Source organism: Eptesicus fuscus, chromosome 17 (genome assembly GCF_027574615.1).
Source record: "Eptesicus fuscus isolate TK198812 chromosome 17, DD_ASM_mEF_20220401, whole genome shotgun sequence".
NCBI lineage: Eukaryota > Metazoa > Chordata > Mammalia > Chiroptera > Vespertilionidae > Eptesicus > Eptesicus fuscus.
Window position 1 is genome coordinate 49,469,686 of NC_072489.1, and position 60,948 is coordinate 49,530,633.

Here is a 60,948-nt window from a genome sequence, read left to right on the forward strand (position 1 = left end):
GGCAGAGGCCTGGGCTCTGGCCTAGAGTCATCCATAGCCCCTCTCTCCAAGGCTTCCTTCCTCAGTGTCCTAGGCTCTGTCATCTTTCCTTCTTTTAACCTGTGGGGAAATAGAGCACCTCAGTTTACCCATCTGAAATGCAGGATGATGGGGGATCCGCTGCTCCCTGCCCTTCCCTCTCCTTCAGCAGCATTTGATACTGGTGCTCAACTTCTGTGCTTTGAGGCCAGGATGTCAGGGAGGGCAGTGGGAGGTTAGGGGAAGGGCACGTGATCGTCATGACGAGTGTTGGGGAGGAAAGTCAATACCATAAACACGTATTCATCAGGACATTCCTTCTGCCGTGTCTTTCATCTGGGGAATCTGAAAGCCCTGGACAAACGGTAATTAATTTCCACAGCAGCTTCCAAGGAGGATGGGGTGCTGCCTGCCAAAGGCCAGAGGGGCACTTTCCCAACATCCCTCCCCCAGCCCTCCCTGCTCACTCCCAGCTGCTGCTTGTCCCCAAGGTGACAATGCCAGGTGATGGCATGCCTAGATGGGAGACTGTTTCCCAGGACTTCTCTGCTTAGAAGCCTCCAGAGACTCCTAACTGACCTCCTTCCCCCACCCCTACTCTTTCCCAGAGGATGACTAAGAGTGAACCAGGGCAGGAGTGGGAGCTTTTCCGGCCCCACAGGCAGGCTGGGGCCAAACAACTAGTTAGTTGACTCAGCGGGAACCACATGGCTCCAAAAATACAAGTGCCTCTGCCCAGTTCCACCTCGCACTCCCTTGGCCCTTTGGACACAGTCACCTGCTCCTTCTCCCTCCTCCCCATACCCCAGGGAAGCCACTTGAAGCAATGTTTGCCTTATTTCTGATTATAGAAGAGCTATAAGCTTAGTATAAAACACATTTAAAATATAGAAAAATATAAAACAGAGAATTATTTTGTTAATCCCATAATTCCTTCACTCCCCAAATAACCACTGTTGAAATCTTATTGTATTTAATATCTATTTGTTCTGCTTTTTGGGTTTTATTTAAAAATTAATACATAATCATGGCAAAAATTATATACTGTATATTATAATATATACTAGAGGCCCAGTGCATGGATTCGTGCACCGGTGGGGTCCCTCGGCCTGGCCTGCACCTCTCGCAATCCGGGACCCCTCGGGGGATGTTGGATTGCCAGTTTTGGCCTGATCCCCGCAGGCCAGGCCAAGGGACCCCACCGGTGCATGAATCCTTGGACCAGATCTCTAGTATCATATAACATCTTTGGTTAATCTCTTCCCGCCCTCCCTCTCCCCCCTTCCCTCTGAGATTCATCAGTCTGTTCCATCTTTCCATGCCTGTGCCTTGAGCGTCTGCCCCTCCCCCCCCCCTTGGTCAGTGCACATCATAGCAAACGGTTGAACGGTCGAATGGTTGCTTAGGCTTTTATATATATTATAATATATATTGTTTATTATTTTATATACCTAAAATAGGAGAGGTTGTAAAGTGAAAAGTCAAAGTGCATCCCAACTTTCTATTCCTACCCAAGAGGAAAACCCTGTTAGGAGTTTCTTGTGTATCTTCCCAGAATTGCCAATTACACATACAAGCTTGCATATGCACACTCATTTTATATGGCTGAGGTCATGCTGTATGAATAATTTAGCCCCTTTTTTTTTCTCTTCACATGAATACATGAGCATTTTTCATTCAGTTAAAAATTACTGGTTAAACAACATTTTTATTGACTGCCTAATGCTTTGTCTTATTGATATGCCAGTTTGTTTAATCTTTTCCCTATTGTTCATATTTACTCAAGTGAGGGGCAGGGAGAAGGAAGTGAGTAAGAATGAAGTGTTGGGAGGAAGAAGCAAGCTAGGATGCATTGAGGGCCTACTGTGTGCCAACCATTTTTGCTCTTTTCCCAATTGCCCAGTGTCAGAGTTAACACAATCCCCACACTGCAGATGAGGTTCAGAGAGGTAAAGAAAGAATTTGCTTGTAAGTCAGGGAGCCAGGGTTTGAAGCGAGGTTTGTCAACTGCAGAGCCCATAGTTGTTCTATTTTGCCAAGATGCCTTAGAAAAGTCCCAGGCCTTAAGACTTTCCATTGCTTTGCCTGGGGATGAGGAGAGCCCTTCATTCATTTATCCTCTCATTCATTCCAATAATATTGATGTACCAGGCATGAGGGATTCAGGGGGAAATGACCCAGCTCTGTCCTAGAAGTTCAGTTGCATGGGGATGAATATGTTAACTAGCAACCATAACCTGGCGTGGGAGCGGGAAGTACAAGGTACCATGGGGGTCAAAGCAGGGGTTCTTCTCCCAGACCCCAAAGGTCAAAGTAGGCTGCCAGGGGTGGAGACCCTGCTGAGTCAGTCTTCTGGCACCAGGCAGGAAGTGCCAGCGAGGCCTGAGCCGCCTCTGCTTCCTGTCCTCCCCAGATCCCACTGCACCGAAGTCACCGGAGGCGGGGGTTGGCTCCTCCCTGACCTGGCTCCTGCCCTTCACAAAATGGCTTGCCCGGCTCCCACGGTGGTAAGGTGGGTGGGGGACCCCTAATTGCTGAGAAAATTTTCAAGACACTGTTTCCTGTTATTTTCTAGAAGTCCAGGAAATGTTTCTCATTCTCTGGGGAAGAGTGGGTCGCACAGAGGATTGGCTCAATGCTTGGGCCCCGATGGCCACATCTGGATTGCAGTCCTATCTCCCATTTGCTCTGGGACTGCTGGAGAGTCACCGATAGCAGTCAGAGCTGTTGGTGACAAGCCAAAGAGATGGGCCCCGGCTGTCTTGAACCAAGAAGGGAATAAAATGCAATAGAATTGGCAGAGGTTCAAGAAGGAACAGGCTTAGGAAAGGAGCAGGTATGAAGGCAGCAGTCCTCACGGCCCAGAGCAGCAGGAGGCACCAAACCATCCCTCAGCCGGAGGATCTAATGAGGACACTGATCCTGTTGCGGCCAATAGCACAGCAAGTGGAATTCTAACCTTCCCGCGCGCCAACTGTCTGGGCCTTTATCGTGTATCCACATCCGCCAGGGAGCTTGGACAGGGAGGATTTGACCTTGGACCTCAGTGGTGGGAGGTCAGCGGCTCCCATCCTCTAAGCAGACACACCAGGGCAAGTCCTGCACACTATCCAGGGAGCTTTGGATCCTGGACAGACAAAAACCTCAATGTCCAGGACATGCCCTAACATCTCAGAGCCGTTGTGAAATAGACACGTTAATAATGTCCACCTCACAGGATTGCTATGAGGATTAAAAAAAAAAAAAAAAAAAAGCAAGCAAGATACTTAGCATAGTGCCAGACACCCAGTAAATGCTCATAGTTTACCATTCTTGTTGTTGTTATAATTATTATTACTGTTATTAGCCACTTTCTTCTAAAGTAAGATACAAATAGTATTTTAAATATAAAACATATTTTTAAATATCGGTCATGGATGGCGTATGAAGTAACATATGCCATAGAAAGAAAAATTCTGAAAACTTGGAAGAAGAGAAAGAAATCACCTACCACCCACTGAAAACCGCATCGACGTTTTGGTGTTTCCTGCCGATCTGTTTACTATACATTGGTTTTGGTTCTTTCATTCTTCCTCTTTTTCCTTCCAAACAGCTATCCTGTGTGCACAGTTGTGTATCCTACCTTCCAGCATGTGCACTTCCTCATGCTATTAAAGACTCTTTGCAATTGTCATCCCTAAGAGCTGCAAAGTATCCTGTGGCCGGGAGAGAATCATCCCCCAAGTGTTGTTTCTACTGTCTGGGAGGGGGCAGGGGCGAGGGAGTGGTGTGCATTTATAAAGTGTGAGTGTTTTTCAAAAAATGCTTCTGATTCTGGAATGCTTCTTCAGAATCCCAAATCCCCATCAATTAAGCACTTTGTTCCAAGGAACCTTGTTCAAGAAGCTGTTTCGTAAAATCCCCACAGATCTGATGCAGGTTAGGGGCATAGCCCTCCAGATGCACACCACCTCACGGTGTTCTGATGGGACATTTTCACTGCCACCAAGAGTCTGAGAGTCCCATAGTCCCACCGTCACCTGACACCGCTGGCCTGCCCACTGTCTTCTCACGTGCCCAACATGCTCAACCGCAGATCAGACTGGGTGGTGTATCCTGCCTGTGAACTCTCCTGCCACTAGTCTAATGGAGAATGCCCCCGGCCCTGCCTCTCGTCAGCTTGGGACTTGGGTGATTTTCTTATGCCTCTCAACCTCTTCTAGAAAATAAAAAGAATCACGTAAAAATTCTCTTAGACAGTAAGGTTTTCTTCTTCTTTTAAAAAAAAATATTTTTTTATTGATTTCCGAGAGGAAGGAATAGGGAGAGAGAGATGGAAACATCAATGATGAGAGAGAATCATTGATGGGCTGCCTCCTGCACACCCCCTACTGGGGATCAAGCTGGCAACCTGGGCATGTGCCCTTGACTGGAATAGAACCCAGGACCCTTCAGTCCACAGGCTGACGCCCTATCCACAGAGTCAAACCGGCTAGGGCTTCTTTCTTCTTGGAGTGTTTCCTATTCTCCTCTCTCGTGACCAAGCTCCCGGCTGGGAGTGACTAAATGCCAGGGATGCTGATTATTTGGACTTCCTGGGCAGGCCAGGCACCCTCCAGTGGTGGGGCTTCAGAAGCAACAATAATTAATATTTTGCCGAGTGTGATTCTGATCGCCCAGCCAAGGAGAGGGTCCCACCCTGAGCTGGGAGCCCCAAGGGAACTGCCCTGGCTGCATTCCCCCGGCAGGGCGGCGGGGCAGCGGCAGCGATTGTGCAATGGGTACCCGCGTGCTCCCAGGGAGGAGCGGGGGCGGGGAGCAGAGGATGTGCCCCAGCCTGACCAGCTTGGATAGGCCGGAGGGGCGGGGCGCTCACCTTTACCCTGCAGTGTCTGGGATGGGGATACCCACGTGGTCCTGAATCCATCCTGGGCCTGTCCTGGGTCCCCGCTGGGTGGCCAGGCTCTGCCCCAGCCACAGTGTGCTAGTGAAGTAACCAGAGTATCTGAGGAGGGCAAAGGGCAATGAAATCATCCTTTCCCCCGTCCCCTCCCCCACACACCCCGTCCTTCCAAATCACCATTAGAACCTGAGAGAAGCAGAGGGTTCGGAGGTCTTCTGGTCCCACTCTCTCCTTTCATGCAGGAGGAAACTGAGGCCCAAAGAAAAGTGAATTGCTCTACGTCAAGTTTCCTTAAGAAATGACCAAATGAGGAGAGTGGCTGGAAGCTTGTGAATCCATGATATTGCTTATTAGAGCCTCAGTATAACCCCAGGCAAATATCACCGCATTTTTCCAGAGGAAAGGCCTAAGGCTCAGAGATTTACTTAATCCATTGAATTGTGAGCACCTCGAGGGGAAGAAACTGAGTCACGCCCATCTTTTCACGGTTGATTCATACCTTTACCTGTGAACGTTTGTTGTGGAGATTGTCCAATATGCTCTGTGCCTTTCACAGATGAGAAAACGGAGGTCTGCAGGGTTAAGGAATATGCCTGGATCACATTGTGGCAGAGTCTAGACCTCAGAGCTTTCGATGCCCAGTCTGGTGTCCTTTCCACTTCATTCATTCCTCCATTCATTTATTCAACTATGAGAACTGAGCCCACACACCTCCAGGAAGTATGCTGGGCTCTGGAAATACAAACAAATAGGAAATAGTGTGAAAAGAGTGAGGCGCTTACTTTGTTTTTTTTTTTTTGTGTTTTTTTTTTTTTGGGGGGGGCGCTTACTTTGAGTACAAAAACCTAAGGAGAGGGTGCCAAAAAACTCAGTGACCAAGATAAATAATATTTCAATGCAATATTAAAAAATAAAATAAAATCAGCAAACCATGGCCCATAGGTCTGCAGCCTGTTTTAGTAAATGCAGTTTTATTAAGACTAAATCCCAGTCCCTGTTTTGAGGAGCCCATAGTCTTATCGGAGGAGATAGTCCCCAATGGAGTATTTTCAAAATTTTCCATGAATGTCCTTAGGCAGCAAACAAGGGTGAGGGGGCGTGTTCGAGACAGGGAAGGAAATGCACAGAAACCCAGCTGAAGGACACCGCCAGTTTATTGGGGGAAATGGCAGCAAAGTTCATTGATGTAGGCAACTCAGGGTCAGGCGCCAGGGGAAGGCGCCAGGTCTCAGAGATTGTGGTAGTGGGGGTTGGGGTGTTTGGGTGGGGGGTGGGGAGAGGATGCAGAACCCACCAGCCTGAAGGGACCTGGTAACCTACCCTCAGGCTGCCACTGAACTGAGGGAATCAGACACAAACCAGAGGGGACAGGTCTTCCCTCAGAAATATGTTTAAAATCACAATGAATGTGTTTGGCTGGTTGTCCCCACATGTCCCTCAGGTCTTTGTCCCACTCCAGTCCTTGTCCACCTCCGGGTGCTCTGTGGCCTCATCTGTGACTGAAGCTGTCCACAGCTGCTCCTGCCTTGAGTGAGCTGCTGGGAACCAGGGAAGAATGAAGGCTACTGAGGAGCCCTAGCCGGTTTGGCTCAGTGGATAGAGCGTCAGCCTATGAACTGAAGGGTCCCAGGTTTGGTTGGTGTGTGTGTGTGTGTGTGTGTGTGTGTGTGTGTATTGATTTCAGAAAGGAAGCAATAGGGGGAGAGAGAATGAAACATCAATGATGAGAATCATTGATTGGCTGCCTCTTGCACGCCCCCTACTGGGGATCAAGCACACAACCTGGGCATGTGCCCTTGACCGGAATTGAACCTAGGACCCTTCAGTCCACAGAGCCAAACCAGCTAGGGCAAGGGTCCCAGGTTTGATTCCGGTCAAGGGCACATGCCTGGGTTGCGGGCTTGATCCCCAGTAGGGGGCGTGCAGGAGGCAGCCAATCAATAATTCCCTCTCATTATTGATAATACTACCTCTCTTTCTCTCTCCCTTCCTCTTGGAAATCAATAAAAATATATTTTTAAAAAAATTGTGGCAAATAACACAAATGTCAACATTTTAAAAAAAAGCTACTGAGGAATTCTAACTTGCTGAGAATATTATAAATGCATATTTAAAAATATTCCAGCTAAATAATCAGAAGAGAACCTGGCATAAAATAAATGCTCAAATAAAGAGGGCTGTTACTACTTTATTTTTAAAAGTATTTTTTTAACAAGTTTACAAGTTTGATGATTTGAAGACCCATGTTTGAAGGACATTGTCCCTTCCCCATATGTTTGTGTTAGTTGCTGATAGTTGCAGAAGCAGTTGCTAGATCAGGATGCTGGCTAATAGCTGAGAGGGAGGGATTAGAGTCCTGGGGGAGGTTTAACCCAGGGGGACTTCCTGGAGTGGGAGAGGTTGAGGGCAGAATTTTAAAGGAATCAATGAGAAGATGGATGGAAGCATTCTGAATGACATGGCTTCTGAAAGATGGAACAGTTTTGCCTATGTTCTATGAGAATTAACTGCAAACAAGGCCCTAGTGAAAAGTGGATGAAGAAGGAGGAGGTGACGGGAAAAGAAAGAGGGAAAAGGACTGAAAAGCAGATCTGGGTTCTAGGCACAGCTGTGGCTCTGGTTAGTTATGGGTGACTTTGGGAACATCACTGCCCTTCTTGGCACTTTATAGATGATTCAGGCTAAGATTTCCACCTCTGAGAATCCCTGGTCATAAAAAATATATAAAATATTAACTACTGTTGTTTATGTTTTACTTACCTTATACCAACCTCTCTCCTCAGTGATAAACATATAACATTTCATTTGATTTTCACAATAAGTTTGTTAGTAGATTCTATTATCATCCCCATTATATTGATAAGGAAATAGAGGCTCAGAGAAGTAGCCTGTCCGTAGTAAAGTAAAGTAACTCCAGTAAGCATTTTCCCACATGGCCGGAAACGCTGCAGGAGGCTGCTCTCCTTCCTGGTTTCACTGCTCAGTTTCTGTGGTGACACTAGCCTGTAACTTGAACATCCCCCCACCCACCCACGCCCTCACCTCAGCACAGTGACTTTCCCCAAAAGCTGTGTCACTCTTAACAGATGACACTCAGGGAAAAGCTCTGTGGTTGAATCACAGTGACCACTTCCTGTTCCATTCAAGGTCCCCTGTTCTCTGGGGCCCTCACTCTGCCATGCCCTGTTTAGCAATAAGAGCCTTGATATCTATGACCCCCAGGCTGCTAGGAAGGCTTAGTCACCCCCTCCTGTGCCCTCATCTACCAGGCTGAGGGGCTCTAGCTCTGAGCTTCAGCCCCATCCCACAGCCCTGCTATGGAGAGCCGGGGGAAGATCTTGGATGTCCCAGGGCTGTGCAAGGGGACAAAGGGATAATCCCCACCCCTTGAGGCTGGTGATGTAAGGCTGATGGGGACAAGTAGGTGGATGCTCAAACATCAGCCATGAAGTCAAGGAGTAGTCACTGACCTTGTAGGCGCCTCGTGGGCACGCAGGCAGGGGGTATTGTGGTCTCCATGTACATGGGTCAGCACACCAAGTAGGAGAGACAAATAAATACAGTCAGGGCTCTGTGTCTTGGGGGAAAACCCCATTCTCTCCCAAGTGCTCAGAAAGGGCTTCCTGGAAGTTGACAAACTGAAACGAATGTTGAGTGTGAGACTGGAGGAAGTCGTCAGATATTGTGAGGGGCTGTCTGGAGGAGGAGACTTCCTCTGGGTAAATGCAGAGAGCAGAATCTGGGACCATCTGGACCGTTTAGGGTCTTTAGAAGTCTTAAGCCTCTAAAGATTATGGCATTTCTTGCCCACCCCCACCCCCATAGGTAATACAAAACAAAGCGATCTAAATCCTAAGAACAAGTATAAGGAGATCCAACAAATTTCAGGCATTTTTTTCCCCCACAATAACCACTTCGGTGCTTTCATTTATTTTTTTATACCATCAGTTATCAGCGTCCTTTGAAAAACATTGTTATGCTTTCAAGTGCCTCCACTCTGCTGATCCTACCAGCTCTGTTAGGTCAGCCTGTTGGGTAATCCTGCACTGGGAACAGTGCATGGTGTGATCATAGGGAGGCTCTGTCTGACCATTTGTGTTGTGTGGCCACTGAGCAGGCTGGCCCAGGGAGGGAGTTCCTGGTCACTGGTGTGTTCCCACCCCGCCCTCCCCAAGGCCGGAAGTCCCTATGATGGGGATGTGATGTGAGGGAAGGGGAGTCTGAGAAGGTCGTGGTTCACCCTCTAAAGTCATTTCCAGTCCAGTGATGGTAGGGTGGGAATTTCAAGCAGTTTGGGAGGAAATCGCTCATGAGGCATGCTCCAGGCTAGGGTCACCCGCTGCGAAGATGGCCTCTGGGGTCCTGTTAGAGACTTGTAGGAGAGAAATCTCCTTTCCACCAGGAAGGCAAGCTTAGCCCTGCCTTGGAGGCCTTGGACCAGCCTGCAGCTACATCTAGAAAACCAGCCACTGTCACCAGATGGCGCCCGTGGTGGATGGGTCAGGACCAAATGGGTGGAAACCCAGGGGCATGGGGGCCACCAATCCCAGCACCCTGTTTCAGTCCTGTTTATTTTATTTTTTTAATATTCTTTTTAAAATTATTATTTTATTATTATTTTTTAATCCTCACCGAGGATATTTTTCCATTGATTTTTAGAGAGAGAGGGAAAGACAGAGAGAAATATCGATGTGAAAGAAACACATCAATTGCATGTGTCCCAACCAGGGTCAGGGCCAGAAGGAGCCTGCAACTGAGGTACATGCCCTTGACCGGAATCAAACCTGGGACCCTTTGGTCTGCAGCCCAACGCTCTATCCACTGAGCCAAACCAGCTAGGGCTCAGTCCTGTTTACAGGTACTCCCTCCCTCTGCTCTAGTAGAAGCTCCTTGAAAGCTACCTTATTGGTCCTTGTATCCCTGGTGCCGGCTCCCAGTTGAATTCATTGAATGGAGTCAGGAGAAATGAGATGGCATATTTCTTTTAGGCAGTATATAATAAATGCACATTCTATAGACAATCAATAAATGCCTTCTGATTGCAACTTTCTAAAAGGGAACATGGGGAACCGACCATGGTGTCTGCCTCTGAAAAGGGAGACCGAGGGACTCAGGTCTGGGGATGGAGGGAGAATTTTGGTCACTTGATGTCGTTTTTATCATGTGCATTTATTAGTTATATCCACTAAAGTAAAAATGCTGCGTTAAAAAGTTTCCAAAGTGCTTTCAACCGCCACAGAAGGTGATAAACATGTGTAATTAAGTACTGGGTGTTGGGAGCGTGTGACACTCCTTTGAAGAGGCTCTTGACCTTTTATTCAACTCGATTGACTTCCAGTTTACAATTTTCACAGCGCTGAGGTATTTATTTTCCAGTATAGAGCTGTAGATTTTCCATGAAACATAACAGGTTAAGCATGGGCTTGTGTCCTAGCGGGTTTGGCTCAGTGGATAGAGCATCAGCCTGTGGACCAAAGGGTCCCAGGTTCGATTCTGGTCAAGGGCCCTTACTTCGGTTGTGGCATGTGCCCTGGTTGGGGCTCGTGCAGGAGGCAACCAAGCAATGTGTCTCTCTCACATTGATATTTCTCCCTGTCTTTCCCTCTCTCTCCCACTCTCTCTAAAAATTAATGGAAAAATATCCTCCGGTGAGTATTAAAACAAACAAAAAAACAAAAGTGGGCTTGTGATAGGGCAGCAAACACACTTTCCCCAAGAGAGGAGTCAGAAAAACAAGTGTTTCATTTTTGGTTCTCACTTACAGTCACCAAGGTGACCAGGAGTCACTGGCAAAAGATTACCTTGTATTCACATTTTTTTTTTTTTTAAAGAAAGTGAGTCAAAATAGTTCTTAGGTGAAATTGGCTATTCCAGACAAGCCTTACACCTAGAGAATAAACCGCTGGGCCCAGGTGAGTTCTAAATTCAGCAGGCTTTCTGAAGGTCTACAGGGTAGACGTCACTGACACCAAGAAGCCTGCAATCATTCACAAAAGGAGGGGATTTCCACTTCCAGGACCAATGTTGGGCCACAGAGCCTCTCCCTGACTCCACGGCAAACCCACATTTCCTCTGTCATCGGTGTTAACCTCCGGGGCGTCGCTGAAGCTCTCTGGACCTCAATTTCCTCAAGTCAATAGAAATTAAAATTCTACATTTTGTTCTGTATTCTGATTGTGATGCTAGTTATAGGAATCTATACATGTTAAAGTGCAAAGAAGAAAAAAGTCAATTTTACTGTATAATAATTTAAAAACAAATTTTATTTTAAATCCTATACGTTTTGGACATTTCTTTTTTTGAAATATATATATTTTTTATTGATTTCAGAGAGGAAGGGAGAGGGGGAGAGAGATAGAAACATCAATGATGAGAGAGCATCATTGATTGGCTGATTCCTGCACGCCCCCTACTGGGGATCAAGCTCACAACTCTGGCATGTGCCCTTGACTGGAATCGAACCCGGGACCTTTCAGTCTACAGGCTGATGCTCTATTCACTGAGCCAAACCACCTAGGGCTCGGACATTTCTTGTTGCAATATTTCTCCTGATATATCTTCTTGGGAAAGGGAAAAACAAATGGGACTACATCAAACTACAAAGCTTTTGCACAGCAAAGGAAACCATCAACAAAATGAAAAGACAACCCAATGAATTGGAGAACATATTCGCCATCTGATAAGGGGTTAATATCCAAAATTTATAGAGAATTTATAAAACTCAACACCAGGACAAACAATTGAATTAAAAAATGGGCAAAGGACCTAAATAGACACCTCTCCAAAGAGAACATACAGATGGCCTAAAGACATATGAAAAGATGCTCATCACCACTAATCATCAGAGAAATGCAAATTGAAACCACAATGAGATATTACTTCACACCTGTCAGAATGGCTATCATCAATAAATCAACAAACAAGTGTTGGCAAGGATGTGGAGAAAAGGGAACCCTTGTGCACTGTTGTTGGGAATGCAGCCACTGTGGAAAGCAGTATGGCCCTCGCTGGTTTGGCTCAGTAGATAGAGCGTTGGCCTGTGGACTGAAGGGTCCCAGGTTCGATTCCGGTCAAGGGCACATGCCCGGGTTGTGGGCTTGACCCCCGGTAGGGGGCATGCAGAAGGTAGCCGATCAATGATTCTCTCTCATCATTGATGTTTCTATCTCTCTCTCCCTCTCCCTTCCTCTCTGAAATCAATAAAAATAATAATAATAATAAAAAAAGCAGTATGGACTTTCCTCAAAAAATGATGCAGCGATTCCTCTTCTGGGAATACATCAAAAGAAACCCAAAACACTGATTCAAAAGAATATACGTGCCCCTATGGTCATTGCAGCGTTATTTACAGTAGCCAAGATTTGGAAGCAGCCCAAATGCCCATCAGTACATGAGTGGATTAAAAAAAGCTGTGGTACATTTACACACTGGAATACTGCTGGATCGTAAAAAGAAGGAAATCGTACCTTTTGCATCAGCACGGATGGACCTAGAGAGCCTTATGCTAAGAAAAATAAGCCAGTCAGAGAAAGACAAGTATGTACCATATGATTTCACTCATATGTGGAATCTAATCAACAAAATAAACTAACAAACAAAATAGAAACAGAGAACAGACTGACAACTGTCAGAGGGAAGGGGGATGCGGGGTGGGTATAAAAGGTGAAGGGATTAAGGGGAGACAAAACCTTCATAGACACAGAAAAAAAAAAATCCTGTGTTTTTAGTAAGAAGCTCTTTTCATGGCATCCTTTTTACCTGTTTATTCTCTCTGGCATCCAGTACAAGATTTAGCTCACAGCAGACATTCAACAAGTTGTATATTTGTCGAATGAATGAGTGAATGAATGAATGAATGAATGAATATCAGAAAGAACAGAATACTGATCCCAGGGAGGCACTCAGTAGTTCTTTCTGTCACCTTCCCTTTAGTCCAGGGGTCCTTAAACTTTTTAAACAGGGGGCCAGTTCACAGTCCCTCAGACTGTTGGAGGGCCGGACTATAGTTTAAAAAAAACACTATGAAAAAATTCCTATGCACACTGCACATATCTTATTTTGAAGTAAAAAAACAAAACGGCAAAAACACCCGCATGTGGCCCGCGGGCCATAGTTTGAGGACGCCTGCTTTAGTCATTTCAGACAAACGGGACATAGTGCAGGTCTTCAGAAAAATACTAACCGTTTGCTCAGTTCTCTGCCACTTGGGCAAAATTTTATCTAAGAGGAGAGAAAAGGCAGCTGCTGGCAGTGAGAGTGACCTGGCTGGTTTCCTGTAACCATGGATACATTCTATATGGACTGAATGTCTTCTCCAGCCATGCACCGTGCTAACTACGTGGTATGGAAACCAAGTCCATTTAGACACGTTCCTCTCCTTTCAACTTGCACGATGGAAACAGCGTTTATCTCAGTGCCCTGCCTGGGTTAACACCTGCTGGAGGATCACCCAGCTTCTGGTATTTACAGAAGCCACAACTTAATTTAAATGACCCACTGGGAGCTAGAGTGAAGGAGGCTGGGCAGGAAACCAGACAGGGTAGCCAGAGCGTGCCAGCATGGATCCTGGGCCTTGATCCTCCAGTTCCCCCAGCCCTAATCATGTCTGGAGGGACCGATTTATTCTAAGTAATTAACAAGAGTGGGAATAATACCACAGGAAATGAATGTATTCGTTTATAAGGCAAGTCCTTGAGTCCAGTAGCAGCAGCAGTATTGTTCCCTCCTGAGGATAAGACAGGCCAAGGCCACCACATAAGCAGAAGGCTGCTCAGAACGTAGAAGGACCCGGGAATTCTTTAAAGGGAGGTCAGTGATGTTGTAGAAAGAGCGTGACCTTAGAAACAGAAGGCTCTGTGGCTTGACATTGTGATTCCAGCATTTATTAACTGTGTGACCTTGGGCAAGTTACTTAAACTCTCTGTGTCAGTTTCCCTGTAAGTATAAGGGGCACATCCCTTAACTCATACTGTTTTAAAATACAAATGAGATAATATATGGGAAGATCCAGGCACAAACTGGATATCATCAAGTGCTGGAGGATCACCCAGCACTATTTTTTAAAATATATTTTTATTGATTTCAGAGAGGAAGGAGAGGAAGAGAGAGATAGAAACATCAATGATGAGAGAGAATCACTGATCAGCTGCCTCTTGCACCCCCCACACTGGGGATTGAGCCCGCAACCCGGGCACATGCCCTGACTGAGAATTGAACCGTGACCTCTAGGTTCATAGGTCGATGCTCAACCACTGTGCCACGCTGGCTGGGCTGAACTATTTTTTTTTTTTATAGATAACTTCCATTTGCAAAGATAATGCATGTCAATTAGTGACTATGGAAAATATGAATACACCAAAAGGGAAAAATTAAAACCGCCTCTCATTCTATCATCCAAAGGGAATTGTTGGTAGTACTATAATAATTGTCCTGCCAGGTTTTTTATGGATTATTATTATTAAAAAAATATTTTTATTTATTTTCAGAGAGGAAGGAAGAGGGAGAGAGAGAGACAGAAACATCAATGATGAGAGAGAATCATTGATCAGCTGCCTCCTGCACGCCCCACACTGGGGATCAAGCCCGCAACCTGAGCATGTGCCCTTGACTGGAATTGAACCTGGGACCCTTCTATCCGCAGGCTGATGTTCTTTCTATTGAGCCAAACCAGTTAGGGCATATGTATTATTATTTTTTAAAGCAAAAATGGAATCCTACTACCATGTGGTCTTACACCTACTCTTTTCACTTCTGAGTATTCACACCATCTCATGTCTTTAAATGGTCTTCTACAGCATCATTTTTAAAAAAATGTGTGGCATGGTGCCCTACCATATGGCCGTACCATCATTTATTCAACAAATCTCATATTGTTGGGCATTTTCACTGTTATAAACCATGCTGAAGCGAATGTCCTTTATTACTCCCCTATGTTGAATTTCCTGAAGGAGAATTGTTGGTCCGTACTGACAAACAACCTTCCCAAACCTTCTTTCCAGTTTATGTGCCCATCTGCCAAGTCCAACAATGCCGGTGATCTTAATGGCAGGTCACCCCCAGGTTTCCTTCCTTTTTTTTCCTCTCCAGCAGCTGTAACCTGATCGCTTTCTCTCCTCCACTCCAGAAATATTTCTGTCCAAATACATAAATTTGGCCTCCTAGCCTACCAAGGCCTTTTCTTCCCTGTCTTGTTCTGGAAACACAAGCTCTGACTATTATCTCCTGCCGATTTTTCATCCCAGCCACCGAGTCTTGTCTCCCCGAGGAACCATGATAATTAGTTAGATGGCTGTTTATCTGCTACTGGTTACATGTCCCCAGTCTCATCAGCCTTGTTCACAAATCTCATCTGGGGCGAGTTCTTTCCTGAGAAGATTGCCACAGTGAATGCCATTCATTTTCTGTTGACACTCCTGGCTTCCACTTCCGAGGGTGAGGCTCTGGCTTTGTCTCTAAAGGCAGGGGTGGGGAGGAGGGCGTTTTATCAAAGCTGAAAGTAGCAAATTGGGTTCCAGGGACAAATAGCAGGAAATGAGGGTTCAGATCAAAGGAAGGGCACCCTTGGGGGGAAGGGGAATGGAGAAAGCAGAGGCCCCTGTTCACATGTGCATTCCTTGACTCTGGCCCCACATCACTCCAACCTCTGCTTCTCTGCCTCTCCTGCCGCCTTTGCCTTACAACGATCCCTGTGACGACTTTAGGCCCACCCAAATAATTCAGGATTATTAGTTTAATCTCCAAATTCTTAGTTTAACCAAGCTGGCACCTTTTGCCAGGTAAGGTCACGTAATCATCGGTTCTGCGGATTGGGACTTGCACATATTTGGGGTCATTATTCTGTCCACCTCACCTGGGCAAGCCACTTTCCCTCTCTGGCCTGATTTTCTCACCTACAAATGGTGAGTCTTTGGGAAAAAAAAAACTCTCCAGGGTCCCTTTGTGGTTTGGCTGGTGGAAACATTTTAAAATGTGAAAGGACTGACGTGTAGGTACCGCACTGAACTGAAATTCTCCGGCGTTTCCCTCATTCTTTCTCTGGGACTCCGCCCTCTGCCCCAAGTGCTACTGATGTCCTTTGCACTTAGGTTTCTATTCTTTGGACAAGTCTACACAGAGTTCTCACAATGTGGAGTGGTAACCTCTATTTTATAGAGGCATAGAGAGGTTGAGTAACTTGCACAGGATCACAGAGTAGCAGGGCTGAAGTCAAACCTCGGCTGTCTGACCATAAGGCCTGCACTCTTAACCACCGGCGGCCCAGCCTCTCCTCAAAACCCTTTACCCAGCCATACAGCCATTGCTTAAATCTCCTCTAGACTGTGAGCAATTCTAGCGCAGGAGCCTTGTCTAATTCTGTGAATCTTGGCTTTGAGATCAGCCTGACACACAAATAAATGAAAAATGAATGAATGAATGAGAGCCATGGTTGCAGGACATAATAATAAACATTTATGGTACACTTCAAATGAGCGTGAGCGCTGTAAGGAAGGTACTATTACTCTCATTTTACAGACAAGTGAACTGCAGCAGAAAAAGGACTAGTGACTTGCCCAAGGTCAAGAACTGGATTTGAGCTGAGATCTGCTCGACTTTCACGTTTGGATCATGAAGGTCAGCATGAACTCCCTGAGGCCTGGGTGTTTACAGTTGGAACCGCCCTAGTGGGGTATCTCAGTTGGTTGGAGCACCGTCCCCATGCACCAAGGTTTCGGGTTCGATCCCTGTCAAGGCACATGCAAGAATCAATGAATTAATGCATGGATAGGTGGAACAACAATAAATGTTTCTCTATCTCCCTTCCTCTCTAAAATCAATAAATATAATAAAAAATATTAAATAAATTTGGGACCATGTATGACTCTAGACAACCAAAGAGAAGGAAAGAAACAAAGGAACATTTTACTGAGCAACTACTACATGCCAGGGCCTTTTTTTTCTCTGATCTTAATGTCCTATTTCACAAATGAGGAAACTAAGGTTGAGAGAGATTACTGGTAGATCCAGGATTCACAACTAGGTCTGTCTAACTCCAAAAAGTCACAATCTTTCCACTATCGCTAGGCCGCTGGGCCTCAGTTCTGTCCTCGTAGAAGGAAGGAGTTAGGTGATCTCTGTGCTCCAATTCTGCTTAGTTTTTAAAAGCCAGCATTAGCTGTGTGCTTATTGCATGTCAGGCACTGTGCTAACTTCACATACATTATGTAATTTCATCCTCACAACACCCTCTGAGGTGCTCCTATTATTATTTCCACTTTAGAAATGGGGAAACTGGGGCTCAGACATGCAGATTTTGTCCAAGGTTAGATAGCTGCCAGGAGGCCCAGCCTGAGTTTTAACTGAGGCTTGTTTGATTCTTAAGCCAAGCTCTTACCCAGACCCTACAGAGGTCTCAGACAGCCTTTGGAGTGAGAACATCCTGTGTTCCTCCAGGATCGGAACAAGGCTGGAGTCGACGTGGGATGAGTTCCTCAGTGCGTGGGCCCCTCTTCCTTGGGATTTCAAAGACTCACTTCAGTGAAGTTCTGTTGGAGTCAAAAGGTGACATCCTTCCGTGGACCATTGGCCAAGGGCCAGAGTCCAGCCCTGGCACCTCCAGGGCTTGGCTGTTGTCTCTGATCTTGTGTTGTCAGGGCAACCCTGGCTGGCTCTGTGGCTCTGTAGTTATGCTCCCTCTTGTTTCCTTGTCTTCCCCACTTTTCAAGACAACGCATGAGAGATGGTAGGTTCAAGTGGCCCGCTTGTCAATGTTCGAAGACAATGCTGACCTGAATTAAAAGGTTTCCAGGACCTTCAGGGCCTCAAACAGAAAAAAATTATATTCTCTAAACATTTTGAGAGTAGAAGCTGTCTGTCTCATTCACAGCTGCGGCCTACATATAGCCTTCCAAGGTGCCTGGAACAAAGCAGGTGCTCAGTAAATGTTGAATGGATGAACTAATTATGAAAAGGGGCTCCCTAAAGAAATCAGCCAGAACACGGGGGTAGAGGGATGGGCTCAGATTGGTAGTAGCCCCCAGAAAAAAGTACATGTGTGTGTATACATGTGTGTGTCATGTGCCCCAAAGTAAAGGCTCAACAACCCTTGTGATGTGCTATCCAGCTCCACTTCTTTCTACATCTGTAATCTAAAGCTGTCAATGTACACCGTTCCTGCATAGCCCACCTGGGAGTTCTGGCCTGAAGAATTTTTTTCTTTCTCTCCCTATCTTATTCTCTCTCTCTCTCCTCTAACTCTATATCTATCATACACATAATACAAAATTCACCATTTTAACCATTTTAAGATGTACAGTTCAGTCATGTTATGTACTGGTATATTCACACTGCCATGCAACCAATCTCCAGAACTCTTTTCATCTTGCAAAACTGACTCTGGCTTGTGTTGTCCCGTTTTCATAGACTATCTTGGATTTTAGCTACAAAAATATAGACAGTGGGTTTCAAACTCTTAAGTGAGTCTCAGTGTGGTCAGGACAGTATTGGTGCTCAGTAAATGTCCACTGGTTAATTGATTTTGCTCTGTTTTATTTTTTCCTGTATGCTACAATTTCTTGGTTTAAGGGCAAGTTTTAGTTTTATGATGCACCTGACAACTATAAGTACTTCTCGACTGCCCTCTCATGGAAAGATGAAGAAGTGAAACGCAGAGCAGTGTTCGTCTTTTATGCTGGAATAAAATGGCCCCTTTTTTCCTAACTCCCTGGACTTACACCACCCAAAATTATGATTGATCCAAAGTTGTCAGTTTATCCTCACCTTATAGATGAAGTTGACATATAGAACAGTGGTGAATGACCAGTTTAAAACATTTTTTTAAATCTGTTGCAAACCAATCCATTTGTAAAATATGATAAAAACGAATCCATAGATATATTACATTTAAAAACAAAGACATACAAAACAGAAATCTAATTTTTTATTATCAGATTCAACAGACAAAATTACATTCCAATAAATATAATCAGAACAAACATAACAGGGGAAAAAATAACATAATTGCAAAATCTGTATGTGTTGTTCATTGAATGTGCATACTTTAGGTGATTAACACAGAGAATTGCTTCTATGCTAATAACTTTTGTTGTTCTGCAATCATAACTAGACAACAAATTCTAAGTAAAAGCTAGTGTTTCCCCACTTTGAATGAACACCATATTTATTAACATGAAGGTTTTTTGTTTTGTTTTTTTTAAATATATTTTATTGATTTTTTACAGAGAGGAAGAGAGAGGGATAGAGAGTTAGAAACATCGATGAGAGAGACATCCATCAGCTGCCTCCTGCACACCCCCTACTGGGGAATGTGCCCGCAACCAAGGTACATGCCCTTGACCGGAATCGAACCCAGGACCTTTCAGTCCGCAGGCCGACGCTCTATCCACTGAGCCAAACCGGTTTTGGCACATGAAGGTTTTTTAATAGACAAATGCACATGTATGGCTTGTTAGCCTATCTAATCCACGCAGAATGGAACAGAATACTACTCAGAAGATACAATGTAATTTCATCTTCAATGCCTGTAGAAACTGTTTCTATGTCTTGTTTTAATAAGAACTCTAGAGGAGAAGCCAGCCTCACAGTGGTTTGTTGATGGAATAGAAGAAGAAATTTTATTTTATTTATTGTTTTAATAGAAATGGTTTTCTTTTAAAATATATTTTTATTGATTTCAGAGAGGAAGGGAGAGGGAGGGAGACATCAGTGATGAGAGAGAATAATTAATTAGCTGTCTCCTGCACGCCCCCTGCTGGGGATTGAGCCTGCAACCTGAGCATGTGCCCTTGACTGAACCCTTCAATCCACAGGCCACGCACACTCTATCCACTGAGCCAAAATGGCTAGGGCGGAAGAAGAAATTTTAAAGCAATTTCAGGAAGCTCAGGATTTTCATGGTTTACTTGAATCCAAAATGAAGCAAATGATTCTAATTTTCAAAATTCATCTTCAGTTCTCTATCAATATTGCCTGTTCCACCAACTTATCCTATTAGGGTATATAAATCAAATCATCTTTCAATTAAAGCAATGGTTTCTGGATCTGTGAATTTCCCATGCATAGATCCTCTTTTGATGGAAATAAAATGTAAACAGTTCGGTCAAATCTGTAAGGCATTTGGCCATAACGTTTCACAGATGTGCAATATCAAGATGAGCAAGTACTTTATTGATAATTGTTGTTAAATTATGAAACATTATCATAATCTATGGAAACTCTGTTCTTCTGAGCTTCTAATTCCATTTTTGCTCTTCAATCTTACCTGCATTGAAAATCACATTGTATTCTTTCCTTGCTTAGAAGTAGAAAGAACATAAAAAAATGCCTGGCCAGTGTGGCTTAGTGGTTGAGCATCGACCCATGAACCAAGAGGTCACTGGTTCTTCGATTCCCGGTTAGGGCACATGCCCAGGTGGCAGGCTTGATCCCCAGTAGGGAGTGTGCAGGAGGCCACAGATCAATGTTTCTATCTATCTGTCTATCCCTCTCCCTTCCTCTTTCTCTACAAAAATCTATAAAAACATATTTAATTTCTTTATTGATTAAGGTGTCACATATTTGTCCTCATCCCCCCATTCCCATCCCACCCCTCTCCCCACGCATGCCCCAATCCCCTGTTGAACTTAACCGTTGGATAGGCTTATATGCATGCATACAGGTCCTTTGGTTGAACTCTCCCCCTCCCCCCACCCTCCCCCTACCCTCACCGATCCTCCCTCTGAGGCCCGATAGTCCGATCGATGCCTCCTTGCTTCTGGTTCTGTTCTTGTTCCTCAGTCTATGTTGTTCATCATTTCCCCTAGATGAGCGAGATCATATGTCACTAGATATATACTAATAAGAACTGAATGTGAGACGAGCAATAATAGTTATGCTGACAGGCAAATGAATCAATCTGTAGCGAGCTTCCCCCTGGACCAACAGTTCTTTTGAGACCCAATTTCAATGTCCAGTAGTTCCTTATGTGTACATGTCAGCACTGACCCCTCAGTTCTGGATGGTGGACAAATGGTGGTAATGGAGGTCCGACTCCCTCTGGTTTGGTCTCGGCCGAACCCAGGGGCACGGCGTCACCCGGACTAAGGGGCACGTGGCCTCACCCATACCCAAGGGGCGCGTGGTCTCACCCGGGCCTGGGACCCAGCCTCACCCGGATGGATCCAGGGGCGCACGGCCTCACCCGGACCCAGGATCTGGCTTCACCCGTACCCAGGGATGTTTGGCCTCTCCCAGACCCAGGGGCACGTGGCCTCACCCGGGCCTAGGTGCACGAGGCCTCATCCGGATCCAGGGACACATGGTCGCACCCGGACCCAGGGACGCTTGGCCTCTCCCAGACCCAGGGCCACTTGGGCTCACCCGGGCCTAGGTGTACGAGGCCTCACCCGGATCCAGGGACACATGGTCTCACCCGGACCCAGGGACGCTTGGCCTCTCCCAGACCCAGGGCCACTTGGGCTCACCCGGGCCTAGGTGCACGAGGCCTCATCCGGATCCAGGGACACATGGTCGCACCCGGACCCAGGGACACTTGGCCTCTCCCAGACCCAGGGCCACTTGGGCTCACCCGGGCCTAGGTGCACGCGGCCTCACCCGGATCCAGGGACACATGGTCTCACCCGGACCCAAGGATGCTTGGCCTCTCCCAGACCCAGGGCCACTTGGGCTCACCCGGGCCTAGGTGCACGAGGCCTCACCCGGATCCAGGGACACATGGTCTCACCCGGACCCAGGGACGCTTGGCCTCTCCCAGACCCAGGGCCACTTGGGCTCACCCGGGCCTAGGTGCACGAGGCCTCACCCGGATCCAGGGACACATGGTCTCACCCGGACCCAGGGATGCTTGGCCTCTCCCAGACCCAGGGCCACTTGGGCTCACCCGGGCCTAGGTGCACGAGGCCTCATCCGGATCCAGGGACACATGGTCGCACCCGGACCCAGGGACGCTTGGCCTCTCCCAGACCCAGGGCCACTTGGGCTCACCCGGGCCTAGGTGCACGCGGCCTCACCCGGATCCAGGGACACATGGTCTCACCCGGACCCAGGGACGCTTGGCCTCTCCCAGACCCAGGGCCACTTGGGCTCACCCGGGCCTAGGTGCACGAGGCCTCACCCGGATCCTGGGACACATGGTCTCACCCGGACCCAGGGACGCTTGGCCTCTCCCAGACCCAGGGCCACTTGGGCTCACCCGGGCCTAGGTGCACGAGGCCTCACCCGGATCCAGGGACACATGGTCTCACCCGGATCCAGGGACGCTTGGCCTCTCCCAGACCCAGGGCCACTTGGGCTCACCCGGGCCTAGGTGCAAGAGGCCTCACCCGGATCCTGGGACACATGGTCTCACCCAGACCCAGGGATGCTTGGCCTCTCCCAGACCCAGGGCCACTTGGGCTCACCCGGGCCTAGGTGCACGAGGCCTCATCCGGATCCAGGGACGCATGGTCTCACCCGGACCCAGGGACGCATGGCCTCTCCCAGACCCAGGGGCACGTGGCCTCACCCGGGCCTAGGTGCACGAGGCCTCACCCGGATCCAGGGACACATGGTCTCACCCGGACCCAGGGACGCTTGGCCTCTCCCAGACCCAGGGCCACTTGGGCTCACCCGGGCCTAGGTGCACGAGGCCTCACCCGGATCCAGGGACACATGGTCTCACCCGGACCCAGGGACGCTTGGCCTCTCCCAGACCCAGGGGCCCGTGGCCTCACCCGGGCCTAGGTGCACGAGGCCTCATCCGGCTCCAGGGACACATGGTCGCACCCGGACCCAGGGACGCTTGGCCTCTCCCAGACCCAGGGCCACTTGGGCTCACCCGGGCCTAGGTGTACGAGGCCTCACCCGGATCCAGGGACACATGGTCTCACCCGGACCCAGGGACGCTTGGCCTCTCAGACCCCGGGGCACGTGACCTCACCCATGCCTAGGTGCACGAGGTCTCACCCGGATCCAGGGACACACGGTCTCACCCGGACCCAGGGACGCCTGGCCTCCCCCAGACCCAGGGGCACGTGGCCTCACCCGGGCCTAGGCGCACGAGGCCTCACCCGGATCCAGGGACACACGGTCTCACCCGGACCCAGGGACGCCTGGCCTCCCCCAGACCCAGGGGCACGTGGCCTCACCCGGGCCTAGGCGCACGAGGCCTCACCCGGATCCAGGGACACACGGTCTCACCCGGACCCAGGGACGCCTTGCCTCCCCCAGACCCAGGGGCACGCGGCCCCACCCGGGCCTAGGTGCACGAGGCCCCACCCGGATCCAGGGACATATGGTCTCGCCCGGACCTAGGGGTGCGTGGCCTCTCTCAGACCCAGGGGCACGTGGCCTCACCTGGACCTAGGTGCGCGAAGCCACCCGGACCCAGGGGCGCGTTACCTCTCTCAGACCCCTGGTCGCGTGGTCTCACCCGGATCCAGGGGCTCACGGCCTCACCCGTACTCGGGACCCAGCCTTACCCGGATCCAGGGGCCCACGGCCTCACCCGGACCCAGGGTTCAGATTCGCCCGGACCCAGGGGCACATGGCCTCACCCGAACCCGGAATCCAGCTTCACCTGGACCCAGGGGCGTGTGGCCTCACCCGAACCCAGGGGCGTGAGGCCTCACCTAGACCCAGAGGCGTGTGACCACATCTGAGCCCAGAGGCTCGCAGGCTCGCCTGGACTCGGGTCTCAGCGGGGTTTCGTCTTCTTGATCCCAATTCCTGTTGGTCAATTCCCTCTCAGCAATTCCTTCGGTCATTTTCTCAGAGCTCCAGGGCGGCTGCCGCAGAACTCGTTGGGCGGCGGGCTCGGCAAGGCTCCGGTGTGCCCGGTGCCCGGCGGTGGGCTGGTCCGGTGTCGCTGCGTCGGCCCTTGGGTCTGCAACGGTGGCCAGTCGCTGAGCGTGAGCACCTGGCCACTTCGGGGCATTGAGATTCTTGAAGGACTCGGAGGTCAGCAAGCACTGAGTCTCCCACCCCATGTCTCCCAGGGGCTTCTCTGTCCGTGCTCGGCAGCGAGTGGAGCTGTCCCCTCAGCCGGAGACCGCCGGGGGAACTGCGCCGAGCACGTTCCAGGCCACCATTGTGTCGCCTGAGCCATAGTTCTTAAAGTGTGGACTTTGGGTCACCAGCATCAGCATCATCCTGCGTACCCCTCTCTTTTATTCTAGTTGTAGAGCATCTGCTCAGCCAGCCCCCCGGTCTTTCTGGCTGGTGTCTGCTCTGCTCTCCCGTCGTAGTCTCAATATTGTTGTGGTAGGCAACGATCAGGCTGCCGCCCTATGTCTCCATCTTGGTCCTCCTTTGTACAGTTAAGTCTTGATTGTTGTTGGTGTCACTGGGAGGAATTGTCCTCCAGGCCAATTGGCCGTGAGGACCCTCTTTGTCCATATAGGAAGAGTTGCTGTGCAGGAGACATGTTTGTGGGCCGGGTCTTGATGCAGCAATGCCTTGGCGCTCACTGAGTCTGCCTCTAGAATGCCTCCCTTATGCAAGTGATTGAAATCTGGTGTCATCTCCCACCAACCACTAGATGCCCTCGTTTCTGGGTCTCCAATGCAGTGTGGGTCAGCCACTACCTGAGGCACTCAGCAGGAAAAAGCTTCTGCTCAGCTTGGCTGGGGCGGAGCTACAGGGTGGAGCCTACAACCTTGTCTTCCTGTCAGCCCCGCCCTATGAGGCTCCTGCGTCTGTGTCCCTCTGTATTCCTTGCAAACACCTCTGAGAGAAACGCGCCCTGGAATTTCGCCCACTGCCAAACAGTCCAGTCCCTCCCCTAATGAATCTGGACTCCCAGATTCTCGCCTGGAACTGGGTTTCAGTGCAGTTGGAACTGGGTCTCAGCGCAGTCTGGCGTCCCTGTCTCCTTCCCAGCAGGGCCACCCAGTGGCGCAGGCAAAAGTCCGTCCTCTGCGCACCTTCCAGTGCGCGTGTCTGGAGCCGCCGCTTCTCTGTGCCTCCGCCACCACAGCCCAAATTCATTCCCCCAGCGTGCGCCTGGCTTCCCAGGGTTTCGCCCGGAACTGGGGTTCAGTGCAGTCGGAACTGGGGTTCAGCACGGTCCTGAGCTTATGTCTCCTTCCCGCTAGGGCAGTTCAGTGGCGCAGGCAACAGTCCGTCCTTTGCGCCCCTTCCTGTGCGCGCCTCTGGAGCTCTGCCTTCCCCCGCTCCTCTGTGCCTGCGCCCCACAGCCCAGATTCATTCCCCCAGCCTGCGCCTGGCTTCCCAGGGTTTCGCCCGGAACTGGCGCTCAGTGCAGTCGGAGCCGGCGCTTAGCGCACTCCGGAGCCTTTATCTCCTTCCTGCCAGTGAACGCCGGCCAGGGCCCCTCCTCTCCGGCTCCATCCTCTCCACAGGCGCGCGCGCTCGTGTCTCCGCCAGTTTCTCCATACCTCAGGCTTTTACGGCTCCCCCGATTGTCCCCGTGGCCCTCCCCTTCCCCCCAGCTGTGGGCATTTCAGTCCGCCAGCTCTCCTGTGGTTCTGGACGATGTCCGTTCTGACCTCTAGTTGTGCCTTTGAAATTGTTGTGCCCGGCTGCAGGTTAGGTGTTTCACCTATGCCGCCATCTTGGTTTCTCCTATAAAAACATATTTAAAAAAAACCCAGCAAACAAAATTCTGGACCTGATGGCTTCACAGGGGAGGTTAAAATTTTTTTTTTTAAATGCCAAAAATATCACACAAATAAACAAGCCCTTTGTCCAAACCACATCCTTAAAAGGTTGGGATCTTGAAAAGGTGGGTGCTTTTTTTGTTTTTACTTTCTAGGAACGCTAAAAATTCCTTTCAGATTCAAACATTCCTAATAGAACTGTGTCCTTAAGTAAACATCTTATCTCAGCGTGCAACAACAGTTACCATCAGCCGAAACCGGTTTGGGTCAGTGGATAGAGCGTCGGCCTTCGGACTCAAGGGTCCCAGGTTCGATTCGGGTCAAGGGCATGTACCTTGGTTGCGGGCACATCCCCAGTAGGGGGTGTGCAAGAGGCAGCTGATCGATGTTTCTCTCTCATCGATGTTTCTAACTCTCTATCCCTCTCTCTTCCTCTCTGTAAAAAATCAATAAAATATATAAAAAAAAAACACAAAAAAAAAAAAACAGTTACCATCAGCTTTCATGCTACCATGTAATAAAGAGAATCTTCTCAAATTTAATAATTACCTCTTGCATAATTCACCATTTTTTACTATGTAACTAGGCACTGTTTAGTTCAGCTAAATCTTTTTCATGGCAGAATTTTCTTAAAAAGGAAGCAGTGTGTTGATTTACATTCTCATGCAACATCTTTAGTTGGGAAATAACTTCGGAATGGTTTTCTGTCAGTGCAGCTGCACCATTAGAGCACGGTGGACACCAAACTTAAACCATATTCCTTGGCAGCGTGATCCCTCATAGTTTTATACAGTTCAGAGCTAGTTGTGTTTTCATCAATGAAACTGAAAATTTTCCTCTTATCTCCAGCATGTTCACATTGCATATTGTACCAAAGTAATTGTCATGTGAGCAGTATGTGTGCGTTCAACAACTCCCGAGGCTGAGATGAAATCGCAGCCTGGTCTACACTTACCTCTCATTAACTACAGCTCTACATTTATTTATGTTCTTTCTTTTGATGTAAAATCCACGTATAATGACATGTAAAAATCTTATGTGAATAGTCACAGATTTTTGATAAATGCATAAACCTTGGAACTCAAATCCCTATAAAGAACATTACCATCAGCTCCCAGAAAACTCCTTCGTGTTCCTTCCCAGTTCCCTCCTAACGTCCCCGAAGCAATCACTTTTCTGATTTTTTTCCATAAGTTTGTTTCACTTGTCCTAGAACTTCATATACATAGAAATATGTATTCATTTGGAATATATATATATATATATATATATATATATATATCTATCTAAGATTCATCAGTATATCTTTGAGCTTCACTCAGTGTATTTTTGAGATTCATCTATGTCATTGCACCTATCAGTAGTTCTTTTCTTTTTATTGTCAATAAAAATATATACCTCAATTTATTGATTGAGTCATCAGTTGGTAGATATTTGGGTTGTTCCAGTTTGGGACCATTGTAAATAAAGTTGCCACGAACATCCTTAAAAAATCATTGAGGACATATACGGTATGTTCATCTTGGGCTTAGATCATAGGATAGATGTATATTTAATTTTACAATAAAGTGGTTGTATCACATTACATTTCTATCATAAATGTGAGAGTTTCAGTAAGCAGAGAGAGAGAGAGAGGATTCCGCACGCTGAATTCCAGAGACCACCGGCATTCTGTGGGTCCAGGGACGCAGCCCGCTCCGGGTCCGCATTTTTAAACAGCCCGAGACCACGTGACCGCCGGCCCGCACAGCTATTGGTCCTCCGACTCCCATACTTGGCTTTGGCGCCGAAGGTTCCCCCTTGTGGACGCAACCATTGGCTCCACGCTCGGAGGGAATACGAGCCAACCTCACGTTCAAGACTTTACCGAATGAAGCTTCCGACTAACTCTCAGGAAAGTTTCAGCTACAAATGGAAATTTAATAACCAAATGAAATCCACCTCAGGACGCCGGAGAAGCCTCCTTTTCTAAGACAGATAAAGCAGACCTGACCCTGACTCCCCCTACGCTTTGTTGGGGAAAACGAGGGTGGTTCCGTCCGAGGCGCGGACTCCGCCTCCCGGGGCGACGCCATTTTGTTTGGCTGGCGGGACGGATTGGCGCTTAGGGGGAGGGGTCCCTTAGGTGTCTCACCTGACCCCCGCGGCCGCGCTGTTGTTTCTTCACGGGCAGCCCTTCTCCCCGGTTGGGGTCACGGAACCATGTACATAAAGCAGGTAAGGTCTGTGCGTCCCTCACACCCCTCACGGGCCCGTGAGGACCGCTCCTAGAGGCGGGGATGTCGCGGCACGACCTGCGGCCTCACTACTCCCGGCACAGGGGGACCTGGGTGGGACAAGGGACTGGGGGGGCGGAGAAAGGCCCCGCCTCCGGAGCGCGGGGATCGCTGAGAATTGGGGCGCCCCTCTGCAGCCCGGGCCTCTGTGCAGGGCACTTGTTTGAAGGAGAAAGAACCTGGGAGAGGTGTGGAGGGGCGGGCGGGGCGGGCCTTGTGGAGAGATCGGGCCTTCCCGGAGGCGGGGGGTGGGGTGGGGGGTAGAGGGGGTGGGAGAGGCCGGGGAGCTGTGGGATCCTGCGGGGAGAACCCCGCGCGGGTCTTTCGCTGGGGTGTGTTGGAGATGTGTCTCCCCGGCCCGGGGGCGCCCCTGGGGGGCACAGGCTGGGTGGGGTGTCGGCTTCCCTGGCTGCCTTTCTCCTCCCGGTCTGACAGGGGGAGTAAAAGGGACTTGATTCTGGCAGAATGTGTGGCGCCTCCTTATTGTTTACTTCTGTCAAAACGGTCTTCCCGCGCAGAGTCCTGCACACACAGGAGCCCATTCGCGGTCCTTTGGGAAAGTTTCCCTGTCGGAAATGTTAGGCTCTCAGCACTCCTTTCTTGCAACGTCTCCTTTTTTTTGGGGGGGGGGGGGGGGGCTGTCCCGTGTTTCTCTCGGATCAAAAAAGCTGGGGCCAGCCTGCCTACTTGACGCATTTACTTGAGCCCTTCAGGTTGGGGGTCCAGCGCCCCTTTCCCAGGGTGCTTGGTTTCGAGACGCCCCGAACCGGTTACTAATGAAAACTCAACACACTGGCAATGGTCCCTGATACACGGACGGTGTATGCTCCGACGATTTTTTATAATCGCCACTTTCCACAATGAAATATTCTTAGGAGAAGTCGACAGTTTCCTATCTTAAAGGAGAAACCAGAAAGGGCAAGAAGGGCAAAAGAAAACGTGTTTTAGAAGTTTATTTCTTTGTGTGTGTTCTGAAAAAAAAAATCCCTTTTATTTATTTGTTAGGTTATCATCCAGGGTTTTCGAAGTTACAGAGATCAGACAATTGTAGATCCCTTCAGTTCCAAACATAATGTGATTGGTAAGTGTTCGTGGCTCACGAGACCAGATGTATACCTTTGCAGCCGGTTTACATTCTGCCTGTATCTGGGCTTACGGAGACAAAGTTACCTTTGAGTATACATAACTATGTATTTTTTCCTGTATGAAATAACTTATTTGTCTTCTGTCTGCACTGATGAATTGCTTATTTTACACATTTAAAGTATTTGAATAAGACAGTCATACATTACTTTATTTGGGTATACTCCCGTGTGTGTGTGTTTGCACAGCTTTAAGTTTATAGTGAATGGCACTAAATTTAGTGCCATTTTGTAGTTAAAATGCTCACTATTGCCTGTTTCAAAGATGACTATTCTTTATGCACAAATGACATTGTTCTCAGATTTCTTGTCTCCCTGTCATAATGTCTAAGGATAGACCACATTTACTAGATGCACGACCCTAAACAAGTTACTTAGCCTCTCTAAGCTTAATTCCTGATTTGTAAAATGGAGACTAAAGTGGCTACTCCCTGTAACTTTTAGAACGCTGCCTGGCAAATATCATTCAATATGTGTTGCCTGAGAGTACAACAATCACAGTAGCAGCAGAAAGCCAACTTGGTGGGAAGGTCATAAACTTTGAAGGAAAATTGGATGGGATTCAAATCCCGGTTCTGGCATGTGTTCTTTTTCAATCTTGACTCCCCGAGGGGCTTCGGTTTTCTCATTTGTAAAGTGGAGGTGATGATACCCATCTCATAGGGCTGTTGGGAAGAGTAAATGAAAAAGCAGCTATGTGAGGATTGCCCTGCAATAGCCTACAGGTTCTTCTGGTGATAATACTCCGTTTTGCTCAGAGAGCCAGCACAAGTGTTTTTTTGATGTTCTGAATTTTTACATGTAAGTTACATATATCATGGAACTTTACCTCAGACTTCAATGTGAACTTTCTAAGAAAAGGGATATTCTCTTGCATAATCATAGTATACTTAACGACTTCAGTGAACTTCACATCAGTGCAGTCATTTGCTGTTCATTTTCCAGTTCTGTGATTGACCCAGAAATGCTCTTTATAGCATCTCCCCCCTCCAGTAAAGGATCTAATTTAAGATCAGGCATTGCATTTAGTTGTCATGTCTCTTTAGGTTCCTTTAAGGTGGACCTTTCTACAGTGTTTCTTTATCTTTTATAACATTGTTTTATTAAAATATTGTGCCATCTTCCTTTTGCTGATGTTACTTTCGAACACTCAGTCAAGGTCGTGTCTAATTTTTCTACTGTATAGTTATTTTCCCTTGCAACTAATAAATACTGTGGGAATGGGGAGATACTTTTGGAACATGCAAAGATGGTGATCTTTATAAAAATTTTCCTCTACATTTTGTATCCATTAATAGTTCTTTATTCTGATGGTTTCAAATGATTTTTTTCCCCATTTCCAGCATTCCTTTCACATTTACCATGATCAACTAAGAGCCCTTTCTTCTTGGTTGCTTATCTTTTTGTTGTCAGTATGAACTCATGGATTATTCCCCCCAGCACTAATTTCTAATTCTTCTAATTATTATGGTACTCATGTTGTCCTAGATTTAGCCAGGGGAAGCCTCTTCAAGCTGGCCTCTGTGTCTGTTATATGCCTCTTTTTAAAAACACTTCATTACTTTCTGGCATAACATAAGTGATCTCTTTAGGATTTACTTTGCAGTAAAGGTGATAACTTTGAGGCTAAATTGTTCAGCATATTTTGGTCAAGATTAAGAATCTTAATGAAAATGTTGCAAAACAAAACACTCAAATGAATTCATTAAACTCAAAACATTTGATATCCTTTTATGTATAGGACTAGCGTTCCCGTTGCAGGAAAAATCCTGCAATAGGATTTCCTGCTGCACTCTACCCCGCCTCCGATCCATCCTTGTTGCCCGCCCCGCCTTCTCCGCCAGCCCGCCTGCTTTTCCCTACGTCCCCGGCCCTGACTTCGCTCCTCCCTTCTCCTCCCCACCCCCCTTGCTTGCTTCTTGGAAGCTTTACTCCCTTCTGCAGCTCTTGGCTTCTTTCGACTGTCTTGATATGCAAATTAGCCGCCATCTTTGTTGGGGTAATTTGCATACTCATCTTGATTGGCTGGTGGGCGTGGCTTGTGTGTAGTGAAGGTGCGGTCAATTTGCATCTTTGTCTATTATTAGAAAGGATAGCTTATTTCTGAATTCAGAGAGAAAAAAACAATGCTTTACAGTTATCTGTACTTTTGTGAGTATGGAACTATATTATGTACATAGGGCTGATCATAAATTATTTAACATGTGAATAGTTTGAGAATTTAAAATGATTCGAGTATTTTTAAAAGTGTTAGTAATATGTGCATCTTTACATTATTAACCCTTTGCACTCGCTTGCTTTTTACTCGATTCCTTTATTCTAATGCTAACCGTGTCGAGTCACACTCGACATCCGAGTGCAAAAGGTTAAGAAATACTTTATATACAATTAAAATAGAATTATTGTACATTGTAATGATTATAAATTATGAAAACCAGGCAGTGTATTTAGTTATTTCTATTAATTTTAAACTATTGGGAAAGAGCAAAAATATCAACAATTAAATTATTTTCTTTAGAGAAAAAGATATCTGAGGTCTATATAAAAATTATACTCATTTGGTGATTAAAGCTGTTTTGTTTATTGATTTCTTTTGTTTACTGTTCTGTTTTATTTAATATTATATATTAAGATATGCTAGAAACTTGGATTTATAAATTTTCTAATACTTTCAGTAAAGTTTTAATTTTATAGTTTCTTACACAAAATAACATACTTTTTTTGAAATTTTATAGTGGGCAGAAATGGATCTGGAAAAAGTAACTTTTTTTATGGTAGGTATTGTTTTTTGAATTTTAAATATATTAAGATCTACCTATCTTAAGATAGCTCATTTTGAGATTATGTTTGCATGAAATCCAAGAAATACTTCTTCATACAGGGTTGTAGTTTAGAGAGTTAAGAGTGTAAGGACCTGAGTTCTACTCTATACCTAGTGATTAATGAGCTCTGTGAGACTGGGCAAAACACTTAGCCTCTCAAATTAATCTTTCCATTTTAGGAACAGAGATGTTCACCCTGCCTGCCTTAGATGGGTTGTGTGAATTATAAACTTGTAACCAAGATACCTGCCCTTGACCAGAAATCGAACCTGAGGTTCGATGCTCTAATCACTGAGCAAACCCAGCCGGGTCTCTAAACCAATTATTTTTATAATGGATGGAGGGGTGTAAAAACTTTGTAAACTCAATAGATTATTGTCAGTTTGCAGATAGTAAATAGGACTTTGAAAATTATCTCTAAAGATTAGATGCATTTAAGTATAGTAATGCCTCTGTTAGCAAATCATCTGGGCAGAAAAAATCATGTTAACAGAATTAGACTATATAAAGAGTGAGTTGGAAAATTTTTGAACCTCTTAGTTGATTAGTATTTGAGGAAAAGGGTGGGTTTAGAAAAGCAAAAGTTCTATTCTGTCTGCTTGTAAAGCTAAAAGGTACTACTCTGTATCCTATCAGTGTAGTAATTTGGGGATGGTAAGAGAGTGGCTTGGAGTGGAAATGAGTATTTCATAATCTTCTCGGGAATGAGAGCAATTTAAATTCATTTTCCTTCCACCCCCCACTCCAAGGTGATTATAAAAGACAGCCAGTCCTCACCTTCACCCCCATTCATGCACACATACACACTGTCAAAGGTCTTTTGGGTGGACTAGGAACAGAACAACTGGGTAAAGAGTTCCATTTCTAGATCAGGTCCATTTAAGTGCTCTACATGGAAGTAGGAGTGACTCCTTATGGAAGCAGTTGAGTAGAAGGTAGGACTCTGAAATATTTCCCTATATATATTTTAAATTTTTTATCTTATTTTTTAAAGTATTTTTTAATTGCTTTCAGAGAGGACGGGAGAGGAGAGAGAATTAGAAATATCAGTGATGAGAGAGCATTATTGATGGGCTGCCTCCTGCATGCTCCCTTCTGGGGATTGAACCCACAACCCAGACATGTGCCCTGACTAGGAATTGAACTGTGATCTCCTGGTTCATAGGTCGACATTCAACCACTGAACACACCAACTAGGCAACCTTTTGGTGCACGGGACCACACCCAGCTAACTGAGCCACACCATCCAGGGCATTTCCCTATATTTTTACTTAGTTCTATTTCTTTTGACAAAGTATCCAATTAAGGATATTGTAGGAATGTATTCTAATTTGTTAATAAATAACATATAACATATCTAGTGGGTAAAAGCAAATATAGTGTTAACCTAACAAGTCAGTGAGTACTTTGATTAAGAAGTAGACCTTAATTCTGCTGTCTCTTCCTGTACCTTTGTATTTTCTTTTTATTTTATTACCTTAAATGTTTCAGTGAACGCTTTAAAAAAATATTTTTTTCATTTCAGAGAAGAAGGGAAAAGGAGAGAGAGATAGAAACATCAATGATAAGAGAGAATCATTGGTCGGCTGCCTCCTGCACGCCCCACATTGGGGTTTGAGCCCACAACCGGGGCATGTGTCCTGACCGGGAATCGAACTGTGACCCCTGGTTCATAGGTTAACGCTCAACCACTGAGCCATGCCAGCCGTGCTCAGTGAAAGCTTCTTAATAGTTTTCTTATATTATCATTTTCTAGCTGATTAGTCTGAAATACAGGCACATTATCTGCTTTTTTGTTGTTGTTTATATGAAGCAGGTAATCCACTTTATCTGCATTGTTCATTACCTGATACATAATATTCTAGGAAGATATGGGAAATTATTCGTAAGGCATAAATTCATTTTAGACTGTACTAATTGTTATGTTTTTATATTTCTAGCAATTCAGTTTGTTCTCAGTGATGAGTTTAGTCATCTTCGTCCGGAACAGCGATTGGCTTTATTGCATGTGAGTGAGGCTGCTTTAAGACATTATTGATATTACAGTTAATCCTTGAACAACTCAAGGGATAGTGGTATCCACTGCCTTCAGTAGGAAATCTGCATGTAACTACAGCCAGCTCTCCAAATATGCAGATTTCCAATCACCAGTGGATCCTTGAACAACATGTACAGATCCGTTTTAAAAACCTGCATATAAGTGGACCCTCACAGTTCAAGGGTCAGCTGTATATATTTTTATTTTTATTTATTTACTTTAATTCTCCCCTGAGGATATGTTTCTACCAATTTTAGAGAGAGAAACAGATTGGCTGCCTCCCAAATAAATATGCCCTGTCCAGGGATCGAACCTGCAACCTTTTGGTGCATGGGATGATGCTCCAACCAACTGAGCCACACCAGCCAAGACAGTAGTATATATTTTAAAATACATTGTCAATCCTGATAAATTATTTGTTCAAGTTTCAGATCCTTTTGAATATGATATAGCCTCATTCTGCTGTAAAATTTAATCTGTTAATACAGGATAAAGCCCTAATTTTAATCGAATGATAAAATTGTAGGATTTGTCTATAGATGGATATGTCTTCCATATAAATATAAATTCTTTATTAAGGATATTGTCTGGTAAAGCTTGAGAAGGTTTGCCGAGGAAAAAGAAGCGTTTGATATTGGGGATTAGGAACTTCGAGACTCAGAACCAAAAGTTAAATGGGACCATATAGAAGTAACCATTGCAAACTAAGCAGCATAAAGTTGTTACCATTTTTAGCTATATTTTTACTTAAATGTTAACATTTTCCAATATAAAAGAAGTATGTGTAAAAAAAATTATAATTTTTCATTAGATTTTTATGAATAACGAACTAAAGTAGTTTTAGGATAAAAATCACAAAAGACATAAAATAGTATAATTTATATTTCTGGTTTGAATAAAGCTTATAATTAAGGATCAGAAAGTAAGATTCCTCCATATATCTCAATAATGTCTCTCACACCTAGGAAGTGTTTTTTTTTTTTGTTTTAAATAGCTCTCCACCCTACTCCCCAAATTTGAACGTTTGACTCAGTAATCAGGACTAATTCCTTATAGAAAAATCTCTGTTTAAGTTTCTCATATTGGCATTAAAAGAATAATCTTTTTAGATATTCTCCATTGTGTTGAATCACTACATGATACCATGTCCAGAATCTTAAAATTACCTGGACTTGGTTATGTAAGTGGTTAGGTCATAAATTCGTTTAAGTGTGACACATGTTAAATGTGTTTTCTTAGCAGATTTAAAACATAGACTATCTCAAATGTTGAAAAAAGAGTTTCAATAGTTATATGATTTATTAGGGTTCATTTTCAGCCTTAACATGAGTCTGTAAAAGAAAAGCCTCAAAGTGTTTTAGATATTATCATATAGGTAGAATTTAGTGTCTATGGGGTCTTGTGCTCTGCTCTAATGAGGACCTAACTTTAACATCTTTTGTATTCTCATTCAGAATCAAAAGCCTTTAGGTTAAATATTACTATCCTAATATCTAATATCCTAGTATCTGCTATTTTGGCAAGAGAGATGTATACTAGTCTGGTAGAAATTTTTCTCCATTGAATCAGGCTTGTTACACCATGCACTAACTTGAAATGTGTTTAAAGTATTTGAAAATACCACTTAAATTTAAAATTTATTTTTCTCATGTTTTAGGAGGGTACAGGTCCTCGTGTTATTTCTGCTTTTGTGGAAATTATTTTTGACAATTCAGACAACCGATTGCCAGTGAGTAACTGCTTTTTCTTTTTATTAATGTTGAGAATTTTATTGTTGCAGCTGATTTTTTTTTATGCTTTAAAACATTTATTTATAGCTTTATGTAAGCTATTATAATTTCATTTATGCCAGAGTTACTATACAGTTTACATACTAACTTTGTTTTAAAATTATAATGAACATTCTTATAAATAATAAATAAGTGGGAATGTTCAAGCTGTTGTGAAAAAAATGTCTTTATCATAAGAATTGAGTATTCATAGCATACCTGTAGTGAGATTGAAATGTCAAAATAATTGTTATGTTTAGGGACTCTAAAGTGACCTTTAACGTTTTTTACTTATACTATTAACTCTGGGCTTTTACTTTTTTCTTCTTCTTAGATTGATAAAGAGGAAGTTTCACTTCGAAGAGTTATTGGTGCCAAAAAGGATCAATATTTCTTAGACAAGAAAATGGTCACGTAAGCATTTTTCTTCACATTTGTAATTTCTTTGCAACAGAGTGAAAGTATTTTTTACTTGCCTAATAGAAGTATATTTACTTATGTTCTACAAATCAATATTTAGAGCATAAACGTTAAATCAGAAGATTCTCTGAGGCTAATACAACAGATGGTTTAATGACTGTTCTGTACTCCCTCATGCTCCTTAACCCAAAAGTTAGTGTACTCATTTTTTGGTTATTTATCTGAAATTTTCAATCTTTATCAACAGGAAAAATGATGTGATGAATCTCCTTGAAAGTGCTGGTTTTTCTCGAAGTAATCCTTATTATATTGTTAAACAAGGAAAGGTAAAAAAATTGTATGTCCTTTTTTAATAGAATTTGATTTCTGAGTATATTCAGTGAATGATTTGGTTTATTGTAGTGGTTAAGTTGAAGCGAAAATGTACCTTAAGTCTTGTTTTCACTGGTTTATTTTGTATTGAAGTTAGTATTACTTTTATGTGGCTATAAAATACAAAGTAGATCCGTTGCATAATGGGATGGGAAGTATTTCTGTAGAGTTTAAGTGGATCATCTTTCCTTAGTGACCTGTATCACTTTCTAAGGTACATTGCACTGGAAGACATTTAGGTTTTTGGAAATCTTTTAAAATCATAAATTATGAATATTGTAGAAATTCTGTAAAAATCACATTTGAAAATATTACTTTCTAAAAGTATATCACAAAATTAAAATGCTAAAAGCTTACATTACTAGAATTCACCATAATGCTACATATTATTTTCCTTATAGAGATTATATTCATTGTAGTTTTTAGTTTCTATATACTTTAGCTGATTGTTCTACGATTTTCTAATATACTTTAAACTATATCTAAGATAATTAATTTTTCTTAAGACGTACCTATAATGTCCTAAAGTTTTCTGTAATGTTTGTTTGGACTAGGGGGGAGTTCTTAACAAATGTCCACTTCTAATATCATATTGAAGGCTTTTTTAGATTTGTGTTGGAAAGTTAGCATTCAGAAGTGATTAGGAAGGGTATGGTGTTTCACATTGGAAAATGTGATACCAGAAGAACAGGATTTTTAAAAGATGGTTTATAAGACATTTTTTTTTTAAAATGTATTTTTTATTGATTTCTTACAGAGAGGAAGGGAGAGAGATAGATAGTTAGAAACATCAATCAGCTGCCTCCTGCACACCCTCTACTGGGTATGTGCCCGCAACCAAGGTACATGCCCTTGACCGGAATCGAACCTGGGACCTTTCAGTCCGCAGGCTGATGCTCTATCCACTGAACCAAACCGGTTTTGGCATAAGACATTTTTTTTAAAAGGAGGCTGGTTTGAAATAGCAGTTATCTGAGTCTCCCCTTCACACATGCAACATGGGCCACTTTACATTATTTTAATTTCTGCTCATGTGTGATTTCATATGGCCCATCGTGACTTTTTTATCTACAGAAGTATTGCCTTCACCCCTACTCTATATGCTTTATTTCTTTATTTTGTTTTTTTTTTCATAGCAGTTGTGTTATACTGTGATGGTATGCTTATTTCCTTTTTTTTCCACTAGAATAAGTTTCATGAGGGCAAGACCTTTTCTGTTTTGTTCACTGTTTTCTTTCCCAGTGCCCAGCAGAGTGGCATATATGTTGTAATGATTCATTAAATATGTTTTTTAATATATTTTATTGACTTTTTACAGAGCGGGAGGGAGGAGGATAGAGAATTAGAAACATCGATGAGAGAGAAACATTGATCAGCTGCCTCCTGCACACACCCCCTACTGGGGATGTGCCCGCAACCAAGGTACATGCCCTTGACCGGAATTGAACCTGGGACCCTTGAGTCCGCAGGCTGACGCTCTATCCACTGAGCCAAACCAGTTAGGGCCATTAAATATTTTTTAATTGAGTAAATTTAGTGAATGAACAAGCTTAATTGGGGTACCCAAGGAGAAGGACGTGAAGGGTGTTTTTTTTTGTTGCATATACTTTTGTTGTGTATACTTTTGACAGACCATTTTTCTTAGCTCAGAGCTGATTCTCTTTTATGTAAAAGTGTTAAAGTAACTGTCACTTGAATTTTTAATGCAGTGATAGCATTTTTTACCTTTAGTGCTTCATTTTATTTTAAAGAACATGTGAAACTCATGCTTGTTATATAAAGTTTCATGGTAATTAGGTTTTATCACTCTGTCATGTATCTTCTTTGCCATATATTTGTGAGATATTAAAGATGTTTTTGCTTTTATTTTTTTTAATACACCCTACCCCGGTGAGACAGTTATTTTAATCTATACTTTAAGAATACCATTTTTGTTATACTTTTAAAAGTATCATAGCTTTTAAAAAATGCGTGAGTTAAGGTTTCCCCTTTTAAAAATACTTTGTTCCTTTAGAATGAATCTCATCTTTTATACCTTGTCAAATTGACTAAGAAAAAGAGATCATGGGACATTCCTCTGTCATTTGTAATTTGGGGTTTTTTATCATAAATCTGACTTATGAATATATATCTTAGATTTTTGTTTGGTAAATTTCACTTAAGTAAAAGGAAATACAGGTATATAGGTATACTTGAGTACTATACAGATTATATTAGTGAATTGGTACTCAACTTATGTGAATACCCATTTAAGGTAGAGTTCTTAAAGAGCAGTCTGTAGTGCTGTAATAATTATTTTTCCAAAATTTTTAGATCAACCAAATGGCAACAGCACCAGATTCTCAGAGACTAAAACTATTAAGAGAAGTAGCTGGTACTAGAGTATATGATGAACGAAAAGAAGAAAGTATTTCTTTAATGAAAGAAACAGGTAAAAGAAATGTGATTGTACCTTATTTCTATTTGTTGTGAATTACTTTTCATTGTATTGTAGTGGAAAGGAGTTATGTCTATCTCAGGAGTATATTGTATGATACTTTGCCTATATGTTGAATGGAGAGAAAATTAAATTTAAGCAATTTAAGGTTTGAGATTTCCAATAATTTATTTCTTTGAATAAAGAATTGTTACTGTGAAGTAGTAATGCCCTTTTAGGTCAACTATTTTGTGCCTCTAATGTCCTCATCATTTTGTGTGAGATAAATTTGGATGTATTCCTCAAAAAAAAAAGTTGTTTAGGAGCAAGTAAATGTAAAACTTGGAACTTAGACTCATCATTAGTGCATTTATTGTGGAAACCCACTCTGCTCTTCAAGTGCTTTGTCCTGTCATAACTTAGGGTCAGACAGTCCTGGATTCAAAATCTAATAATTAACTGACATTGTAACTTTAGACTTGATCTCTCTGGTTCAAAGCTTCCCCATCTGTAAAATCCTTTTTCATGTTTTATGGTGGTGAGTAGAGGAGCAGAGTAGCACCATAATTGGAATATAATAGGCATTCAATATGTAGCAGCTATAGATAATGCTATTATTGTAAAATTGGGAATCAGTGACACCAATGATATTAGTAGGGTTTTGTGTTTTTTAATGTTAAGCTTTTAAAGGAAGCTTAAACTGAGACCCTTACCACATGTATATGAGAATCAGTGTCACTATGTGTAAGTTTGTTCTCTGTTGTTTTTCATAATAAAGTATCATAATTGCCATTTTATCTTAGATTTGGTCATCCCATAATATCAAAGAAATAATGCTGTAGTTCTTAAGATTAAGTTTAACTGATGGTATATTTGAGAAGAGATATTACATAAAAATGTATTGAACTCCTTCATCCCTCCCATTTTTTTTTTTTTTTTTAAAGAGGGCAAACGGGAAAAAATCAATGAGTTGTTAAAATACATTGAAGAGAGATTACATACCTTAGAGGAAGAAAAGGAAGAACTAGCTCAGTATCAGAAGTGGGATAAAATGAGACGAGCCCTGGAATATACCATTTACAATCAGGAACTTAATGAGACTCGTGCTAAACTTGATGAGGTAAAATATTTACCTTTGCCACTTAAATTCAGATTAATTTTATTACCATGAATGCGTTAAACTCATGCTATGTTTATACTTTTCAGTGATTTTTAAATAGAAAATTAAATTTGAAAACCCCTTAATGAATTTATTAGTTAGCAAATTTGTTCTCTCAGTCTATTCTAAGAAAAATGTGTAGGCCCATATTGGCCTTGCTGTATATCTGAAATATAATCAGGTGGGGTCTCAGACCAAGATGAGAGCAAGCCACCTTTAAAGTTTTATGAATGTTTTTCTTAGCTTTTAAAAATGTATTTTGTAATTACTATTGCTGACATTTTGTACAAAAATTTGTTTTAGGGAATTTTCTATTTAAAGAAAACCATTAAGTTTTCTGGTGAAATTTTTTAAAGTGAATGATTATTTTAGCAGATATCTAAAAATTTAACTAGGTATTTTGAAAAATTAAACAAATACAAGATGAGTTAGAAATAATAGCTTGGTTTTGTTGTTGTTTTTAGCTTTCTGCTAAGCGAGAAACTAGTGGAGAAAAATCCAGACAATTAAGAGATGCCCAGCAGGATGCAAGAGATAAAATGGAGGTAAGATTACAAACTACACCTAGGCTATTTTTTTTACCACAGTAGGACCTTTGTACGAGAATTGGGAATGATTACTTTAAGTGGGGTGTCACTGGGATTGAGTATTGGAAACAGAGAGTACTGAACTTGTAAATGAAAGAAAAAAACAGACAAATCTAATCTAATCTAAAAGGCCAATATGCAAATCAACCGAATGACTGGTCTCTATGATGCACACTGACCACCAGGGGGCTGATGCTTAATGCAGGAGCTGCCCCCTCGTGGTCAGTGCACTCCCACAGGGAGCACTGCTCAGCCAGAAGCCCTGAGGCCGGCTCACAGCTGGCGAGTGGCAGCGCTAAGGATGTGCGACTGACAGCTTAGGCCTGCTCCTCTCGGGCCAAAGCCGTCAGTTGGACATCCCCCGAGGGCTCCCAGATTGCAAGAGGGTGCAGGCAGGGCTGAGGGACTCCCCCCTCATCCCCCCCCACACACACACATGAATGTCATATACTGGGCCTCTAGTGGTATTATAATTCTGCTGTTGTACTTTTAATTGCCCGACTCATTTCTATTTGAAACTTTTGAATAGGACATTGAACGCCAAGTTAGAGAACTGAAAACAAAAATTTCAGCTATGAAAGAAGAAAAGGAGCAGCTCAGTGCTGAAAGACAAGAACAAATTAAGCAGAGGACTAAGTTGGAGCTTAAAGCAAAGGATTTACAAGATGAATTGGCAGGCAATAGTGAACAAAGGGTAAGTTAAAATGCTAAAAATGAAAGACATAAATATTCAGATGAAGAGGACTAAGAGTCCTTTCTGTGATGGGTGCATGCTTGAATTTTTGTAAAAGATTTGGCACATTAAAATAATTTGCATTCACATAGCAACTCAGTACTATCTCTTTGTTTCTTACATTTAAAAATTAGTTTTGTGTTGCAGGATCAGTTTTCTCAATGAATTTTTTTCATGAGAAAACATTTTATGTTAGACTTATAAATTAAACAAAAGTTTTTAAGCAGATTGCATTTTTACTTGCTTTATTTACAGAAACGCTTATTAAAAGAGAGGCAGAAGCTGCTTGAAAAAATAGAAGAAAAACAGAAAGAATTGGCAGAAACAGAACCTAAATTCAACAGTGTAAAAGAAAAAGAAGAGCGAGGAATTGCTAGGTTTGGGATTTTTTTCACCACCACTTTTAACTTTCTGTATAGGTTTTCTATAGAACCTAAATAGTCATGGGTTAAGAAGGCACAGTATTAAGGGCAAAAGTTAATTGCCCATTACAGAGTAATAGCCAATGTTAAACAAATACTGTGGGCCAAGCATTATTGTGCATATATTGTCTACATTCTTTTTACTCAAAGGCCCTAAGAGAACCACATTATTCCCACTTTATATGAGACAAACTTGAGTCTCGAGTAGGTTAAATAACATGTCTAAAATAACATAGCTAGATGTTGGATCTTTTTAAATCATTCATGTTTGTTTGTTTTTTCACCAAATGACATGTTACTTTATATTTTATTCTGCCACTTTTTTTTTATTCAATGCTGTCTTTTTTTGTGTCTTTTTGTTTTTTAATTTCTTTATTGTTTACGGTGTTACATATGTGTCCTTATTCCCCCATTACCGCCCCCCCCAACTCCCCTTCAATGCTATTTTAACAGCTAGACATTTTAGTATGTATTTGTAGATTGGACTTGCCAGTGTTTGCTGATTTTATGATTTAGTGCATTATCATGTTTATGTGCCACTTACATTTCATTTTAGTGAATTGCCCTTTAAAAAAATTTTCTTTTGTATTGAATTGGTTTATGTAATATAGGCATCAATATTTATTTTATATGTTTTGAATGTTTTCTCTTGCCTTTTAACCTTTATAGTGTCTTTAGTTGTAAGGAGTTTAAGTGTTTATATAATTAAATATAGTTGGAGCATTTTTGAAAATTCCGGAGAACGGGTTACTAGAATTGTCTAGATTTACTGACTATTGCAAACCTTTTCTGTCTGAAATTCTTAGGGTATGGACTATTTTACCTGACTTAAATTGTGATTTTGAAATAAATTTATTATTTTATAGTACTAGTCCAAGGAGCTCTCTCTATCAGGTAGCAGTTGCTTAATACCTTTTTTAATGGAATTTTTTAGATGGCTATTTTCTCTATGTACTCTTGATGTATTGATTGCAATTAAACTTGTTTATTTCCTGTTCTGTTTTTCAATCTATTCTCTTTTGTCTTGTGTAGATTGGCCCAAGCTACCCAGGAAAGAACGGATCTTTATGCAAAGCAGGGTCGAGGAAGCCAGTTTACATCAAAAGAAGAAAGAGATAAGTGGATTAAAAAGGAACTCAAATCTTTAGATCAAGCTATTAATGATAAGAAAAGACAGATTGCTGCTATACATAAGGATTTGGAAGACACTGAGGCAAATAAAGAGAAAAATTTGGAGCAGTATAATGTAAGAACTTTTAGTTATTTTGTAAAAATCTTTCCAAAGAGATAAATGTGTAGTTTCACCTATTTAAGTTTTATTTTTAACAGTTTTCCATGCTACTCTTAAAATACATAAGACAGTACTAATTTTAAAAAGACCAGCACAATTTAATATACATATGGTAGTTTTTTGTTTTTACTGATTTTTTTAGAGAGGAAGGGAGAAAGAGAAATTGGATTTTAAATTTGAATTATTTTTATTTCCTTAGAAACTGGATCAGGACCTTAATGAAGTCAAAGCTCGAGTAGAAGAACTGGACAGAAAATACTATGAAGTAAAAAATAAGAAAGATGAATTACAAAGTGAAAGAAAGTTAGTATAGACTAAAATATGTTAATTTTTTTTGAGGAATGCTAACTAGCTGACTGTTGAATGGTCTTTAAATTAAAAGTTATTCAAATACGTTTGATTTCATTATTTTACTCTAAATTTTGTATGTTAGTGCACCTTCTTAAGTCTTTTGAAATTAAAGACAGTCTAATTTTTATTGGTTAGTTACTTGTGGAGAGAGGAGAATGCAGAACAGCAAGCACTTGCTGCTAAAAGAGAAGATCTTGAAAAGAAACAACAACTTCTTAGAGCGGCAACAGGAAAGGTGAGCGGATTCTTTTCCTTACCTCAGTTTACATCGAGTCAGTTGCTATCACACGAAAATTTATTAGCTTTCAAGCTGTAGGTAATTGGTTCCAGGAAATAAATAAGAAGAGAGTGCAAATCACTTGTCTTATAAATATGAAACTATGGGTATTGTTTTAGCATGCTATTAATTATAGTACTTTTAATAATATAAGATATTGCATTGTTGTTGGCATATTTCCAAGGGGCATGTGTTGTTGGAGAAGTGCTTTTACTTTAATCTCTGGCATATTTTTTAATATAGAGATATGGGTTTTTTACCAGCAAGAGTGCCATTGGTAAATTATTTTAAAATTTTTCACTTCTAAACAGGCCATTTTAAATGGAATAGACAGCATAAACAAAGTGCTAGACCACTTCCGTCGGAAAGGAATAAATCAGCATGTTCAAAATGGCTATCATGGCATAGTGATGAATAACTTTGAGTGTGAGCCTGCTTTCTACACATGTGTGGAAGTCACGGCTGGAAATAGGTGAGATTATTTGCTTGATATCTTCAGTTTTTAAAGGAAAGAGGAAATAAAAAGAAAGAAACAACTTTTTGTAGTTTTTAGTACAATATATCTCCCATTATCTTCTTCCCCCTTCCCCCCCCCATTATCTTCTTGTATCCTCAATTACTTACTTAATTTTCTAATTAAATGTATAGGTACCAGTTGTTTGTTTCTAATTGTAGAAGCTAGAACTTTCCCCTTTTGGGGCTTTTTCTTAGAGTGGTAACAATTTGCTTTTTCTAAGTAGTTCTTCTCTCCACCCGCATATAAATTGGATTGCATAGAAAGGAAGTGAATAGTTTAAATGTTTATAACACTTTAAAGTCTGGCAATTAAAAAATGTCTAACAATAAAAATCTGTTATTCTGTTTACATGTAGGTTATTTTATCATATTGTTGATTCAGATGAAGTCAGCACGAAGATTTTGATGGAGTTTAATAAAATGAATCTTCCTGGGGAGGTCACTTTTCTGCCTCTTAATAAGTTAGATGTAAGGGATACTGCCTATCCTGAAACCAATGTGAGTTGGCCTGTTAAGGTCTTTCTTTCTTTCAATAAGTTACTTTTTCTCATGTTCAACACATGGTTAGCGCACAGGCACTGTACATTAGAATTCACATGGTCTGTGAAATAAATACGCCTTTTTCCCCATAGAGCACAGTCACAACATGAAACAAATAATTGGAAATGCTGCAAAGTGTTAAAATACAGAAATGGAGGATGCTTTGAGAATGTATTCTAGGGTGACAAAATTAAAGTTAGGTAGTTGGAGAATTCCCTGAGGAACTGTCATGTAAAATGAGTATTAAGTTTTCTGAATATACTGTTTAAAATTGTTTATAAATTAAATTTAAAACATCTAGCAAGATGATAGGCTTGAAAGTGTAATGTTGCCTTTGTTACTAGCTGGTATATTTTTGAAAAGAAAAAAGTGCTTTGAGGTATTTGCTTTCAGAATGTTCATGATAGTAGCAACTATTTTATTTTCTTCTAAGGTTAGAGCTGAAACCTTATGAGAAAGATCAACAATTTCAGAGGAACAATGAGAATCTTATAAGCTACTTAGAGGGCCCATCTTTTTTTTTTAAATCTATAAATTGTATTTGAATTTTGGGGGAGGAGAAATTGAGTCACAAATGTGACCTGTGAATGAAGCAAGACACAAAAGAATGCATGTAGTGTGCTTCCCTTTACATTACCTAAACAAAACAGCTGCCACTGTTCTGTAAAGAAAGCCCTCTCCTTTTATTCTTAATTTTATCTGAAAACAATATTTTTCTGACTAAGATAGATATAAATTAAAATTAAACATTTTGAGGAAACACTATTAGTTTACATTTGTTTTGCCTTTTTATGTGACAGATGCTATCCTGTTTCACATACATTAATTTGTCTAGTTTTAGTAACTTTATGAGAAAGATACTGTTGTTATTGCAATTGTATAAATGAAAAAACTGTTATATAGAGAAATTAGGCAGCTTGTTTACTAAGCTCTTTATCACTGTGCTCTACTCTTGAAAACCTAGATGATTAAATGGGCACTATTTCCAGGATATTTTAGCAGAATGATTTTTCTAACTTCTTCAGTATAAAGACCTATAGTTTTGAAATATAAAGGCATTTGTGTTTATTTCTATTTCATAAAGATGTAATTCATAATTCTGCTAACATGTTTTAATTAACTGTGTTGTGATCTCTTTGTTTTCTAACAAAATATTCATTTTTAGGATGCTATTCCTATGATAAGTAAATTGAGGTACAATCCTAGATTTGACAAAGCCTTCAAACATGTGTTTGGAAAAACACTGATTTGTCGTAGCATGGAAGTTTCAACCCAGTTGGCTCGTGCTTTCACTATGGACTGCATTACCCTGGAAGGTTTGTAATGGGATTTATTTCCCATTTAAGTTTTAAGAGTATTTGAAAATTTATGTCCAATTCTTATTTTTTAAATAGTTGGTTTATTTAAATCAGAATCCAAACAGGGTCCACACTTTATATTTAGTTGATGTCTGTTAAATATAATCACTTGGTCTATAATAGAGGTTCTTAACCTTTTTTGCACCATGGATTCCTTTGGCTCTTTGATGAATGAAGCCTATGGATCCTTTTTCAATGTTTTTAAACATTGATCATAAAAAACATAAATTATATTGGCACATTGGCATGGTTATCACAACATTAAAAAAACATGATATAGTAATTCTTAAGGTATTCAAAAACAAGATTTAGCAGTGGGTCTAATCTATCTATCTATATAAAAGCCTAAGCAACTGTTAAAGTGGAATGACCAGTCGACCAGTTGCTATGATGTGCACTGACCACCAGGGGGCAGATGCTCAACGCAGGAGCTGCCCCCTGGCGGTCAGTGCACTCCCACAGCCAACCTCCCGCAGTCAGCCGGTGGCATTGGCGTCCGGTGTCCGTTCCTTCCGCCTGGCCTGGTGACTGTTGCCTTCTCTCCCACCCCTGCTGGGGCCTTCAGACCCCGGGCTGGGATGGGGAACTGGGGGTGGGTGGCAGCGGATGCGGCCCCTTTCTCAGAGGGGCCGAGGGCTGGCGGCCAACCTGTGCCCTGTTCCTCCCCCCGGCTGGAAGGCCCCGCTGATTGCCGGCCAGGCCTAGGGACCCTGCCCATGCACATATTCGTGCACTGGGCCTCTAGTAAATCATAATTTTGAAGCACTGCTGCATGTAAACAATATTTTGAGATTTGTGACAAGTGTTATTTGATAGAAAATATCTGTTATTTCTCTGGATAATGAAGTCACAAGTACTGATAAACTGTGGTTCTTGTCTCATTCATTATAGAAGGAATTACTAAATTTCATTTGAGATTAGCATAAAAATAAAGATATAAATTTTTTTCCCACTCAAGACAAGGACCTCCTAAATTTTATCTGTGGAATCCAGGTTAAGAACCTCTTATACATAGGTTCACTTGCCTTCATTTTTTTCCCCTTTACAATATTTATGTGTTGATGAAAGAAGGTAAACCACCCTCCAGCTTTGTCTCTATATATGTAAAATTTTATGTTGTTTTGAACCATCTGAGAGTAAGTTTTACAATAATGACATTTGATCTCTAAAATTTAAAGCATGTATCTCCTAAGAACAGGACATTCTCCTTTATAACTCTAATGTCATCGTTAAGCCTAAGAAATTTAATCTTAACCTTATAAAATTTAAAAAGGGTCTACATTCAAATTTTCTCAATTGCCCCAAAATAAAAATTTTTTTTTTAAATTACAGTATAGTTGACATGCAATATTATATTAGTGTACAGCATAGTGATTTGACATTTATATACCTTATGAAGTGATTATCACATTCAAATCGTTTTTCTGTCCAGGATGCAGGCAATGTCTTCTCTTTAGATTATTTTAATATAGGACAGTTTCTCCTGTTTCTTTCTACCCACAGAAATTGACTTTCTCAAAAAAATGTCCATTCTCTGTATTTGTCTTCTTTCTTATCATTAGATTCAGGTTAAAAATTCTTGGCATAGTGATATGTACATATAGTATCACATAATGTATCCCACTGTTGGTAATGCTAAGTTTGACCACTAGCAAAATACCTTTTCCCTTTTTAATTAATAAATTATATGTGGGATTGTCCTTTAAGAATACTAAACATCATGTTCCCCCACAACTTTTTTAGCATCCTTTGCTGATCATTGCCTGACTCAATTAATACACTGAGGGTTTCAGAATGGTGATTCTTATATTGCTTCTGTATTTATTAGCTGTCACTGTTCTGTAAAGAAAGCCCTCTCCTTTTATTCTTATTTTAAAGTATCACTGTGATTAATGGATTATTTTTTTATTCCATGTGTTACTACATTGTCACTTATTTTTTATCAAATTTTCCCAAATATGGCCAGTGGGAATTCCAAGCTAGTTCTATGTCCTGTTCACATGTCTCCATTTTCTAGCAGAGGTTTGGGCTCACCTAAAAGGCACATTTTTTTAAATGCATATTTTAATATTGGAAAGCAAATTTTTTTCAGAGTAGCTTAAATTCTTTTTAATTCTCATTAAATAGATAAAACCTTTAGTTGTTTGATTGTAAGTAAGTATATCATTGAGTAAAGTTGTTATAAAGAATTACTACCTTTCTTATGTTTTATTTATAGGTGACCAAGTTAGTCATCGGGGTGCTCTAACTGGAGGTTATTATGACACAAGGAAATCTAGACTTGAATTACAAAAAGATGTTCGAAAAGCAGAAGAAGAACTAGGTGAGCTTGAAGCAAAGCTCAATGAAAACCTGCGCAGAAATATTGAAAATATCTTTTTGTGCTACTGTGGAGAAAGAACTGCATTTTGGTTAGAATATATAATCTTTTGCATGTTAGGTGTGTCTTCTCATATACAGTGGGAAAAAATTCCATGTGTTTTACTTTGACTTTTATTTAAGTACAGAAGCTTATATTTGGCTAACTTCTGAAGGCAGAAAAAACTATTTTAGCATTGATCCTTTACTTTGTTGATAAATAGCTAGTAGTGAGTCTGCTTCTGTGCGAAAAGAACTCAAGAAACACTAAAATTTAAGGTTATAAGGTAACTGAGGAGGATTAGTTAGAAAATTGTAGAAGGAAAACCAGGATAGTGTTTCATGGAAGAAAGGGGAGAGGAGTAATCAGAAATGCTACATTCTTCATAGAAATTAAATATATAAGGGTTGAAAATGTCCATTAGATTTTACTATCTCGTGGTCATTTGGCTGAGATTTAGTAGGGTGGAGGAAATGGCTGTCAAAATCCATAAAAATGGTGTGCCATTACGAGTGACTACTTCAGCCCTTGTTTCACTGTCAGCTTTAATAAAGGTACTCTTAAAATCACACATACATAAAAAAGCTTACAAATGAAATAGTTGTGCCTGCTCATTTTCTTAAAACAGCCATGGTTTAAGGCAAAAGTGCTTTATGTTACTTCACATTATGTCACACAGTACTAAAAATACAGATACTCGAGCAGCAGTATCTGTATTTTAATAATCATTTGATTTTAATAATCATTTTTACTGCTTCATTAAAATATTCTTAATTGAAACTGGCATTTTTAAAAAATAGGAGTTTATAGCTTCTGTGCCATCAGTGAAAGCAATAGCACTGAGAAAAAGGTAAATATCCTAGTTTTTACTTTGCAGAGGTCTACATAGCATACTTTGAGAACTGTCTAAATTTGGCAACTTCTTACCACTAAGAAAGCATGGTGAAATACTAGGAAAAAGAAAATTGACACCAACTACCTTTCCATATTTGATAATCCAGTGAGGCAGAATTATTCTTCCACATTGGGCAAGGCCTCTTCATACATACATAACTTCCATATATAATTGATGCTTTAAGCGTAATAGACTACACAATAAGTATTTGTTTAATGAAAAGATGTTAAAAAATACTGTTACATTTCATTTAGCTTCTTCTAGGGTTTTCCAAGAATATTGATTGGTTGATTGGTATAGCTATTAGTAAAATAACATGTTATTTTGAAAGAGAAATGGTGGGGTGAACACCATTTAATTCAACATTCTTATGGTCTATAAATTTGAGGAAACAACTTTTATTTAAGGGTAAAGAAGAGGAAGGGGATACAAAATGTGTTTATAAGAATTGAAAAGAGTTTAGAACATAAGATGTATTTACAAGTTGGAGAGAATTTTCCTTAGCCTTGCATATGGATTAATAATGAAATTGACCAGTTGATGAACCAAATGCAGCAGATAGAGACCCAGCAACGGAAATTTAAAGCATCTCGAGATAGCATATTATCAGAAATGAAGATGCTAAAAGAGAAGAGGCAGCAGTCAGAAAAAACTTTTATGCCAAAGGTTCGTAAGTATGCCTTTTATTATAAACTAGTGGCCTGGTGCATGAAATTTGTGCACATTAAAAGGGGATTAATTAGAAGAAATATTTTAATACTGCTATTTGCCCTTTCTCTATAATAGAAGTGACAGATGAAAGAAAATTAGTAAAATGTATATGAAAATCTTCCACTTGTCAGAGTCTGGGTGCGCCACAGGACCCAGAGTCAAGTCCCCGCCCACCCACGGCGCCTCAAAATTGTGCGAGACCCAGACCCAGCTGGCCCCACCCCTGTTGGGCAAGATCCAGACCAGGCTGTCCCCACCCTTGTCAAGCCCCTCTGGGCGGGGGGGCGCAGCCTCAGGTCCCCTGTCAAGCCCCGCCAGGTGGGGGTGCAGCCTCAGGGCCCCCATTAAGCCCCGCAGGGTGGGAGGTGCAGCCTCAGGTCCTCCGGCCCGGTGCTGGGCAGGGGGCGCAGCCTCAGGTCCCCCGGCGCACTCTCAGGTCCCCCGGCCAGGCGCTGGGGCGGGGGGTCGCAGCCTGAGGTCCCCTGGCCCAGCACCAGGGCAGGGGGTGCACCTTAAGGTCCCCCATCAAGCCCTGCCGGGTGGGGGGCGCAGCCTGAGGTAGCCTGTCAAGCCCTGCTGGGCGGGGGGCACGGCCTCAGGTCCCCTGGCCCGGCGCCGAAGTGGGGGGCACAGCATGAGGCCCCCTGGCCCAGAGCTGGAGCAGGGGGCACGACTTGAGGTCCCCTGTCAAGCCCCACCGGGTAGGGGACGCAGCCTGAGATCCCCCGTCAAGCCCCGCTGGGTGGGCGGTGCAGCCTCAGGGCCCCCGTCAAGCCTCGCCTGGTGGGGGGTGCAGCCTCAGGTCCCCCGTCAAGCTCCACCAGGTGGGCGGCACAGCCTCAGGGCCCCTGTCAAGCCCTGCTGGGTGGGGGATGGGGGGCGCAGCCTTAGGTCCCCCGGCGCCAGGGTTGGGGGAGCACGGCCTCAGGTCCCCTGGCCCAGCGCCGGGACAGGGGGTGTGGCCTCAGTTCCCCTGGCCTGGTGCCAGGGCAGAGGGTGTGGCCTGAGGTCCCCCGGCCCAGCGCTGGGGCGGGGGGCGCAGCCTAACGTCCCCTGTCAAGCCCCACCGGGTGGGGGGTGCAGCCTCACATCCCTGCTGATGGCTCGTTAAGGCTCTTATGGCAACTCGGCCTCTGCTGTGGGTGCAGCCATCTTGTTTTACGGAAACCCTTCCTCCTCTACTGTGGGTGCTGCCATCTTTGTGACGGTATGATGGTCAATTTGCATATTTCATCTTTATTAGATAGGATGTTTTAATTAATAGAATTGGGTGAACCATGTTAAATAGGTTATCCACACTTATACCCAAGGGTACCTAAAGTGTCTCTTCCTAGCCCACATTCAGATTTTCCAAATTCATTCAACAAATAGGCATTTTGAACTATGGCATAATAGTACTGTCTGGTAGTAATGAATTTGTAATTAATTAATCATTTTTGACTGTAAAATACTATTTATGGAGTTATTTGAATATTTGATTGCATTTTGTTCAGAGTTTTAAAATGAGTATAAAGCAAATTGTAACTGCTGTTACAGTGAAAATATATATTGGTCTATAAATGTGAAGCTGTTTGAGAAAATAATTTGGTACATCAGTACTAATACAATTTTTTTTTTCTAAAAATTACCCACAATTATTCTACCCCAATACATTCTAGCAACTATTTTTGGTTCTTATGAGTATATGTGAAGATTTTTATATAGTTTGATCATAGGATATGGTATTTCACACAGCCCCATAGTATTGCATCATGAATATTATTGCTACATAGTTCTAATTATCAAATGTAATGGATACCTAATAGTTAATTTGAATTGATATGATTCTTAGCTCACTTTAATATCAAATGTAGATGGTTACCAATTTTTTACTATTATAAGTGATACAGTAACTAATACCTTTATTAATACATGAGTTATCTGTCTTATAGCAACGTAGCTTACAAAGTTTGGAGGCAAGTTTGCATGCTATGGAGTCCACCAGAGAATCATTAAAAGCAGAGCTGGGAACTGATTTGCTTTCTCAACTTAGTCTGGAAGATCAGAAGAGAGTAGATGCACTGAATGATGAAATTCGTCAACTTCAGCAGGCAAGTACAATTGACAGGAAAAATAATTGTTGATAACTGGTTATTGTGGAAAGTATTTTTCTTGCTAATAAAGAAATGTGAAAGATTATTGAAAAAATGTAAAAATGACACTTGGACTTATCCATAAGAGTAAATAAAAAAAGATTTTAGTAAGTTTTCCTAAACCATTCTGTATATGGTAGGATTATACAAGAAATCTTCATTTTATTCTATCTTATTTAGTGCATATTTATCACTAGTAAGGTTTGACTTGTTAGCTTTGCCATATTTATTAATATGACCATCTTTACATATTCAATGTTATTTGAATTAAACATTTTAATAACATTTTATTATTGAAACAGATTTAAACAATATTAAGTCCAAAAAACTTAAAAGCAGGAAAAGAAAAACATTTTTGGTAGTATGCTTATAAAAAGAACCAGGCACAAAAACTTAGCATTTTGAAGATAGAAAATATACAGTCTTTGGAATGGTATAAAACTCCATAATGCTTATTTGAACACAAGTAATAGGGATGACAGCAAATTAACAGCATTCCTGTATGTGAAATGTACATGCCTATGTAGACAAATACTTTTCTTTTCTTTTAGGAAAACAGACAGTTGCTGAATGAAAGAATTAAATTAGAAGGTATTATTACTCGAGTAGAGACTTATCTCAATGAGAATTTGAGAAAACGCTTGGACCAAGTAGAACAGGTATGTTCTTTTTCGGGAGTTCCTTGACGACCATAACCATTTGAAGGTACATATAAGAGTCTCTGTTTGAGAGCATGGACTTTGGGGACCAAAAGACTAGCAGTGTGACCACCTGCCTAACATTGCCACCTGGTGTATGATCTTAGATAAGTCATTTAATACTTCTAAGCTTCAGTTTCAGGACTGTCTAATACTGTTTTGTATTTGTATCCTGGCACAATCTAGGTACTCAGTAAAAGTTATTAATATTTTATCAGTAGAAGGTAGATGTGGAGAAATTTTTTAGTAATTATATCATTACTTTTCCCCCCTGTAATGGTACTTTAAGTATTTGCAATTGTATGAAGTATATTTTTTTGTTTTCTGAATGTTTATTCAAACATAACAGCTATAGAAACTGTTGCTAATCATAACATTTTGAAACTAACATTCATATTTTGTGGATGAATGCTCATAAGTTCCTTTTGTGTTGCAGGAACTGAATGAACTGAGAGAGACAGAAGGGGGTACTGTTCTCACTGCTACAACCTCAGAACTTGAAGCCATCAATAAAAGAGTAAAAGACACGATGGCACGATCAGAAGGTAAATTATTGTTTAGTAAATTTTTTTAGGTATTTAGTTAAATTTAGCTTATTTGTTTTATAACATTGTTTACTACAAAATGAAATATTCAAAAAGGCAAAATTATCTAGTAATGATTTTTTGTTTTCCATTATCATAAACAGTCTATAGTGAACAGAGTTAGGGTGTTGATTATAGATAGTAATCTTTGTTTTATTGAAATATTTGTGACAATTTTGAGATTGTAAATTATTAATTTTGAGAAAAGTATGAAATAACAATCAATTTTCTTACCACCTACTTACTGAGTAGAAAATTCTTTTTTAGTTTTTTCTAAAGATAAACATTAAATAATAATAAAAACTATACTCATGATTCTTATGTAAAATTCTAATTTATCCTGAATTAAATGTTTTATGAATTTTTCACAGTAAAATTTAAACAAACATGAAAAAGCCTATTTATTTTGATAGATTTGACCATTAAAATAAAACCTTTGGTCAAATAACATTCTGTCTATAAAATAGGTATTACGATCTAATTTGTTCCCCCCACCTCTCCACTTCAGATTTGGACAATTCCATTGATAAAACAGAAGCTGGAATTAAGGAACTTCAGAAGAGTATGGAGCGCTGGAAAAATATGGAAAAAGAACACATGGATGCTATAAATCATGACACTAAGGAACTAGAAAAGATGACAAATCGACAAGGCATGCTACTGAAGAAGAAAGAAGAATGTATGAAGAAAATTCGAGAACTTGGATCACTTCCCCAGGAAGCATTTGAAAAATACCAAACACTGAGTCTCAAACAGGTAAATCTTGTTGTTTTTAAATTTGAAATCTCATTGCAAATTTTTCTGTATATGAATTTACGTATACATTTTTTCCTCCTTGTAGTTGTTTCGAAAACTTGAACAGTGCAACACAGAATTGAAGAAGTATAGTCATGTTAACAAAAAAGCTTTAGACCAGTTTGTAAATTTCTCTGAGCAAAAAGAAAAATTAATAAAGCGACAAGAAGAATTGGATAGGGGTTACAAATCAATCATGGAATTGATGAATGTACTCGAACTTCGAAAATATGAAGCTATTCAGTTAACTTTCAAACAGGTATGTTTCTTTCCTTTTTTTTCCCCCAGAGAGAGGGGACAGGGAGGGGAGAGACAGAGAGAAACATGTATGTGAGAGAGACACATTGATTGCCTTCCCCATGCACCCTGACTGGGGCTGGGAATGGAGCCTGCAACCGAGACCCTTCAGTCCAAGGGCTGACCACTCTATCCACTGAGTCAAGCCGGCTAGAGTCGTATGTTTCTTTTAGTAATAAATAAACACACATGACAAAAGCTTCAGCTATCATTCAGTTTATTTTTCAGTTTGTAAGGATTTTTTTCCACTGATAGTTGGATCTAATATATGTGAATAAATTCAGCACATAAGTTGCTAACATAGTAACTAGAATATTTTACACATAGTTTTTTTTTTTTAAGATTATTTTAAAAAATATTTTCATTGTATTTTTTTAGAGAGAGAGGAGGGAAGAGAGAGAAACATTAATATGAGAATGAAACATCTCTCAGTTGCCTCCTGCACACCTCTCACCTGGGAATGAGCCCACAATCCGGGCACATACCCTAACCGAGAATTAAACTGGCAATCTTTTGGTGCACAGGATGACAACCAGGCAAATGAGCCACACCACTGGCCAGGGCTACACAGTTCTTAAAAGGATCACATCTGTTATTGTTCTTAAAAAAAAAAACCAACTTCTGGCCCTTGCTGGGTAGCATAGAGCATTGTTCCTACTCACCAAGGTTTTGGGTTCATCCCCAGTTAGGGGATGTACAAGAATCAAACAATGAATGCATAAATAAGTGGAACAACAAATCTCTCTCTCTCTCTCTCTCTCTCTCACCCTCTCCCCTTCTCCCTCCCTCTAAAAAAAAGTCAATTAGCTGAGGCCGAGGCCGGTTTGGCTCAGTGGATGGAGCGTCGGTCTGCGGACTGGAGGGTTCCAGGTTCGATTCCGGTCGGGGGCATGTGCCTTGGTTGCGGGCACATCCCCAGTGGGAGGTGTGCAGGAGGCAGCTGATCGATGTTTCTCCCTCATCGATGTTTCTGGCTCTCTATCCCTCTCCCTTCCTCTCTGCGGAAAATCAATGAAATATATTTAAAAAAAAAAAAAAGCCAGTTAAAAAAATGCATACTAAAAAAATACTTGATTGCTTTTACATACTTATTTTTGTTTTAAGCAGTAAGATGTATAGTTCCACATAAGCAAAATTTATATTTGAATTGACACCCAACCTTATATATCTATCTGTTTGTTTATTTTAAGGTATCCAAGAACTTCAGTGAAGTGTTTCAGAAGCTGGTACCTGGTGGCAAAGCTACTTTGGTGATGAAGAAAGGAGATGTTGAGGGCAGCCAGTCTCAGGATGAAGGAGAAGGGAGTGGTGAAAGTGAGAGGGGTTCTGGGTCACAAAGTAGTGTCCCATCAGTTGACCAGTTCACTGGAGTTGGAATCAGGGTAAATGCTTTTACATCCAGTTTTCCTCAGTAATTATCATAGTTGTAATTTGTAAATATTTTGCAAATCTAAATAGATGTATTCAATTTAATTTAAAGAGATGATTGTGATTCAACCCCTTTCGGATATTGACACAAATGTTTTCTTAGGTGTCATTTACAGGAAAACAAGGTGAAATGAGAGAAATGCAACAGCTTTCAGGTGGACAGAAATCCTTGGTAGCTCTTGCTCTCATTTTTGCCATTCAGAAATGTGACCCAGCTCCTTTTTACTTGTTTGATGAGATTGACCAGGCTCTGGATGCTCAGCACAGAAAGGCTGTGTCAGGTACAGTTTTGGTTTTACACTTAGCAATGAGAACATGCTCTAAAATGATAGCTTAACTCTTTTATAGTGATTTCTTGCTGCTTGAGAGATTTGGGGTTACTAGATAGGATATGTATCCTATATAATAAAGAGCTAATATGCGAATTAGACCGAACAGCAGAATGACTTCCAGATGACCCTTCCAGATTAAGCTGAGGCTTCGAGGGCCAAGCCCCTTGCATGAATTTCGTGCATCGGGCCTCTAGTTAGTAAATAAAATTTATCTTTTAATAGGTTTTTAAAATTTAACATTAGACTTCTTTGCAAAGTTCTGTGAGAAAGATGTAATTTTTTGAATCAATTGAAAATCCTACTGCCCTGGCCAGTGTGGCTGTTTGTTGGAGCATTGTCCCGTATACCAAAAGGTTTTGGGTTTGGTTCCCAGTCAGGGCACATACCTAGGTTGCTGTTCAATGCCCAGTCTGAGGGTGCATGCAGGAGGCAACCAGTCTATTTCTTTCTCTCTCCCTCTCTCCCTTCTCTCCAAAAATCAATTAAAAAAAAGAAAATTGTACTTGAGTTAAACTTTTTAATGTAGAAGTTGCTCATTTTAAAACTTTTATTTCAATGTTTGAGTAGTTTCTGTCATAAACATTATTGATTATGTGGTTAAAGAATCTGTATTTGATCTTTAGTAAGTTCAGAAGATCTTTGGGGAAGCCCTGGCAGGCCAACTCAGTTGGTTAGAAGCTCATGTGTCAGGGTTATGGGCTTGATTCCTGGTCAGAGCACATACAAGAGATAACTAGTGAGTGCATGAATGAGGGGAACAACACAGTGATTTTTCTCTCTTGCTTGCTCACTAAAAAAAAAAAATCAATAAATTAAAATAAAAACACCAGTAAGGTCAATTAAAAAAAATATATATCTTTGGAGGTGGTAGCAGGGGAAAGGCGTTTTGCTCTCATTATTTCTAATGCTGTATTAGAAGTTACTGCTTCTTTATATTCTGGAACTAAGATATTGGGGTTAAAGATTTATTTCTAATTTAAGAAATTAAGGTGGTAATTTTTGTAGGTATATGCATAAAAATAGTCACAGGCTGTTTTGAATATTAAGAGTAAAGATAGTTGCATTTTAAATTCTAAGATTACTGAGAAAAGGGTCTTGTTAAATTACTTTTTTTTTTTTACAGATATGATTATGGAACTTGCTGTACATGCTCAATTTATTACAACTACTTTTAGGCCTGAACTGCTTGAGTCAGCTGACAAATTTTATGGTGTAAAATTCAGAAATAAGGTAACTTTTTTAACATGAAGTTTAAGTTTATGTAGTATTTAATCCATCATATTGAATTCTTATTTTGTGTTACTTCAGTCATGAAAGAAAACTTAGAAAGTTGTTGCTCATCTATGATGTCTTTGTAAAGAAAAAACTTTACTTAAAGTACACAGGAGATTTAGCAGTTTTTTTGTGGTATTCACTGCACTTATTTTTTTTCCATTGGCATTAAGAGACAGTATCTTCCTATCTAGTCATTCGTTGCTTCTTAATGAAGTCTTTAACAGTTAAGTACATTGATTTATATTTGGCTGGACCGTTTTTCTTGGTGTTTTAATAAGCCTTAATGTTCTCTGAAACAGCAAAACAATACATAGGCATAAGTTCTTGTCCATATCTTCAGAGCATTAAAAGGCAGAATGTTTTTAAACTCACACATTGAACAAACCATCTATATAATAATCTATATAATAAAAGCCTAATATGCAAATTGTCCCCTCGACTCGGAGTTCGACTAGAGGGCAGGGCCGGCTGGCCAACTGCAGGAAGGGAGCCCCTGGCTGATAGCCGGCAGTTGCTAGGGATCCTACCTATGCACGAATTTCGTGCACTGGGCCTCTAGTTATAAGTAAAGGTTTTATCAGTCCATGTTTTAGAATCATTTGACTTGATATGTAAAATTTACAGGTAATAGGCTGTATATTTTAACTATTACCCTGTACAGTGTGAACACTGATATATTTCTTTAAGATTTAACAGATTTTATTTTTGGCATTTATTCTTCAGGTTAGTCATATTGATGTGATCACAGCAGAAATGGCCAAAGACTTTGTAGAAGATGATACCACTCATGGTTAATTGGAAACTGTTGCCCACTGGTTTGGAAGATTTGTATAATATTATGATTCTCATCCCCAGGAACTGTAAATTAAACTTAAATATCTGGTCATTATTAATAGTTTTCAAATTTAGAGTACACACAGTCCTTTTATATTTCAGTCATTGTATTTTATAAGATACTCTGTAATGTTACATTTCTATGTATAGTTTAAGAATTTTATTTCCCACACAACTTTTTGTAAAGTGTCTTGTTACTGTTTTAAATCTTTGAAACATGCTAAATATCTTTTCCTAATTATTTTATCAATTATATTGCCTCTTTTTTTATAGCTTCAATTAAATAATTGGTTTTGTGACTTAATTTTGTTTTTAAATTTTGTGTTTTATATGGCTTTTCATTTATAGTTGTACAATTAGAGACAAGTTTTTCTTAAATATCTGTTTTATTTTGCCTAAGAAAAGATCTGCCTTCACTTAAAAGAAGATTTTTTTAAATAGTTTCATATTCTGTTGAATTATATCAGTGGTTCCTAACCTAGGCTGCATGCTTAAACCCATGGAGGAAGCTTTTAAAAATGTAACACTATGGGAGTCTGTCCCTATACCAATTGGATCAAAATCCGAAAGGGATGGTGTCCTGGTCACTTCAATTCTGAATTCCCCCAGGTGATCTGACTCTCAGTGAGGGTTAGAACCCCTGCTTTATTTTTTCTTTTTATTATTATTTTTTGTTAATCCTCACCCGAGGATATTTTTCCATTGATTTTTAGAGAGAGTGGAAGAGAGAGGGAAAGACAGAAAGAAACATTGATGTGAGAGAAACACATTGATGGTTGCCTCCTGCACAAGCCCCGACCAGAGCCCAGGCTGGGGAGGAGCCTGCAATCAAGGTACGGGCCCTTGACCGGAACCAAACCCGGTGCTCTTTGGTCTGCAGGCCAACACTCTATCCACTGAGCCAAACCGGCTAGGACAGAACCCCTGCTTTAAACTCATAACAGTCCTTTAAAAATTATTTTTAATTTAAGATGGCAATCTATTTAATAGGACTTGGGAACGTGGTTTTAAGAGTAACATTTATAAAGCTTTTTGCAACTTTAAAAAAAAATAAAATATGGCCCAGTTGGCGTGGCTCAGTGGTTGAATGTCGACCTATGAACGAGGAAGTCACAGTTCAATTCCCTGTCAGGGCACATGCCCAGGTTTCGGGCTCAATACCCAGTGTGGGGTGTGCAGGAGGCAGCCAGTCAATGATTTTCTCAATCATTGATGTTTCTATCTCCCTCTCCCTCTCTAAAATCAATAAAAATATATTTAAAAAATAAATAAAATACGGGGTGATTAGCAAAAATGGGTTAAGCATTTTGTCAAAATAAGTGAAGTACTAATTTTAAAGAAAATAATGCAATTTAGAGAAACATGACTAGTGGTATAATAGTCATATAATACAAATATAGAAAAATTATAAGATGAATTTTGGAGGATTTCTTTTTTTTCTAAGTATTTAAGCAATAGCAACCCTGACTTCAAAAACATTTAGTTCATTCTTAAATGGAGTTTCTTTCATAACAACTCTCAGGGTAGAGGACTAGCACTTTTGTTCAGTTTCCACAATGAGTGAGAGAATCCATTGCTGAGGAAAAGCAAACATTAAGATTTCTGTCACCCAGCAAATGGTCACCTTACCCTGGGAGCGGCATCATGCTGCCGGGACACTTGCCAGAGAGGAGCAGAAAGTGTTCACTGTCAAGGGATTTTTATAGTAGCAATGGCATTCTTTATCTTTCTTCACCTTTACTCAGGCATAGCCCCTTATCCTTGAACATGAATAAGTAATCTGAGTTTGCATATTCAACAGGGGCAGAGCAAATGGAAACAGATGCACACTGATGTAGTTAAAACTGGCAGCAGCGTGTTCACATACTACCAAGAAACTAGGACTGTCTTTCCTTCTTTACTTGAAGATTTCTTTTGAAATTGTATGTCATTAGGTAGAAATTACCCTCTCTGCTTTTCTGTGAAGATGAAGCAATAGTGATACCCTTGTTCTGTAGGTTTCATACTTTTGGGAGAAGCAGGTAGCTCTTTTCCTCTGTGAAAAATGACAGAATCTATTTCAATGGTCTGTTGCTTAGAGGTGTGGTGTGGCCTTTCTTTTGGCCTCATTAAGTAATTCGTGATACCTCTCTAGAAGGAATCTTTGATTTGGCAGGAACTCGGATTTTGTAAGGCATTTCCTCTTCTTAAATAAAGCTTTTTTGGTCAACATGCTGTAAGCTAAAAGTATCAGGCCCTTACACATAGGATCCAGAGATACAAGATTTTTTTTTTAGTTTAAGACTTTTATAGTTAAGGAAATTTGCCCAGGTAATGACGAAGTGAGCACGCACAGCTTAGTAACTGGCAGAGCCAGAATGAAGCCCAGGCTTTCCTGCCTTGAGCAGAGTGGACTCTTCGACGTGTTAGGTCTTTATTCTCCCTGCTGAACTATGAAAATGGGGGAGATGTTGTGTTGTGTTTGTACCGTGTTGGTTGGTCCTCTGTGTTAAAGTAATAGTTTTAGGGTGAGTCACCATTGTTCGTTTTCTTTACCTCTTCGCTCTCCCCACCCTCCCCCTTTTTCTTCAGACCTCATGTATTTTGGTGCAGGTCACTTGTCTCAATGTCCTAGGGGGACTGGCTGCC

The 60,948-nt window shown here is 41.6% G+C and overlaps 1 protein-coding gene across 1 annotated transcript; it reads left to right on the plus strand.

Moving 5' to 3' along the window:
* The first annotated feature begins 27,583 nt into the window (after positions 1 to 27,583).
* Positions 27,584 to 58,619, plus strand: SMC3 (structural maintenance of chromosomes 3). Its single transcript, XM_054729082.1, has 29 exons — positions 27,584 to 27,708; positions 28,773 to 28,848; positions 31,645 to 31,683; positions 33,672 to 33,739; positions 35,427 to 35,498; positions 35,873 to 35,952; positions 36,206 to 36,284; positions 38,644 to 38,761; positions 39,691 to 39,866; positions 40,370 to 40,450; positions 41,022 to 41,186; positions 41,481 to 41,602; positions 42,680 to 42,893; positions 43,138 to 43,241; positions 43,425 to 43,524; positions 43,878 to 44,038; positions 44,439 to 44,580; positions 45,788 to 45,938; positions 48,199 to 48,353; positions 49,751 to 49,900; positions 51,877 to 52,035; positions 52,629 to 52,736; positions 53,212 to 53,320; positions 53,868 to 54,115; positions 54,201 to 54,413; positions 55,642 to 55,833; positions 55,983 to 56,160; positions 57,335 to 57,441; positions 58,210 to 58,619. The coding sequence occupies exons 1-29, from the start codon at positions 27,694 to 27,696 to the stop codon at positions 58,279 to 58,281; spliced, it is 3,654 nt and encodes a 1,217-aa protein (XP_054585057.1). The 5' UTR covers positions 27,584 to 27,693; the 3' UTR covers positions 58,282 to 58,619.
* The last annotated feature ends 2,329 nt before the right edge of the window (positions 58,620 to 60,948 follow it).

What these genes read in the sequence shown, in the direction of transcription:
- SMC3 (XM_054729082.1), top strand. An exon ending in ATATTGTTAAACAAGGAAAG is followed by an intron (nt 36,285 to 38,643) that starts GTAAAAAAATTG and finishes CAAAATTTTTAG; the next exon opens with ATCAACCAAATGGCAACAGC. An exon ending in GTGTAAAATTCAGAAATAAG is followed by an intron (nt 57,442 to 58,209) that starts GTAACTTTTTTA and finishes TTTATTCTTCAG; the next exon opens with GTTAGTCATATTGATGTGAT.